This window comes from Macaca fascicularis, chromosome 8, assembly GCF_037993035.2.
Source record: "Macaca fascicularis isolate 582-1 chromosome 8, T2T-MFA8v1.1".
In the NCBI taxonomy this organism is placed as follows: Eukaryota; Metazoa; Chordata; class Mammalia; order Primates; family Cercopithecidae; genus Macaca; species Macaca fascicularis.
This window is the reverse complement of record NC_088382.1, coordinates 81,657,482-81,729,570: the sequence shown is the minus strand read 5'-3', so window position 1 is coordinate 81,729,570 and position 72,089 is coordinate 81,657,482. Positions and strand designations below refer to the sequence as shown.

General features: G+C 40.1%; 1 protein-coding gene and 1 non-coding gene across 2 annotated transcripts; both read left to right on the top strand.

Annotated features, from left to right (window-relative positions):
• The first annotated feature begins 25,367 nt into the window (after nucleotides 1-25,367).
• MSC (musculin) lies at nucleotides 25,368-28,245 on the top strand. The gene is made up of 2 exons (XM_005563523.4): nucleotides 25,368-26,177; nucleotides 27,062-28,245. Exons 1-2 carry the CDS (start codon nucleotides 25,644-25,646, stop codon nucleotides 27,146-27,148), a joined length of 621 nt encoding a protein of 206 aa, XP_005563580.1. The 5' UTR covers nucleotides 25,368-25,643; the 3' UTR covers nucleotides 27,149-28,245.
• Nucleotides 28,246-47,660: 19,415 nt separating this feature from the next.
• LOC123575378 (U8 small nucleolar RNA) lies at nucleotides 47,661-47,792 on the top strand. Its single transcript, XR_006700670.2, has one exon. It is a non-coding gene; the product is annotated as a U8 small nucleolar RNA (small nucleolar RNA).
• The last annotated feature ends 24,297 nt before the right edge of the window (nucleotides 47,793-72,089 follow it).

Sequence of the window (72,089 nt, the reverse complement as noted above, 5' to 3'; positions counted from 1 at the left end):
CAAAAAAAAAAAAAAAAAAAAAAAAAAAAAAAGAGTATTCTTATTTGTTGCATTATATAAAATTATGACACCAAAATATTGTATCTTTGCAATTTGTATGTTTATGATTTTACTCATGTTATCCCTATTGTGTTATATAATTAATAAAATATTTTAAAAGAAAAATAAATTTTAAAATATTACTTTAACATGGTAACTATAGTTGTTTTAAATTCCACATCTGATTGTTCGAACATCTATATAATGTCTGAGTCTGACTCTGTTGACTCCTTTATCAAGTTAGACTACTTTTTTGCCTTATTGTATGCTTCATAAAGCTTTTGTTGACAGTTGGACATATGCGAGGTGACAGATATTGATATACATATTGTTATGGACCATGTACCCCCCAAAATTCATATTTTGAAACTCTAACCCACAATGTGATGGTATTAGGAAGTGGAACTTTGGGAGGTAACTAGGTTTAAAGGAAGACATGAGGATAGAGTACTCATGATGAGATTAGTGCCCTTAGAAGATACCATATCTCTCTCTCTCCTCTCTACTCCCTGTGCCCCACCACGTGAGGATACAGGAAGAAGAGACCCATCCACAAGCTGGAAAGACCCTCAGTGAGAATTCAACCATACTGGCACCCTGATCCCAGACTTCCAGCCTCGAGAACTGTGAGAAATCAATGTCTATTATATAAGCCATCCAGTCTATGGTATTTTGTTTTAGTAGCCTGATTTGACTAAGGCAAAAATTTGTTTATTCTTAAAGAAGAGCCCACTTTCCTTCTGTTAGGTCTGTAGTGTAGAGGTTCACGTTAATCTAATCAGAAGTAAGACTGGGTTTAAAGATCGCTTCCTGGTTGGTTTTGGGTCTCCTCATTTGGCTTAAGTTTTTCCTTTATGCAATAGAGAATCATTCTTTTACAGTTATCCCAGCCGTCTTCCGCTCTTAATTTTATGTGATACTTGGTACGATGATGGAGGTCGGGGGAGTAATGGCGGGAGGTGCTCTCTGATGTCCTTATTAGGCCTTAGCTTTAGATAGGCATTGAGAACCTCAGTCTTGGGGCTGTGACATTAACAAACATCCCTGCTCCTTCTCCAGAGGCAATACTAGGACAAGCACATCTTCTCACCCTTTCCCCAGGGGCCTCAGTCAACAGTTTTGTTCACTTCTCCCTGCACAGTAAGGCTTTTGTTCCTTTGAGATGATACAGAAGATGAGTCTGGCAGTATTACTGCCATGGCTTCTAGGTCCCCTGCTCCAGAGAGTGTCACAGGGCAAGTTTTCTTAGGCTTCTTCCCAGTCTTCCTCGTGAATGCCTGATTGAGTTCCTACAGGAATAGCCTGCAACTTGACCCCCTACACACCCAGCCCCCAGGGACTTCACAATTACACTCAGGTTTTAGCAGTTCATTAAAAATTTCCGGCTGATCTTCTTACTAGATTATTCGAATTTGGCAACTTATTGGCAGATAACTTATCTCTTCCCAGATTTCAGAGCAGGTTTTACCGTGCAAGCACAGTTATCTCATGGGTTCGAGAAAAGTGATTAATTTCTAACCTGACAGCTTTTGTTTTTCTTGTTTTTAGTTTGGAGGAATGGTAGTTCCAGCTCTCTTAATCTCCAAGCTGAAATCAGAAATCTTTTTCTACAAAGAGGCAATTTGACCTATCCTACATAATATTTCTCTTAAAGGAGTGAATAAATGCAAATCAAAGGGGTTAAAGGGCCTACAATTTTTTTTTTTTTTTTTTTTGAGACAGAGTCTCACCCTGTCACCCAGGTCAGAGTGGAGTGGCATGATCTCAGCTCATGGCAACCTCCACCTCCCGGGTTCGACTGACTCTCCTGCCTCAGCCTCCGAAATAGCTGGGACCACAGGTGCATGCCACCACACCCAGCTAATTTCGTATTTTTAGTAAAGAAGGAGTTTCACCATATTGGTCAGGCTGGTCTCGAACTTCTGACCTCAGGTGATCAGCCCACCTTGGCCTCCCAAAGTGCTGGGATTATAGGCGGGAGCCACTGCACCCAGCTGGTATAATCTTAAAGTCTTACATTTTATCCTTTAGTCTAAAGTTGTATGATTACAAATAAAATAGGTATTTTACATCTGACAAAATAAAGATTCAAATCAATTCAGTAACATTTAATGAGCACATACTATATGCCAAACCCTGTCCTAGTCATTTCTGCATATGAGGAATGAATAGGACACATTCTGTGCCCTCAGTCACTTAAGTTTATCAGAGGAGACAAGGATGTGTTTATTTTGATTTTATCACTTAATTATAAATATCTGAAACAAACATATTGTCCACTTCATTTTAAGAAGAAAACTAATACAATATATATGCATGGCAATAAATTTTATACAATTATAATATTCCACATCAGGATCCTGTTTTAAATTAGAATATGACAACTATTTTCTATAAAAATATCACCCTGATTAAAACTTAAAGAAATAAAAATCTTTCTTATAAAAAATCTGCTCATTAAACAATTAATTTGTAACTCAGATACTGCAGTAGCATGCTTTAGAGAGTTAAAACTTGTTCTTAGCAGGAAGATTATATTATAATGCTTTACTGTTAAACATAAACAATATTTTAATGTATTATTTAGGTAGCTCTTTAAATGATTTACTCTTTCCTCCTGCAGGTCATTTATTATTGAGGGATTCCTGAAGCTGAACAGTTAGATGCAAAAACATGTGTTCAAAGTTGAGACAGATATGGCAAATGGCCACATTCTTAAGATCATGTAATTGAGTGAAATAGGGAATTCAATACCTCAGCAGATGACAAGTCCAAGGATGACGCCTGTTTTAGCAAAAGCTAAGTTGGAACACATGAAACCATCTGATTTTGAGTTTTCATGTGAATCATTTTGGAGCACAAGGATTAATGAATGTATGAGAATGTGTCCTTGGATTAGAATGCATTCCTACAGAATGAGAGTAAGAAATATGAGAAATATTAAAAAGAAAACAAATACAGCATTGTTAATTTCTTACTATGTGACTAAAAAATTTGAAGCAAAGAACACGTGTGACTTTCACTGGTGGGTTACTTTCCCACAATGCACCTGCATGCAAACTACAACTGTAAACAGTATATGATTCTATTCAGTCCAAAATATTCAAAAGCTACCATCAAACTTGGCTCAGTCCTCTTTATACACCCCTAGGATTATCTTCTGGAACTAACAAGATTAAAATTTTAAATCTATTTATGCTTTGAGCTAAACAGAATTATCTAAAAAAAGATATGTAAATAAAATTATGACCCTCATGATTTGAAAGCATTTTGGGTAATTAAAGAGCATTTGAGGTTAAACTGAATGTGTAATTTAATACCTGGTATATGAAAAAACTCTATCTTCAGCTTATGTGAATTATTTCATCAAACATAACAATAGATGAAGAACTAAATGGCTAAAATAAATAATTCAGACACTGCTCTCGTTATAACAAAGACAAGTCAAAAGTTTGTGAGGACTGAAAACTTTTCTATGGTTCACGGTCAATCCAAACAAGGATACCAGCTGTTCTATGAGATAATGTCTTGGATAAAGTCACTCTTGAATGAAAATTTTCACACTTTGTTATAATAATGCATCAGTACTGCAATAAGAAAATAAAAAATAAAATGATGATGACAAATATCTGAGATAGTCCAGAAATAAATTCTTTTCCCCGATCAAATTCATCTTTCAAGCCAGAAAACAAATTATTAACATTTTGCCAAACCCCATGCTTTTGTAACAGTTTAGAAATTAAAAATAGCACTAATACAGTGACAGCATGTATTTGAAGTGCAAAAGCAGTTTCTCTACTGTGATCTCACCTCTCACTTTAAGGAGAAATAAAAATGAACAATTATTTTTAACTTTCAGACCCACTTAGAAAAATTAGGGAGATCAATGCAATGCATAAGTTGACACTGGAATTTGTTCTTCTTTCTTCTAGAAGTGTCATGCTTTCATCTTACAAACACTTATCAATTGGTAATGAGGGAAAAAGGAGACTATACTTGTTCATGACGGAAACACAGGCAGGAATGTTGATAAACTTATTCTAACTACAGTTGCCATTGCAGTGGTAATGAGATTTAAGGAATATATATTTAATTGTATAGCCAAAACAAAACATGTTTGCCAATTGAAAAGGTCAGCTATGCAAATCAGTGTATATTTTGTTCATGCAGTTCATGCAGTTTTTCTTTTTATGTTGCATATTTTCTTTTTAGATTGCACAAAAAAATGCAATAGTTGCTAAGCTTCCTTCACCAAATCATAATCATCGTGGGAAATCAGGCAGCACTGTTGAAGATTTGCTAATAGTAAATCATGTTCTTTTTTTCCAACTGTGGCTTCACAATGACTTGAATTATGCTGGGATCCTGTTCTATACAATTTGAAATCAAACATGAGAATATTGATTTCTTGCAACTAAGACATCTCATACCACAATATGATATGCATGGCTGCTATAAAGTAATAGCCGAAAAACATTTTTTTTAAGTTGAGAGCACTTAGTGTTCTTTTTCAAGGCAGATGTTTTCCAGATTTGCTATTGTCACTCATTAAGAAAGCAAGAAGGCTGTGAGTTACGATAATGTAAGGCATGATGTTAGATATTGTATACGCCATCTCATCCATAAAACACCACAAATTTTCTTAGCTAATTCTTTCCTTCACTTGCTTTATTTGGTTCAGTGTGACTGTTTTGCCATTAGTGTATAACTACTTATTATGTCTGTGTGATAAAATGTATCCAAACAGAGAAAATAAATGGAAACTTAGAAAGTTGATAAAGTAGAAGTGAGGGAAGTATTTCAGTTAATAGGACTCATATATATTCAAAAACTGTGTTGCTTTAAAGTAATTATGAAGGGAAATTATTGTATGTATTATATGAGACTGATTTAGTATGTATACTTGAATTTGGGGAGCAGTGTGTATATTTTGAAGGGATTTAAAGCACTGTACAATTATTATTTCATGAACATTTCCATCTAAGAGAAGAAGAGGTCTTACTATATCTATAAATCACTGGAGTAAACACAGTTCAGATGGCTTGACAGGTACTGTGAAGCACTTCATGAGGCAAAACCCAATCTGGTTTTTTTTTCCTTCCTAGAAATTTAGTCTGATACACGGATTATCAGAAATATTATATGGACATATCAGTAGGCAAATGAATGCTATTTCTCATCCAATATATGCCTTCTTAAAGCTATATTCTTACCTAAATTAAGATTAAATTTTGAAGTAAGATAGATGAGATATGTAATACCTTGTTTAATCTATTATGGATCTAACTGGTGCTACCCTCAATTTTTAAAATAACAATTTATAATCCTTCTTTCTCTCCTTTCATCTAAACACTTGAGTTGAAACATCTTTAAAAGAACAGAAAGTGAGATTTCAATAGCTACAATTAGAATTTCTATCTCTTTTCTTTGAATTTGTGAACCATGGAGGTCATTAGTGTTGAGAAGGGTTTCAGTTTTCCCACAGCAGTGGAGCATGATATCTGTGCAGGGCTCCCAGCTGGCTGGCTGCTCAAGGCACAATTTGGAAACCCACATTCCAGATTGCCTCAATATTGCAACATGAGATGACTTAAAGAAGTAGAAACACAAATATCTTAAGAAACAAGAAAAGAGAATAAAAGGACGACTTTTCTACAAAACTTTAAGTGGGAACATTTAAAAGGCACTAAGTTTTTCAAACAACTGAAAAATGATGACAAAACCCACATATTAATCATGATACTTTTCAACAATTGTATGCAAAACACTGAACAAAACATTAAGCCTTGCACTACAGAAAACTCATAATTTATTAACACCCCCTGAACATAACTTTCAACAGTAACACTTAGGAATTCATATGCCAAGTGTAAACCCACAGAGTTGGCTGTGGATATAGCAATAATGGTTTCCAGAGCCTAGTAATTCCAAGTATGAGTATTATGTATGTCTCTTCTTTTTTCCCATTATGCTAGAAACATAAAATTTATTTCCATCCCAAACAGCCAGCATGTACTGCCAATTTATTATTATTAGAATGACATAAAGGGAGGGGGGTGGGTTGTGCCTCAAGAGGAAGGGACTTTACAAATGTAGAACAACCTCTTTGAACAGACGTCAATACCAAGAGAATTCTGAGGCTGACTAAGGATTCCAGATGTCAGTGATGAGATTTCAACACAGATGCATTGTTGAGCACTCAACTGGATCTTCTCACTCTTCAGTGGGAGCCCATGGATGAAATGTACTCAGCTCTGATGTGCCTAGTCTGTGGCAAAAGTAGTAGTGAACTGCAAATCCCCATGCTGAAAGAACACAGCAGTCTTGCAGAAAGATGCTGAATTTATTAACTTTTGATAAAACTATTTCTCTACAAAACAAATGACTCCATCCCCAGAGAGATTCATACTATCTACAATAGTCTGAAAATTATTAACAGCAATAACGTTATCTCTGGAACCAAGAAGAGGCAGCTAGAGTTCATTGATAGCTTTTGACCACCCAAAATGCCTCCACACAGTGAAAATTAACAGATGGATACAAAAATCTCAGCACATTTAATAACATGCTACAATTGAGGGGGACTCTACTCTTGGTAGAAAGGGAACTTACATGCTGTATTCAAAAGGTGACTCTGTCTAAAGAGATCAAACTATAATTTACTGAGTGGCTGCTATATGCCAGGCACTATCCTAGGGCACTTCACACAAATTATTTCACTTGATTCTCAAAACCCTATGAGAGGGGTTTTATTGCCCCCTATTTTACAAATTGAGTCTAAGAAATCACAGCAAGGAGTAATGAAGCCCTTCTTAGACAGGTTTGTCTAACCCCAGAGTTCAAGCTCTTCCAACTGTACTATATCACCTATGGGTAGATTAAAGACGGCTGCAAATCTTGCTCGCTACTCCTCTGATTGAAAGGTGGAGTTGAACTGTCTAATTATTTTACCCCTTGAATCTGAATTGGCATTAGTAACTTGCTTGACTGATAGTATGAGGTGTATATGACATCCTGGAACTTCTGAATCTAGATAACAAGAAGTCTTACAGCTTAAATTTAAGACTTCTTTCAATAATCACTCATGAAGTCCTGATCCACCAAGAAAGAATATGTGAAGAAGCTCTGAGACTAAATGGGAGTGGCCCCGGTAGAACCCAGCCGTCCCCACCAAAAGGTCATGCATAAGCCATGTTAGACTGTCCAGACAAGGCCAGTAATCAGGTGAATGTCTCCATATGACCCCAGTTGGGGCCATGTGGAAAAGAAAAGCTATCCAGCTGGTTCCTGGTCAAAGTCATGACAGACAACATGATTATATATGACAAAATGACTGCTGCTGTAAGCCACAAAGTTACAGAGTAGTAACACAGCAATAAATAACTACAAAATATCTTCCTACTGTGATATTTCCACACTATGGAACAGCCTACTAGGAGAAGCTTTGATTCTCTTCCTTGCTCTGGAAAGTAATGAAGTCATCACTCTAGTTTCTCTTCTTTTACTTGTTCCTCCTAACCGTTGATAAATGGATATAAATTTCTGCCTTATTATTCAGGTTAGAAGATATTTAGGTGAATAAAAAGCAGAAATAGAAAGAGAAGAAAAGGGAAATGTTACTCACAGGTAACATGCTTGAGAGTTTCTAAAGAGAAAGAGTCAAGGTTATTTTGAATTTGACTTATGGAAATATTATTTAAACTGCTTTAAACAAAAACAGGGGAGAGTATAGAATTTTAAGGCTGATGTAACTGAAAATTGTAATGGGATGCTGACTTTGGACAAGCCTGATTACGATGCTCAAAAACATCATAAGAAATAACGTTCTCTCCATATTTCAGCTTTGCTTTACTCTGGGCCTGCCTTATTCTCAACTCAGCTCCCTCCTCATTGTGGCAAGATGGCCAACTTCAGCTCTAAGTTTATATCACAGCATCTCAGCTATAAACTCTTCAGCAAAAGGAATTTTCAATTCCAAGAGGACCAGTAAAAGGGTGTCATTTTCTTGGTTTGGATCACGTGACCTTCCCTGAACCAGTTCCTGTGGTCAGAGAAATGAAGTGTTCTGAATGGCCAGGTCTTAGTCAGCAGACTTCCCATCAGCCTTGGGAGTGGGCCAGGCCCAATTTTGCCACGTGACTGAGAGTGGCTGCTCCCAGATGGAAGCCTAGTACTGTTCCCATCATAACAAGTGGAGGGTAAATGCTACAAAGAAGAAAACAAGCCTTCAAAGGGTAGGAAGAAAGAAATACATATTCCTTATTTATACAATATAAACTATGCTTATGACTTGATATTATCTTGATTATCTAAATCAGTGGTGTAATTTAGTATTTACAGGAAATTACATTAAACAAAATTATAGTCTTCATCTCCTCTACATCCATTCTGCTCTCCCCTCCCCTGTTTGAGAGCACACTCCCCTGGGTCCCCAGAGGACCCACTGTTCTTATGCTGCTTTCTGGGAGCCCAAGGCCCCCACCAAAGTCCTACCCACCTGGTGTGGGTTGTATTTTCTGAACCAATTCCTCTTTCTGAGAACTAGTCAATTTCTGACCTAGCAACTAACTTGCTGTTGGCCCCTTGCTGTTGGTCCCATAAAATGAGGGAAATATTTAAGTGACTTTTAAGGCACCTTATATAACCAATTTCTTTGGACTTTTCACTGAGACAAACCCTATAAAGCAAACCCTAATCTATTTACATACCTCATTCCAATGATTGTGTGGGAGGAGGACTCTTGCTCTTCTTCACACATTCGTACATAGAGGGGGAAGCTCCCAATCTCTTTCTCACTCCAGAAAGCCATGAAGTCATCACTCCAGTCTCTTTCTTCTACTTGTTCCTCCTCACAAGAAAGGGAGGTGCTAATCTGTTTGGTAAGAGCATGACTTCCATTAGAGCGTATTTCCCTACTTGATGGGATTACAGGGTACTGCTGACTGGTGGCACAAAATATAATTCTTTTTGATGGTCTTGTGCTCATGCAGTAAGATCTCTCTCCTACCTTGGTGCACACCTTTGCATTTCATGTCTCTGAGTACTAACCCACCTTGGGAGTGCTTGCTCAGCTCAGTGGGAAGGTATGCTGTTCTCTCTGTGTTCCAGTTCCTCCTGCCTTTCAGAAGCAGCCCTTGAACTTGCCAGAGGTGGACTGGAAGGCTGCACAGAACACTCGACTCACTTTGAAAATACAGAGGTTTTTCTCTGGGCTAGGAGGAAGGGGACCTACTTTTGGACTTAGATCTAATTCACATTCTGTAATCTACCTTTCTCAGATCCCTGAATTCTATTGACTACTTCTTTGCCTAAAAGGATGATACTTTCAGCCCCCATTTGACTAGTACTTCTCTCTGTAGGTTAGAACCTAGCAGGGAAGAGAGGTAAGTTTTCACTCTTGTCTACCTCTAATAGTCATTTCCAAATTACTTTCACATCCTTTCTTATTACTTCATTCTCAAAACCACCTTGCGATAACTTCCAGGGCAGGAAATACCAATTCAATTAAATCCAAGGAAATAGAGATTCAGAAGTCAAGAGACTTGTGCATGATCTAGTTAGTGGCAGAACAGGACTAGATCAGAGGACACTGAGAATAGAATCTCAAAATAAGAGGCATACTAACATTCTACACCTTCAAAATATAACCAGAGAAATAATTCATCCAGCATTTATTTGCACTCCTCTGGCAAGTAATTGTTGTGAAAACTTAAGACTTCTAATCTTTATGTAGTATAGAGAGTATAGACTGAAAAGAAAACTGCAGTTAACAAAGTATCATAATGTCAGATGCAAGATTTAATTTCTAAGCTGCTGTGACACTGTAAACTTAATAATCACAAAAATTTTCTGAGTGAATATTGTGGTGCTATATGCTCTGGTGAATACGTATAACTGTGTTGCTTCTGTTGTTTTTAAGGACCTTATTGTACAGGATATTGGATATCACTAGAGATAATGTAAGCCTTAAAGCCTGTCAAATTGAGATAGTCTGTGCACCTGCATCCAGCCGTCCACCCCTGCAGCAGTTCTGGGCAGCTGTCAGTGTTCCCACCCTCCCCCACAAAACCGGGAGTATCAAGCCACATATAGAATATTTCAGCTTATATACAAAGATGAAATAAGTAAACAGGCAAACCTTGGATATCAACCTTGGCAATCCAATACTAAACCAGGACATTCTGAACTCTACAAAGTAAATTGATAAAATAATTTTGAAAATTTTCTTTGCACATATTTGATATAGAGGTAAACTCTTTCAAAAGGAAAATTTCCCCACAATCTTAATATCTCAAAGTAGTGTTGGAACATGTCTCTGCGTGGTGAGTAAGGCCAATGAAGAAGAGAAAGAAATAACTGATGGCCATTCTCCAGTTGCCCTATCTAAGACTAGGAAGTGGTGTGAGCTAAAAAAAAAGCATCTTCACCTAACGTTTCTTATTTTTAGGTAGTTTTTCATTTCACTGTGTGTGAGAGAAAGAGAGAAAAAGAGAGTGAGAGTGTGAGAGAAGGAGAGAGAAAAACAATATTGATTTTTTTATGACATCTGGATCACTTTGTACTGTGTTTATGAATGAAGTAAGGGACAGTAAAAATAAAGCTAATCTATAGTTGATGGTTTGCAAGCAGGATATAGGAGGAATGGGAGAGTGCTGAAATTCTGGGAGAATGGCAGCAGAAATTTAATCATATGCCCAGTCCATACTAGGTGGTCACTATGTCCTTGCTTAAAGAGTTAAATTAACTGGGTTCATCCCAGAATTCATTGACAGAATATACGCTAATTGACTACTTCTACTTGGTCGTAGTGGGAGGCTTGTGTTTGTATGTGAAAGTACTAAAAGGATAAGAATAAAAGAAACTAAATACATTGTATTTATTTTTATTGATCTAAAAATTGTTTTACAGAAGGATTAGAGGATATCAACCTGTCATCGTCATCATCATCATCATCATAGATACAAACAGTTAAACCCACCTCTCCCTCTAATTAGCTTTTCCTCTTGCATACGGAAGGAAAGCCTTTCAGACACAGCTGTTCTTAGGCCAGATTCTCTCAAGGGAATGATTCAGCCTCTGTCAGGGAAAGACTAGCCAGAAACAAGCTATTGAGGAAGATGGAGAGACAAGAATATAAACGCACAGGAGGGTGGTTTACATAGGAGAATGTGGTAGACAAGCAATGTGAAGCTAATCTTGCTGAATCCCAGTGGTTCCTCTGCTCTGCCTGATTCCTGTGCCAATGAAAATTGGAAACTTCAGAAAAGACTAAATATGGAGCTTCTTAACATATGTGAAACTTCTTAACATTCTCCTTCCTACACATAGAGAATTGGTACTTAATTTATTGCTCTTTTAATTGGACCTCATGATATATAAAATATGCATTAAGATTTAGTGGAAGACAAGGTGGTGTCCACAAAAATGACAGACTTGCAAAAATAATCTTCCTCATGAAAGCAATGAGAAAACTCACAAAACTATCAGAATTGACATTTTCAGAATGCTTGAAATTAGCCAAAGTCCTGCAGCAATCTGAGTATTTTTTTTTTTTTTTTTTTTGGAGAAAAACAGCTGAATATCAGTAAGAACAGTAAGCTTTGCTGTGTTTTAACTTGTCCTATTCCCATTCCCTTTCTTCTCTTCCAGCTCCATAGTAGCCTTGAAAACAGACAGCTTACAATCACAGTGGAAGCCGTAAATTAAGCAGACCTTTCAGACATTGGAGGAGCACTCTACCCCACAGCAGTAGGATATACATTTTTCTCAAGTGTACACAGAACATTCCTGAGGATAGGCCCTATGCTAGGCCACAAAACAAGCCTCAATAAATTTAAAAGGACTGAAATAATACAAAATATTTCTCCAGTAAGAGAAATACATTTGGGGAATTCACAAATATATGGAAACTAAACAACACAATCATTTAAAAACCCATGGGTCAGTGAAGAAATTACAAAGAAAATACCTTAATGGAAGAAAATTAAAACATGGCAAAAAAAAAAAAAAAAACCCTAAGTAATACAAGTAATACATTTCTTATGGGGAAATCACAATTTCAACAATGAGATAGGAAACCTAAAAAGAAAATGAAGAGAAATTCTGGAGCTGAAAGGTATAGTGACTAAAGTAAAAAAAAAAAAATCACTAGAGGGATTCAAAGACAGATTTGAGCAGGGAGGAAAAAAAATCAGTGAAGACAGGACAATGGAAATCAACTTCGTCTGAGGAACAAAAGAAAAAAGTTTAAACAGGGCACAGTGGTTCATGTCTGTAATCCCAGCACTTCAAAACAGGAAGATCCCTTGAGACCAGGAGTTTGAGATGAGTCTGAGCAGCTTAGTGATACCCTACCTCTATAGATAATTTTAAAAATTAGCTGAACATGGTGGCACATGCCTGTAGTCCTAGCTGCTAGGGAGGCTGAAGTGGGAGAACTGCTTGATCCCAGGAGTTTGAGGCTGTTGTAAGGTATAATCATGCCACAGCACTCCAGCCTAGGAGGCAGAGTGAAACTGTCTCTTAAAAAGAAAAAGAAAAAAGAATGATTAAAGAAAAGTGAGCAGAGCCTAAGGGATCTGTGGGACAACATCAAACAGAATATATGTATTCTGGGATTTCTATAAGGAGAATGGAGAATGGGGAAGAGAGAATATTCATAGAAATAATGGCTGAAAAGTTCCCATATGGGATAAAATACATGAATACAAACATCCAAAAAACTCAGCAAACTCCAAGTAAGATGAACTAAAAGAGACCCACACCAAGACACATAATAACACAACTTTTGAGAGGAAGACAAAGAGAGAATCCTGAAAGCAGCAAGGCAAAAGGATCTCATCATTTACAAAGGATCCTCAATAAAACCACCTGCATATTTCCCATGGGAAACTTTAAAGGCCAGAAGGCAGTGGGGCAATATATTCAAAGTGCTGAGAGATAAAAAATTGCCAACCAAGAATCCTATTTCAGCAAACTATCCTTCAAAATTAAATAAGAAATTAAGACATCCTCATATTAACAAAAGCTGAGGGAGTATTTTAGGTCATTTTCTGCTGCTTATTACAGAATATCTGAAACTGGGTAATTTATAAAGAAAAGGAATTTATTTCTTGTAGTTATGAAGGCTGAGATGTCTGGAGTCAAGGGGCCACATCTGCTGAGAGCCTTCTTGCTAATGGGAACTCTGAAGAATCCTGAAACCTGGAACCACATAGTGATGGGGCTGAACCTTGCTCAGCTCTCCCTTCCTCTTCTTACAAAGCCACCAGTTCCATGCCCATGAGTACCCATTAATCCATTATCCCATTCATCTATTAATCCATGAATAGATTAATCTATTCATGAAAGCTGTGCTTTCAAGATCCAATTACCTCTTGAAGGCCCTTTCAATACTGCCACATTGTGGATTAAGTTTGTGACATATACAATTTGGAGGAAGCATTCAACAAATAACAAATGGCATTTACAACTCAACAACAACAGGACAAAAAATTCAATTTAAAAGTGAAAAAAGACTTAGATAGATGTTTCTCCAAAGAAGATAGATAAATATACAACAAGTACATTGAAAGATGCTGAACATCATTAGTTGTTAGGGAAATGCAAAATCAAAACCACTGTAAGATATAACTTGCACACCCAGTGGGATGATTATAATCAAAACAAAGAAAAATAACAAGTATTGGTAAGGATGCGGAGAAACTACATTGCTGCTGAGAATGTAAAATGGTATAGCCACTTTGGAAAACAGCCTGATAGATTATCAAATAGTTAACCATAGAGTTACTATATGACCCAGCATTTCCACTATTAGGTATATACCCAAGACACTTGAAAACATATGTTCGCACAAAAACTTGTACATGAATATTCATAGCAGCATTATTCATAATAGCCAAAGATTGGACATATTCCAGATGCCCATAAATTGATAAATAAATAATTATAATTATTAAAAATAAAATAATTATATATAATGAAATATTATCAGGCACATGAAATTGAAATACAAAAACAAGCTAAAATATGAATGAATCTTAAAAAACATTATGCTTGGTAAAAGAAAACAGGCATTAAAAGTCTGTAGCTTATTATATAGAAAGTTTTTCAATGGAATATTATTTTATATATGTAGTAGGTCCAAAACAGATGAATCTACAAAGACAGAAAAACTGGTGGTTGCCAGGGGCTCCGGAAGAGGGAGAAACGGGAAGTGACTGCTAATGATTATGGGGTTTTGTTTGGGGGTGATACAAATGTTTAGGAATTACAGAGTGGTGATGGTTGCACAACCTTTTTGAATATACTTAGAAATCACTTAACTGCACATCGTTAAAGTATGAACTTTGTGGGATGAGAATTCTATTTCAATTACAAGGAAGGTTCAGTGATTATCCAAGCAAAAATATTGTAATTAAAATTAGTATTTTTCAACCAAGTAGTATAAACATTAGAATTAAACCTAAAAAGTCAATGTGTTTTTGTACCACAAGTAACTTTTACAGTAACTATAAAAGTTACTTGTGACATTTTCCTCCCTGGTCAGACTCATTTTCTATGGCTTCTAAAATGAATGCTAAATATCAAGAACTAGAAGATTTACTATTCCTTTAAATACTCTGGAGTTAAGCAGAGTGCCCAGCATTGTAGCTTAGCCTGCTTATTAAATTCCCTAGTATTTCACATGCATTGTCCAAGAATATTGTATTAGTACGGGTTCTCTAGAGAAACACAGTGAATAAGGGGTGTGTGTGTGTGTGTGTGTGTGTGTGTGTGTCAGAGAGGAGAGGACAGAGAGAGAGACTTATTTTAAGGAATTGGCTCACACGATTGTGGAAGATGCAAGTCTAAACTCTGGAGGGTAGCCTGGCAGGATGGAGACCAGAGAAGAGCTGCGTTCTAGTCTGAAAGCAGTCTGCTGGCAAAATTCCCTCTTCTTCCTGGAAGGTAAGTCTTTTCTTTTATGGCTTTCATCTGATCAGATGAGACCCACCCATATTATGGCAGGCAATCTTCTTTACTCTAAGTCTAGTGATTTAAATGTATATCTCATACAAAAAAAAAAATCTCCACAGAAAAATCTAGAACAATGTTTGTGCAACTATCTGGGTACAATGGCCTAGCCAAGATGAGACATAAAATTAACCGTAATGGACATGATACAGTAACAAGAGCACTACACTCTCATTCTAGACATCTGAGTTCCCCTTCAACTATCTTTGTATTCTTCAGCAAGGAACTTCATCTCTCTTAACTCCAATATCTTTATCTGTAAAATATGGGGGATAGTAATGTTTAAAATGAGAATATAAGGACATGGGGGTACAATCTGACATACTCTACTTTTTTGCCCCTGTTAAACCACATGTTAATGAGTGCCCTATAGCAAAAATGAAGAAATCATAAGTTTATTATTGATTTAAAATACCCTAAATTTGCTGTGTTCCAAATGACTGTGGGATATGTTGAAAGAAATCTGCTAATATCTCCAGATAGCCTAAGTTTTGAAAAATAGTTTGCATGTACGTCTGTGTGTGTGCATGCATTCATGTATTTTGACCTTAAGTCCATTTTACATAGATAAGGCACAACTGAAAGATCTGAGAAATATATAGATCACTCCATATTATATTGTCAGTGGTATCCCCAACATTTCTGCAATATGGTGATACTGCATCTTTGCAAATCCTTCCCTCTCCACCTACCCCAAAGAGTTAAAAGTATGGCTTCATTTTGCCTCTCTCCTGCATATCATGGGTCCCCAACTGTAGAAACTTCATCTAAATCTCCAAGAGTATTTCCCCTGATCTCCAAGTTCCTAAATTGCATCTCTACCTCATTAAAACTTAATGATGCCATAAACAGTTCATTCTTGCAAGTTCTTGCTATTAAAAATGTAAACAGGTTAATTTATTAAGATTCAGCTATTTCTAGCTGAAAACCACTCCATGTGAATCACTATGCTAGATAACTTCACATTTGTTAATGGGTATAAGTGCTCATCAGTGTCGTCAAAGCCTTAACACTGTTTTGCAATACATTTCCTTACCCCTACTCAGACTCCTTTTATATTCTCCAGAATGGTTATTCCCCACATTCCCTGTTTCTGTTTATTCTAATAACTCATGTCTACCCACCTATTCTATGCAGATAACTTTAATTCATATTCCACTGAGAAAACAGACCATCAGGGACTAACTTATTTAACTTCCCATTACAAATCTCTACTGATCTACAGAGACATCCTACAGTATGTATTTTCCTCTTATTTCAGGCAAAAACATACATACATCCTCTTCTTTAAGGCTAACTCATCACCCTCCATTTCCTGTGGGATTTGCTCCATCACTATTCCCGTATTTTTAATATATCTTTCCCATATGCTAATATCTTTAATCGCCTCCCCGTATTTTTAATATATTTAATCTCTTTCTTTTCTCCAGTATCTTCCTCTCAAAGTACAAGCATGCTCAAGCAGGTATCCGTCTTAAAAACAAAACCAAAATAAAATAAAATATGTTTCCTATAAAGGTGCCATTCCAAAGACTTCCACCTGAGGCTAAGACTGCGTAACAGGGATAAGACTTACCTTTCTACCTAAAACTACCCTAAAACAGACAAAATGTATAAAACCATGGTTCTTAAAACATTCTACACGAGTTAATAAAGGACAATAAATCCTGAAAGATGGGAAACAAACAAGGGAAGCCCTACAATTGTCCCAGCCAGTGCTGTGACAGAGTTTCCAGGCTGTGGAGCAAGACAAGGGGACCCAGGAGAGCCAAACAGACTCCCTGAGTTGAGAAGACAGACCTGAGAAGCTAGGCAGACCAAAATAGTTAGAATTTACTGGGCAGGGTGGCAGACGGAAGAGAGGTGCACAGAGAAAGAACCTGGGGATCTGCAGAGGGTGTCCCTTTAGTATTCAGTCAATCATCACGAGCATGTGAGGAAACCACCAGAGGCTGAAGGAAGCACCACCAAAAAGGATGAAAGGGAACACAGCCAGTTACTCACACAGAGCCAGGAATAATATCTGTTCTAGCCAGACTGGAAAATTTCATGTTCCCAGGGCATTAGGTTGAGTGCTTATAAGAGTCTTGCCTCAGTAATGGGGGACAATTAGCTTTAGAAGGAGCACTGCTCTGGTTCCTTCTACACATCTTAAAGATCCAAAGAAATCACTATTTCCAAGTAACTTAACTGCATCTGAGAACAAAGATCAATAATATCTGGTGGAATACAAAATTTCTCAGTACCCAAAAGGCAAAATTCATGGTGTGTGGCATCCAGCCAAAAGTTACCAGGCATGCAAAGAGGCAGGAACATGTGCCCGATTATGAAGACAAAAAACTAATCAGAACTGACCCAGTCATGGAGCCAATATCCTGGCCAGGCTGGGCTTACTTCCTTTGCTTCCTTACCTTCTCCCACATCCTAATTTCAGCAGTTACCCAAGTCAGCCTCCTTCCATTCATGAGACCACTTTGTTCCCCAACTGCAAAGAAACTCAACTCCTGGACCTGGCAGGAGTTTCATCCCTACTCAACATTCACTTTATGGTCCACTCGTCTGAAGAGATATTTTCCTTGCTTTTGGACATGGTTGCATCTTTTTAGCTTTTCTGTTTTCACATTTTAGCTCTCATTGCTATGTGTTTGGAGCACAGGCGACACTTCAAAATGTTGTCTTACCAGACCGTCTCAACTGAAAGTCCCCACCCATGACTTTCTGAAATGACTCCCTTGCTTTCAATAACACTACTGTCTTGTTTTCCTCTCGCCTCTCTGATTACTGCCTCTTTTCTCTGAATTCCCCTTCTCTGCTTAACCATTAAAAGTATGCACTTTTAAGGGCTCCACACTTGGCCTTTTGCTCTCCTTAATCTAAGCTTTGTAAGTCTGTGATCTCCTGAAATTTTACAAAGATTCTGAATTTTTTCAGTCAGGAAAAAAAATGGTAGCAAATGGTATTAAAAGCACTATTTCATTTTCATGTAGAGAAAAGAATGTTCCTGGGACGTTTATAATAAATATAATTGTTGAGTTATTTAGACTTCCTCTGGGCACTGTGGCAAGCACAGTGTATAATAAGTAGGAAAATATACTCCATTTGATAAGAGGAAATATTCCCTAGAAGTCCATTCAGTTAATAAGAAGTGTAAAAGAGTCCTTATAACTGCTGACACTGGGTAGAACACATAGTAATAAACTGAGCCAATAAACTGAATTGGCTAAATAAAGGGCAAATGATGGGTTTAGTACCTGTCTCCCATTAATTATGAGCACAGATGGGCTTATGTTCATGTGTGTGTGAGAGTTTTCAATCATCAAATATTTATTTGTGTTAAATGGAAAAAAATAATTTTTTTAAAATGAAAAAAAATAATTTGAGACAGTATCTCGCCCTGTCACCCAGGGTATAGTACAGTGTTGCAATCACGGCTCACTACAGTCTCGACCTCCCAGACTCACACCTCAGTCTCCCGAGCAGCTCGCGCTACATGTAGTGCTCCCACGCCTGGCTACTTTAAAAAAGTTTTTTGTAGCGATGGGGCCTATATTGCCTATATTGTCCAGTCTGGTCTTGAACTCCTGGGTTCAAGCAATTCTCCTGCTTTGGCATCCCAAAATGCTGGGATTATAGGCATGAGCTACTGTGCCTGGCCCATCCAATATTTAGATAGTACCTTTCATGAGCTGCTAGACATTAGGGGTACCCCTATGAACAAGACACAGCCTCAGCCTTCATTAAGTTTACCATTTAATCTTTTTGTTTTCCTCTTATTTATTTTAATTTTTTTGGGTCTCTTTCCTAGAGGAAGTTGCTTAAGGGTGGCAGTCTAAGAAGAAATAGGAGCAGAGTGGTGAAACAACGCATGAGAATACCTTAAGTAGCTCTGTTTCCAATATCCTCAAGGAGTTCTCCTTTAAAACTGAAACCTGAAGAGGAATGTAGCTAGGTTATTTTTATTTGTTTGTTTCTGCTAATTGGACAGAGTAACATAAATGAGCCAAAGGGGGGAAAAATTAAGAGAAGTGGGCATATTTCCTAAAATACCTTCCTGTTTTGATCATCCGTTAGAGCTCACTTTAGAATTGGAGGCCAGAGGGCCTTGGGATTAGGGAAACAAAGGTCATATGTAAATAAGTTAGGCCCTTCTTTTATAGATGAGTTGGGTAAGGGACTGGTTGACAAAGAGGACAGAATCTTTGTTCTGTGACACCAGGAAGTATCTATTACATGAGAACTTCCTTCTGGCGCCAGGAGGCATTTAGCTGATGTTCTATAGGGGATGAGCCATGGCTGTGGGTTGCACTTTAAGCAAGGCCTGCTACTGGGAAAGGGAAAAGGGAAAACATGAGCTCCTACGGGAGAGAGAATGTGGAAAATAATATAATAACTGACCTTCTACAATGCTTCAGTTTCCACAGGAGCCTGCATGCAGGCAATCTCATTTAACTCTGGCAACTTCCATGGGTTACATACAGAGAAACAAGCTACAAGAGTGTGAGCATGTGGCCCGAGGCCTCTCAGCTGATAAATGCAGAGATCTCCTGATGTCCACAGCAAAAGGGGCTCTTTTCAGTACATGCCACATGACAGGATGATATTTCTCTCCTTGGTTAACTCCACAATTAAACCAAGGTAGGCTTGGGACCAAACACTGGAGACCAGAGCTGTGTGCTACAATTTCAAGGGCTGTTTTGATAACAGAATATTTTCACATTTCCCGGTATTGCCAATAAAATCAAAAGTACTTAAAAGGAGAAAATCTCCTGAGACAGAACTTTCTTAGCTTCTGCCTAAGAGTGAAAGGCTGTTCCAGGGGTTTACAAAAATAAGATTATTTTCAGATCTACGAGCCACACTCTTAACTCAGAGTAGGACTGGGTTAGTATTCAACATTCTTCAGGATTCTCCAACATCATGGAGGGCCACGGATTATGTAAACAGGCCTCCTACAGAAAACTTCACTAGAGCGCCTTTACTTTCTGAAAGCTGGGCTTCTATACTAGGCTAATTGAGTATTCAAAGTCATTTACAGGAAACACACAGCATTCCAGTTGGAACTTGGGGTTCCCAGGACAGTTAAGCCTCAGCATCTGCTCCCTAAAATCTAGAGATATTGTTAAAAAACAATTCCTGCAGAAGTTGCCTACAGCTTTAGTTGTCAAGACAATCAATGAGGACTTTTTTCTTCTCTCCTGAAAGGCAAAGAAAAATCAGGTCCCTGCTGAGTCTTATCGCTTTCCCTCTCCGCAGCCTACCCCGAGCTCCATTTTTCATTGTTAATTTGTTAGGCTTGGCTTTTCCACCTTCAGCCTCCACAAACCATCCAGGCACTGGCTTCTCCATGCTAAGGCCTCACGACGTTCAGAGGGAAGAGTAAAAAATCTTGCCACAATCCTTAAATAAATAAACCAGCAGCAGAGGCCTGGTTATGTTGTGGACGACAAAGGGCTCCACATGTAGGCTTTGACTATTTCCATGAACGCCCAACCTGATGGCTGGTGGGGCCCGGGTAAAGGGAGTTTTCTTCCTTTTCTGGTCTGAAGAGTGGTGGCATCCTGCACAACACCAGGACAGAGGCTGCCCTGAGCCTGGAGCAGAGCCCAAGGCTTTGCGCAGACAAGGGAAGAAGATCTCAGGCCTTGGGTTATCCAGACCTAACCCTGGGCCTTACATGTGACCTGTCCCCACCTGACTGGCTCTCCATGTGACTATCATCCCATGTGGCCAACACACACCGAGACTAGCATTCCATGTGACTAACACACCACTGAGCAGAAGCATTCATTTTTCCAGCATGTGTGTGTGTCTGGCAGAGTGTGTTATAGATAGGAGGTTGAGTACACGTGGTGATATGCAGGCTAGATAATACAGAGAAGCTTATTTTCACAAGAATGTGCCCTCCCAGTGGGTGGGAGTGGGTCTTACCAACACCTTGCCACAACCAACAGTAGATGCTCAAGGTACAGGGGTATAGTTAATCCATGAGATTAATCCCTGAATTGTCCAATAGAAATATAATGGGACCTGCATATCTAATTCTACATTTTTGGTAACCACATTATAATAATTTTAAATGGTGACATTAATTTTTTTTTTTTTTTGAGACGGAGTCTTGCTCTGTCACCCAGGCTGGAGTGCAGTGGCCGCATCTCAGCTCACTGCAAGCTCTGCCTCCCAGGTTTATGCCATTCTCCTGCCTCAGCCTCCTGAGTAGCTGGGACTACAGGCGCCCGCCACCTCGCCCGGCTAGTTTTTTGTATTTTTAGTAGAGACGGGGTTTCACCGTGTTAGCCAGGATGGTCTTGATCTCCTGACCTCGTGATCCGCCCGTCTCGGACTTCCAAAGTGCTGGGATTACAGGCTTGAGCCACCGCACCCGGCCTAATTTTTGTAATATATTTCATTTAACCTAATAGATTCAAAATGTTCTCACTGTTTGGCATATAATTCATATTTTAAAATATTAATGAGAGCTTTTATATTCTTTTATTCATATTAAGTTTTCAATACTGGGTATGCATTTTACAGTACAGTACATGAATAGCCACATTTCAAGTGTTCAATAGCTTAATGTGGCTAATGGCTTCCATATTGGCCAGTGCTGGTCTAGATTATTTATTTTCCTAGATCAAAAGTATAGGCAATTGCCCAAAGGTGTGGCAATTCCTCCAGGCAACAGGATGCTGTGTGTTGGTCCCACAACTATTTCTTAAGTACCTACTCACCGCATAGTTTTGACCCGGCCTTCACAGAGGACAGAGGAAGCCTTTGCTCTTCGTGAGTCCTAAGTCCACATGAACTGCCCAACTCTAGAGTTTCTCACCCATTACTTAATACAGTGTTGGAGGAAAGAAGTGGCAACAAATGGCCTTTTTTTCTATGGTCTGTAATTATCATCCCACCTCATGGCTTCCTTATTAAAAAATAAACCAAGCCTGCATTGTTCAGTGTTTCAATCTGTTAGGCACTGATCTGTGTTCCGCCTGGGCATGCTCCTTTCACCTATACCACACCACTAGCAGGGTTTCTGGCTTAATCCTTTATGCCAGTAGGGAAAGTAAGACTTGGAGAAGCACTGCAATTTTAGGGTGAGAGAATTTGGGGGAAGAAAAGAAAATTTCTAATGAGGTCCCATCCTTTTTCCCCTCAGTGAGGTCCCATATGGAACCTGTGAAAAATGTCATGTGATGAGACTGTGTACTTCAGACCCTAGCAGCCTGTAGTCAAAGCAAATGGAACATCCTGGTACTATCTGAAACCCAGAATAGGACCTGGAGCACAAAACTTGGGTCAGGTTCTTGCCCTGACTTTTACTAGCCATGTAATATTGGGCAAGGCAATTCATAATACTAACTAGCATTTACTGATCTTCTCCCATGTACCAGGCTCTGACTTAGCCAACTGCTCATATACTTTCTCTTCTGCTCAAAGAGATAATCCATTTTATAGATTAGAAACCTAGGGCTCAAAAAAATGCAAATTCCAAAAGTCATATATCCAGCAAGCAGGGAAGCCAGAATGAAGAAACATTAAAGGTAATATTAAAGGAATTATTAAATATTTTGTTTTATAATGCAACTTAAGCCCTACTCAACCCCATTGAATATTTTTTAAATGTCACTAAAGAATTTCAGGACCACTGATGTACACATAAACAGTCTATACCTGTTTCAAATCTAAGAGTTTGTAACGCATAAGCTAATAGGAATTGATTTCAGTGTGCTTTATAATATAAAAATAAAGGCTGTATTATTCATTTGCAGTACGTAACTTGTCAAAACCATGAAAAATACTAGGCTTTCAAAAGAGATAGTTACACTTACACTGTTCAGCTCGAGAGGCTGTTGTAATCATCTAAGGAGAAGAAAAAGTAATAGCACTTTGAAAGTGTAAGGAGATGACCAAATGCCAGATATTACAAACATGTTAAAGCAAACTGAAGTTATATGCTTATAAGAAATGTACATCAGATACTTTTCCTAACCTTCATTACAAGTCTGCAACTTGAAAACAGTTATAAGTGAAAATATAACTTGATTTCACAAAAATGAAAGAAATGGAGGTTAAATGAAAATGAAAGATGAAACAAACAAAATAAAATATCTGACTTTCTTGAAAGGGAACAGAGGGAGGGTGAGGAGATGGAGTAGAAGAGAAAGGGAGGGAAGTAGGGAAGGAGGGGATGAGAGAGAAAGAAGACAGGGAGGGGGAGGCAAGTGCTGTGAAAAATAAGCCCGAACTGGTGGGGTCAGACCGTTTCTTCAAGAAATCAAGAAACTGGCCATGACCTCCTCAGCGTTGAGGCTGGGTATAGTTTTTGTGACTGTTTAGAGAAATCTAGCGCTCTCCTCACCATTAATCTTTTCTAAAGAAAGACTTTGTTCTGCACCTGTATAAACAATTCAGATTTTAAAAACCTATTCGCCTGCCCCTAATGTGTGAGACTATATATTTATACTGATAGCTTCAAGTCATCAATAGTCATTGCAGAAAGCTAGCCTGGCTCTCCTCGATCCATCTCTTTGCCCCTTCTTGTCCCTCTCCTCTCCTTCACCTGGCAAGGTGATCCTAGGGTCAAGTTCAAGTTCAAACGCTCCAGAAAAGATTTCCACACTCTGTCAAGTATTCCCTGCATTTCCCCACCCCAAAGATAACTTAGGGCAAACGATCTTTTTACTCAACTTGTCCCAGAACCAGCCCATCCTCTGCCTTCAACCAAAAGACAACTTGTACAGGGAGAAAACCTTTGCAAATGCGGGTGAGTGGGAGGGGTTATGTGAAATACTCCCCCCGCCCCAAAACGCCCCCGCTAAGGATAGCATGGCCTGGGAGACTAAGGTGGAATGATGCCTGAGTGATGAAGTCAGCCTCTGACAGCCACCTGTTGCAGCACTTCAGGCATCGAGCTGGACGCATTTGTTCTGCTGTACGAACTGGCGGGAGCCAGGCTGGCCCAGCTATCTCTGCCAGCTCTGTCCTGGACTGACTCCACATCGGTCCCCTTGCACCTTGCTCAGCTTGGGAGCCTGTGGGCTTTCAGGAAAAGAACAAGTGAACACCTAAGCCAGTGTGAAGACTCAATTTCATCATTGTAAAATGGGGTAACCATATGCCAAACTTATACGGGTTTTATTACTCAGTGGGCTGCTCACAAGCCGCGAGTACAGTGACGGGCACCCAGTGGGAACCCAGTCTCTGGCCACTGGGGCTCGTATCCACAGAAGTACTTATCCCCTGACCAGGAACTGCGACGACCTTCGAGTTAGGAAATAATGAGAATGCAAAATTGTGTTTTCTTGTGTGGAAGAGCAGGATGTTTTAGTCTTGTTTGGAACGGAACATGATCATTCAGGGTGCTCCTTTCTCATTTTTACTTTGAATGGATGATTGTGCTAACTTAGCATTCTGCTTCCAGGAGCTCGCCCTTCAATACACAATCGATTAAATACAATAGCAGGGATTCCCTACACTATAATACAAAGCGTTAGGGCCGGATCCTCCATCACATGTATTATAGTATTAAAACAAAATCACATCACGCATGGAACTCTCGAAATAGTGGGAAATACCAGCTACAACATCCAGTGATGTGTGACCCGGAGGCACGGGGTAGAATAGAATACCGAAGGGCCAAGATTCCCAAACGCGGATTTTGAATCCTTTTTTCTACTTAGGTTAGTAAGTTTGGGTCTTTTACTTAACGTCTATCTAGGCGGCTCAGCTTCAAGTTCTGCAAATTGGAGATAATATCATTAAGTTACAGATGTTATTTGAAAATGCAACGAACCATTGTAACCATTTTTGTAAATCATGAAGGTATATTATAAGAAAAGGAGGAGGAAAATGAGAGGTGGTAACTTGTGCACTGTTGGATGTTGTTTGCTTGTTCCGCTCTTCCTCTTGTCCAGCAAGGCTTGGGCAGACAATCATACATCATGAATGATTAACTTGAAAACTGATTTCTACTGGAAAGACTGGCAGGCAAGCAGAGGTCGGGATCCTGTCGTCCCTAAGTGTTTGGTAATCTTTGCCACTGCTAAGATTACCTGGGGGTGGAAGCACGGTCGGTAGGAACAAGATCTGCCCCTTTACTCCCCGAAAGCTCACTTATCCCGCACAGACATGCTGAAGGTCCGTCGGGCTTCGGTGCCTAAATCTCGGCTCTGCAGAGACGTCCCCTTCCCCCGCCTCCACCAACCGCTCCTCTGCACGCAGAAAACCGGTCCCCACCCCTTCCACGCCCCTGCCCCACCTCTTGCCCCCCTTTCCAACCCCCTCTGCTTTGCCCGGGGTGGTTTGTTCCAAGGAGTACAGATAGTCTTGTCAAAAGGCGCAGCTCACCGCGGTGCGCGCGGATTTCTGGACTTGGCCGCCAACTTGTGGTCCACGCTCCCCGGGGTCAGCGGAGGGGCGCGCTCGCTCTCACCGCCCACCTCGCTTTCGCACCCCGCGATTCCTGGCCTGGGTTTTTAGTCTTCCTCGGAGCGCTCCCTGGCCTCCGCCTCCGCCAGGGAGCGGAAGGCGGAGACAGCGAGACTGGCCAGGGGGGAGGAAAGCGGACGCGTGTGGGCGAGGGGGACAACAGGATGTCCACGGGCTCGGTGAGTGATCCGGAGGAGATGGAGCTTCGGGGGCTGCAGCGGGAGTACCCGGTCCCCGCCTCCAAGAGGCCGCCCCTCCGCGGCGTAGAGCGCAGCTACGCCTCGCCCAGTGACAACTCGTCCGCGGAGGAGGAGGACCCCGACGGCGAGGAGGAGCGCTGCGCTCTGGGCGCAGCCGGCAGCGCGGGAGGCTGCAAGAGGAAGCGGCCCCGTGTGGCTGGGGGCGGCGGCGCAGGTGGCAGCGCGGGCGGTGGTGGCAAAAAGCCCCTCCCGGCCAAGGGCTCAGCCGCAGAGTGCAAGCAGTCGCAGCGGAACGCGGCCAACGCCCGCGAGCGCGCCCGGATGCGCGTGCTGAGCAAAGCCTTCTCCAGGCTCAAGACCAGCCTGCCCTGGGTGCCCCCCGACACTAAGCTCTCCAAGCTGGACACGCTCCGGCTGGCTTCCAGTTACATCGCTCACCTGCGGCAGCTGTTGCAGGAGGACCGCTATGAGAACGGCTACGTGCACCCAGTGAACCTGGTAGGGGCGCGGCGCGCAAGGAATCGGGCGAGCAGCCAGGAGATACCCAGGGCAGGGTCAGCCCGTTGGGAAGAATTCGAAAGGGGTGGAGGTTCTGGGACTGGGAACGAGAAGGCCAGTTTAATTTCTCCCAAATCAAGGGAGTGGCCAGCCATTTCTCTGAAGAAGAATCAACCATCCGTGTGTGTTTGCATCGTTCTGAACATTGTACCCCAGTGACAGCCATTGACTAATATCCAACTTCCAGGGTAAATCTTGGTTCCAACTCAGTCTGCCACCTGGTTGCAGACTGACAGCAAATCTCCCTTGCCCAACTTTATCCAGCTAAGAGTCTGGCAGATTTGAATCGGCAAGCCATTTCTTAAAGGAGGGAAAGCCGAGCTCTATAAAAGAGCATTTGCATTTTTAGAAAAATTGCTTCTGGAAGATAGTAACGTTTCCCCAGATGGGATTTGTCTGGAAAGTCCCTCTCTGATCTGCCAGCTCTCCCGGCTTGGGAAAAATCCTGTCCAAGCCCAGTTCCTACTTGGAGCTTGGAGTGGATGACGGATTTTGTGTGTGTGTGTGTGTGTGTGTGTACGCGCGCGCGCGCGCGCGTTAGGGGAAGGGAACTAAACTACAGAATCTCAAAGTCATACGAGTTTCACCAAATTTTCCTGCGGGCAAAGTCCAGGAGGAAGCGTGAACGGATATGGCACGTCTCGGATTATCAACCTCCAGTAAAATGAAAATCTTAGTTCAGAGAAAGGACATGCAAATTCCCAGAATGCTGATAAAATTTTAGCTACTCCAAGTCGGGAATATCTGGGGTTCGCGTGGGAGAGCGGTTTCGGTTTGAGACAATCGTTTCTCTCTAGTAACTGACGTTCTTTTTGATTTTACAGACATGGCCATTCGTGGTCTCGGGAAGACCGGACTCTGACACCAAAGAAGTTTCCGCAGCCAACAGACTATGTGGAACCACCGCTTAAATCGTACTGGAATTCACTTGATGGGATTATTCGTTAAATGCGAGTGTTTGGGGGCCACGGAGAGAAGGGAGGGCTCGTGAGATGGGAAGCAGTTTCCGTTGGATTCTCCTTGACCCTTCCCCTTTCCCTGGAACTGTGATCAAGACAGGTGGCGGGCATGGCTGTCTCTGCTCAGCGCCCACGGCTACAGCTGCGGCGGATCTAGGCGACCACGTTTTGCCTCTCCAGAAAGAGCCTCCTTTCGTGTCCAGAACGCGGACGCAGGTCCACCCTCGGGCCCTAGCTCTGTAGACTAACTCTCGGCTGCTGCCCCAGCCCGCGCCAGACAGCCCAGGGGTCCGTTCTCAGCCGAGCCAGATTCATCGCACACGTGCGGGACGATTCCACACAGCCCGGGCCTTTCGCGGTGACACAATGGTTAGGGAACGGTTAGAACGCGCTCTACACCCGCTTTAAAGACAGAAGTCTAGACGTGAGATCCGCGTCGGGACAGAGTTTTAAGTGACAAAGAAGGGCGAGTAGCCTCTCTGGGCTAGATTCGTATCCCAGCACAGCGCCCTTCTAATGGGCGGGAGGAGGCCCGCTGCTCGCAGGGCTAGGTGGAGACACAATTCCCAGACCACTGCAGGCGGATTTTGCCGGGCGAGCTCCTGGCCGTTCGGCCTCCCTTCCGGGTGACTTCTTCATTCCGATCTCCTTCCCAAGCTCCCGGCTTTTTCTAATCAGGCGTCTGTCTACCCTCCCTACTTCTGGGCTGGAGCCTCCCCAAGCACCACTGCGCCAACCTGGCTGGGATCGCCTTCGGACTTCCCTTTCCGCCCCGCTCCTGCTCCTACCTGCAGCACTCCCAGCTCCGACTCCAGACTCTCTCCATCAGGCCTCCCCACTCCAAGCTCCGGGCGCCCCAACTCCAACACCGCCTCCCGCCGTGCAGGTTCTTCCCCGCGCGGAGGAGCGCGCGGGGTGGGCGGCTAACCATAGCAAGTGATCCTGCGATAGGGAACGCGCCCCTGCCCCGAGGCTGCACTACCACAGGAAATAACATATGTAAATAAATTTATTTTTTTATGAATAATAAAACGCGCTGTGAAACTGTGTGCCCCTTGGCGGTGTCAGGATGTGGTCTTTGTTGCCCTTTACTGAGATGGTTTGGCTGTAGAAGTTAATTTTTAAGGTGGTGGTCTCCTCTGGTCAGGGTGGTGAGTCATTGCGGGCGGAATGGTGGCGATCACTTTTAGATCACTCCATTTCCAAACGTCATTCTTTATTAATCTCTGTGATTCTGCTGCTTCTCGCGCCGGGCGTCCTAGATGCTATAAGTGGAGACCTAATAAAAGTCCTAAGAGTCTTGAGGCCCCTGCTGTCCTGACAGGCATACACTCCTCAAGCTAACATAGGGTACGTCTCTCTTTCTCTCTCTCTCTCTCTCTCACACACACACACACATAACACAGCAGCTACTCCAGCTTAAAGCACACGCCAATCCTTACAATTGCAAGTAGTTCAAAAAAACCCCTAAGGCCCACCCACAGGTCTCCAGTGTAACTGGCAGAATAAAACCCTAATGTGAGAAACCAATTTGTATTTCAACGGTGCTTTTCTTTTTTCAAATGTTTATATAGCTTTTTAAACATACACTCATTCTCCGTGTTATTTTCTTCCATTTGCACTGCAGTTTTTGTAGAAGGTAACAACTTGGAAACCCCATGATACAATTTTTAAAATGGCTGGTTCTTTTAAAAGCAACGTTCTCTTTGTAGAACATTTAGAAAAGTGTGAAGGATAAAAGTGCACAAACAACTGCTCAACTTGGGGGTCTGTCCATTTTGTGCAATTGAAAGGCAGTTTTCTTGACCCTGAGAGAGAAAAATACAGCTGGATTTTAGTTAGGAGGTAAGGGGTGGGGGTGGGGAGAGTGACTTCCTGTTTTGAGCTAAACCAACCAAAATGCTAAAGAACTGCTTTCTGACAAGATAGTCTTGGGCTTTTATTCATAACCTGGGAGGGAACCCACCCTGGGGATCCAGTCCTACATCAGCCGGTGTCTGGCATCAGGGGCTTTCTGACAAAAGGGAACCTCAAGTAATCTGTGTCAGGAAACCCTACCATGGTTAAAAGCACTTCAGCCGTGAGTCCTGGGTAGACAGCTTCTTGAGGAAGAGTGTCTGCTGGAGGCCAGATGTCAAGGTCATTTCCAAAATATCCAGCAAATTGGGCTCTTTTCAAGGAAAAGAGGCAGCCCAGTGTATGTTGGTTAAAGAGAATCTGAGCGTCTAAAGAACCCAGCTTGAAATCAAGCTCTGCCACGGGGTTAGTGAGCATGTGCAAGTTACATTATGAACACCTCTGAGCCTCAGTTTCCTCTTCTGTAGAATGGGGGTCATCACAGTGCCTATCTGGAATATTACCTTAGGAATAAATATGATAATGTATTCAAACAAATCATTTAATATGCAATGAGCAGTGCCCTAAATTCTGGTCACTAAAGGAAATCCAGAGGCAGAGGGAACCACTTCCACAAAGGGGGATACTTAAACAGGTGTGACATTCCCAGAGTCCAGTCATTAAGGTTGGGTCTTGTTTTGAGATGTCTGAATTACAACCGTGAAACAAAAATGTCCCACAAGAGTGGACAAACAGAAATACAGAAAACCAGACAGAATAGCTATATTTGTAGTGAATACAAATAAGAACAAGCATTTGAATAAACAAGGAAACATTTGGGCAAAGTTCCACAAGTGAAAGAATAATATTTAAAATATGTGTTTCTATAATTATATTCCTTCTGGCCAATTCAGGAGTAAACTCACAGATTTTCTGTCTCTAACGCCCAATTAAGGTGGTGCTTTGCACTGACTCACATGTACAGGGAGTGCTGCACTGCACTCTGGAAATTCATTTTAATGGCCACTTTATAGTCCCATAATAGATAAAGAAAAAAAAAAAACTTTCTTAAGAATGTTCTGCTCCACAGTATATGTAAAAAGTCCAATGCCAGGAATTATGTTATTTAAGAAAAGAAGAAGAAAAAGAAAGAGGCCACTTTCTAGTAAGTCCCAGTGAGTCCATGTAAATTATGCAAGCTTCTGTGCATGTGTTGCTGTTGGGAGGGGCCTTAAACATCTTAAACCAGTGTTTTCTTTATGTACCATGACTAGAGTGTGTTCTAAGTGGTAGACAGGCATCACCAAATCTCTCTCTCATCATTTTCCTTTAGAGCTCTGAGTTTGCGAAATGGGAGTTGGGGCTGGAGAAGTGGGCAGGAAGTGGGGTGGGAGGGGGGCTTAAGAGAAAAAAATGAAGTATGTGCTTAGGGTTACACATACTTGAGAGAAAAGATGAGAGGAAAGAAGTCTAAGAAATGCAGTGTACAATGTGCTAAACAACAAACAAAATGAGTAAATTGAATAATACTCTTCAGGGGGCTTTTTGAGGGACCAAAGCATTATTATTAGTGATGCTGACTCAACCGAAGAGAACAAAAATCCCCTTCCACAGACTCTTCCTAAGATGAATATCTGAAAAGAAACGCTTTCAGCACTGTAATTTTGAAACATTCAGGCGTTTCTCTTGGTTGTGGAGTTGAATTGATGCTGTGCATATTCTTTTGCACTGGGCTTCAACTTATAATTTCACTTTAGTCTGGCAGCTCCTTCAACAGATAGCAACAATGACTCTTAAAATTTACAAAAGACTTTTACAGTCACAGATTTTTCCCTGATAATAAATGCCTAGAAGTTAAAAAAATAAATAAATAAGGAAACATCTCTTGTCTATAAACACACACACACACACACAAATAACTAAATGAACACATTCTATGTTAATAGGAATTTGGTAGATAATTTGGTTGATACTTCTGAAAAATATTAAAAATTAAAATGGTAACTCAGAGTCACATTTGGAAATGAGAAACAAGGTAAATCGATAATTCACTTCTCACCACCAAGCTTCTGACTTGTGGGAAAGTCCACTAGGAGGTACCAGATTGGCTCCCTTCGTAACTGATCACCTGGCCATATCTCCTTTCAGTGTGAACTCTGGATACTCACTTGTGGGCACCCAGGGTGTTTGCATCAGTGCACTCGCCACTCTCCATTCATCCCTTTCACTGTTGTGTTCACTGTTCACGTTTTGTGTTATTTTTCTTCCTTCTCCCACAAGAGTGAAAGTTGATCCAGAGAAATCCTTCAAACCCAGGGATCTAAGAAGGTCCAGAAAGTAGCCACAGTCAGAAATCCACAAGTAGTCATGTAAACTCAGGTAGCATTTAGCAGCCTTCTCTCTTGTTGGTTCTGCTATCACCAAGATAGTTCTGGATCAGCCTTGAGATTCTTTATTGCTTATAGTAAAGGGGATCATGGAGCAAATAAAAGCTGGGGCTTTCATTTGGTGAAAATATGATGTCTCTATGGACTATTAGTAACTTTGAGCAGTGGAACAGGAGGGGAGGAAGAGCAAGAAGCTTTTATCTTTTACTTTTATTTGTTTGTTGAAAGAGTTTGTATATTACTTTCGGAATTTGTAAAAACTCATTGAGAAAAATATTCACAAATGGCTGGGTCAGATGTAGCAGGTTCCAGTCCCACATTTCCTGGTGCTGCATCATGCACCTTACCTCTTCTGTAAGGCAGGAATCATTCACTCAACCTCACACAATACTTTAAGAATGGATGACATGAAATCATCTCATTAAGCACTTGAGAAATGCTCCATAGATGAGAATTTTTTTTTTTAAAAAGCAAGATTTCCTTTCTCTTTTGCTTATAACAGTTTATGTCCTCGATCCTCTGAAAATTTATCCCATCAGTCCCTTTTGCCATTTTATCACCTTGCTCTTTTATGCTACTTTTGTATATTGACCTCTTTCTTGTTACTAAGGAGAAATTTTCATTAAGCTTCTTCCTATAACATTCAGCATCAAAAATTATGCATGAGATTTTTAAACTCATTTCAGGGTACAAGATAAACCAATGAATTTGTTTTGATTTTTTATCTTCAATTATTATGGATACATAATAGCTGTATGACTTATGGGCTACATGTGATATTTTGATACAAGCATACAATGTGTAATGATCAAGTCAGGGTGATTAGGGTATTCATCACCTCAAAGTTTTATTGTTTCTTTGTGTTAGGAACATTGCAGTTCCATCGTTTTAGTTATTTTGAAATACACAAAAAATTATTTTTAACTATAGTCACCCTGTTGTGCAACTGAACACTAGATCTTACTCCTTATCTAACTGTATTGTTATTTGCATTAACCATGCCCTCTTTACCCTCCCTCCTCACTACCCTTCCCAGCCTCTGGTAACCAATATTCTACTCTCCATATCTGTGAGCTCACATTTTTTAACTCCCACATATTGGTGAGAATATTGGATTCAAAAAAGTGGTATATATACACAATGGAATATTATTCAGCCATAAAAAAGAATGAAATTCTGTCATTTGCAACAACATGGATAGAAATGAAGGAAATTATGTTTAGTGAAATAAGCCACACTGATGGATTTTGATGTTACAGAGTACCACAAGTTTGTTTATCTAATTTTCAATTTCATGAAATGTTACAGCCAACATTTCAGAAACTACACTTGTGGAATTTTGGTGTCATATCAAAGAATGTTCACATTTACTTGCAATATCCATTAAAATATGTTTACATACATACTTACATACATACAACATTTTACATACATATTTAAAATACAATTACATGCCTTACTTATTTCTCCTTATAATTACATGTCTTTGTGAGGCTGGAGTTTCAACCAAAATAACATCACAACCGATTGAAGCAGAAAGCAGATATGAGAATACAGCTGTCTTCTAATAAGTGAGACATTAAAGAGATTTATTTGCAAAAATACCAAATTATGCCACCCTTTCCATCAAAATGTTTTAGAAACATAGTTATTTTTCATTTAAAATGTTATTTACACTCACATGTAATTAGCTTATTTTAAAATTAATAAATAAATAAATATTTTTATTTGTTTTGATTTCTTTTTATTTTAATTAATTATTTAAGAGACTGAGTCTCACTGGTTTTGATTTCTGATCCAGTAAATATCAACAGATACAAGCCAGCTACATAAGCAAAAGCTTTTAAGGGTTTTTAATAACTTTCAAAAGTATAAAGAGACCAGAGATGAAAAAAGTTTGAGAACCACTGGCCTAAATAATTCTTAAGTCTCATTTCATTGATAAGAATTAGTAGTGTTTTCTTGATTTTGCAGCAATCTCAGTAGGACAGAAGCCCGTAGATCAAGTGTAGGTTGGATATGGGAGTAAATATTTCATCAGAAAGATTGGCTAGAGAGGTTAGGATAATGACTTAGCTGGGCTAGGCTTTCTCCATAAACACCTCTGTAGTCTAGCCAGGCAAATCAGTAGGGCCAATGCCTGAGCTGGTTTCCTGAAATCTGCACTCAGAAGGCTTTCTTTACCACCTGCTACTCTTTATTCCTAGTACCCATCTCTCCTCTCTCCTATTTAGGCCCTTGAATTTTGAGTCTTTGTAACCTTAGGGCTGGACCTGGAATTCAGATGAAAGGAAAAGTGATGCCCAAAACCCAGAACTCTAAAATCCCATTTATTTTGCACATATATTATTATTCTCTGAGATCTATGTTAGAATCATAACATTATATCATCCTAATAAAGAAATTTATTTCAAGAAACTTGGGAATCATTTTCATTGATACTCAATAAAGACAATTTTATCTGTAGGTTTGCCAAATGGCTGACAAATATATTTGCTCATGATAATGTAGATTAATTTCTCTAAGGTAAGCCACTAAAATGACTAAATGCAATTTAAGTACAAAAGAAACAAAAACAAACAACAATAAAAAACCCGAGGGAATCCTCAAATATTTTTGAAGCAAGCTTCTTCTAATGTAAAGAAAGGATACCATAAAATTAAAAAAGTCCAGGTCATGAAGGCCAAGGGATTCAAATAATCTTTAAAGAAACTGTTCCAAGAGCTAGGGAGGGAGAAAGAAGAGTCCCTTGTGCAAAAGTGACAATGACACTGATATAGTTTGGATCTTTGTCCCCTCCAAATCTCACATTGAAATGTGATCCCCAATGTTGAAGGTGGGGCCTGGCAGGAGGTATTGGATCATGGGGGCATATCCCTCATGAGTGGCTTATCACCATCCCCTTGGTGATAAGTGAGTTCTCACTTAGTACACACAGGAGCTGGTTGTTTAAAGGAGCCTACCACTGCCTCCCTCTTGCTCCCTCTCTAGCCATGTAATATGCCTGCTCCTCCTTTGACTTTTACCATGATTGTACACCCTTGTCAGAAGCAGATGCTGGTACCACTTTTCCCACAAAGCTTGCAGAACTGTGAGCCAAAATAAACCTCTTTTCTTTAAAAGTTACCCAGTCTTGGGTATTTCTTTATAGCAATGCAAACAAATTAACGCAGACTCCTCATACAAAATCCAACTAAGGAGCACCTATACCATAAATAGCAATGCTCTAAAATGTGGAAACAAAGGGCTTAGGAGCCTGAGAGGACAAGGTGGGTAAACAAAATATAAAAAGAGAACAGGGCTGTGAGTGATGGAAATTACCAGAGGTGTGCTGCTAGCATAGGCTAAATGCTATGCTCCTGAGTCGAGCATCGTAGATGTTTCTGACAAGGCACTGTATTACCAGCTGTTTACATGCACAGACTCTCTGGGTATCTCTAACATTTACGTATTTTCATTATAGGTTTTCCCTCAAATTGATGAAATAGGCTAAGCTATCCACCTTCTCGGGATCAGTCTTCCTTTGACTAACATTTCTTTGGAGACCTGGAGAGGGATGAAGTTGGCTCTATTAAACTATGGGGTGCCTTGTCACAAGCATGATCCCTGGTGAACCAGAACTCCCAGTCTCCATGCCCTGTGTAGGGGTGGCCCAGTTACTTGCTTTAACCAATAGAAAGGAGGCAGAAGTGACTCTGCCAGCACTGGCTTAAGCAGTAAGGGCTAGCAGCTTCCTCATTTACTTATTGGGATCCTTAAGCTTCCATATGAGAAGTCCAACCAAGGCCCTGAAGGCACCAAATGGAGAAACCACCTGAGAGAGAGATGTCCTAAGACCACAGCTGAGAGAACCAAAGAGCACAGCTGACAGTGGAGACTCAGATCCCAGACATGCAATCTTAGGACCCCAGGACCCCAGGGGTGCCTTTCCGGCAAGCTGTGAAATCTTCCTAGTGGAGTGAGAAGAAGCCTTACAAGGACAGAAAGCAGAGATGCACCATTCCCGCTAGGTCCTGTCCTAATTCCTGACCTAAAGAGTCATGAAAAATGAAAATATAGTTGCTATTTTAAGCAACTACAATTTGGAGTTCTTTGATACTCAGCAATAGATTAAAAAAAAAAAAAAAGACATACTGTCAAGTAAATTTTTCACGTCAGCCATTTATACAGGAAACATTTTTTGATTATCTGCTATTACCCAGGATAGTGCTGGATAGACCAGAATGAATCAGAGAGTTGCCTCTTCTCGAAGAGCTGTAAAGGAGGAAAAGGACAAACGGCCCAACAATTGAAGTGCAATGTGCCCAGGGCTATGACAGAAGGTAGCGCTGTGAGAGGATAGGCACAAACCCCAGTCCCAGGCTGTCATGGTGGTCTTCCCAGAGAGTTGACGAGGGAGGTGACTATTGGAGGAAGCAAGACAAGGCAGTAGAAGGGCATACCAGAAGAATATAAATGATAGCAGGTTGCCATCATTAACCAGTGACAGGGATTATCATCTAGGATGGTGGTTAAGAGCATGGACTCTTACAAGTGACTTCAAATCCCCGAACTTCAGTATTCTCATTTGTAGAATGATGATATAATAGAAGCTACCTGACAGTATTGTTGGGAAGATTAAATGCAATATTGGAAGTAAAATACTTAGTATGGTGCCTGGCACATAGTAAGTGCTTAGCAAATGCTAGTCTATTAGTATTGTTGTCACCATTATCATCACACTGAGATGATCTCCACATTCTCTTGACAAACTTTAAGCAGGTGCTGAGAGGCCTATCCCTGACCATTCAGAGTCTTTCATTTTCCCTTAAAGCTGAAAGACATGAGCCTTTAACTCATTCTGTTTCAGTTCTCCTCTGAAAAGGTTGGCCTCTTCAGAATTTAGAAAATTTCAAGGTATTGATTTGCATGACAAGCAACACATCCGGCTCATGCTGGGAGTGAGGGAATAGAGAGTAAAGTACATTTGCATCGGCAGGAGAGCTGGATAGAAAAGTGTGTAGATTGATGGGTATGGCCACGATAACATATCAGGGTTAAAGCAGCGCCAACAATAGGCACTGGCTCAGATGTACTCTCAGGATGCTGCTCTGCTTTTCAGCTCTCCTGGGGTGGATCCCAGAAGCTCTGCTCAGTCACTTCAGGGAATTATCCGCCGGTTGCTAGACTAACAACAGCCTGTGACAAAGGGAGGGAAATTTAAGACCCTATGACCAGAACTGTTTACTAGCAGGTCCAGGATTAGAATTCACAGACTCTGAGTTTCTCCTTGGCATCCAGCCCACCCAATCTGAAGGACACCAGCAGATAAGAATTTGGCACCATGACAGCTATTTCTCTGCAGCTGTTTTCCATGCACACTGGCCAAGTGCCCCGGAGCCCGTGTGGGGTTGCAAGTGGGGCGTTCTCAGAGTCTGACTTGTTGGGTGGCCTTGGGCAGTCTCTCCCTCTTCCAACTACAATTTCTCACCTAAAATGAGGTGTCTGGGCTGGATGGGGCCTTAACTGCACTACAGTTGTAAGTGAATGCCCTACTTACTATGGGTCTTCTGAACAGCACTGATTGTGTCTCCCTGTATTGCTAGTACATCACAATATGGGGAGGCTGAAAGCCTGAGAAAATGAACAAAGTCAACCTACATTTAAATGTTTTATGAGTTTGGTACAAAAGTAACTGAGGTTTTTGCCACTACTTTCAATGGCAAAGATGAAACTCAAGCCATTCAGGTACCTTTTGACTTGTTCTGCAGAAGATCTGTAATATCTCCACGTGATTTCACTGTTGATGATAAACTTTGCCATGGACTCTTCATTTCTCCGATAAGTATTTAATTTTACAAAGGTAGAAAACAATTTCTTCACGTTATATAGAAACCAAATAAGCACAAAAATGATGGTACTTAAAACTATTCTATTCTCAAGACAAACTTTCATTTGTGTTTAAAAAATCCTAATACAAGATTTGTTAAGACCTTTTAAAAAGATTCTAAGATTGAATGTTGTTTGTTCCAGAGTAAAAATTATAGTGGAAAAACATCAGCAATTATAGTGGAAAAACATCAGATCCAAACAAAAGAACCTTCAGCAAAAACTATAATGTATAAACAACTACTGGTTTTCTTCAAACTCCTGACAACCTAGGAGATGCTGAAATTTGAGCTATCATTTCAAGAATCTAGTGATTTTTCCCTCTTTAGGTTAGGACATCTCCCTGTGACAATTTTCACCTTTCTCCAGGACTTCTCAAAATATACTGTTGTTGCTTCTAGACTCACACGTTTAGACCTGTACCATATCCCGACATGTGATTCACCTGAGCACAAACTTATAGAAAGCTACTTTGGCTGGCAAAGTGCAGAATAGATTAAACAGATCACAAATTGGACAGTCCAGGCAAAAGAAACTGAGGCCTAGGCTGAGATGATGGTGGTGGGAATACCAGGGATGGAACCAAGAGACTTTCGACTGCTAGAATCAAATTAACTGGGTTATAGACTGGATGTGTGTGATGAAAGCCAGGGTAAAAGCCACAATGACTACAAGGTTTCTAATTCAGGCCAGACAGTGAATAGCAAAGTCATCGTGAGTCATGATTTATCACTAAAATTTAAAAAGGGCAAGTTTGGAACAGTACAGAATTGAGAAACTTTACCATTCATTTGGGAACTCTACCATCCATTGGCCCAAAAACATCCTCATCAAATTTGGTCTTATTCTGGGGATTTACATTCTTTCGGGGGGGTAAAATCGTAACTAAAGGCTTAAAGAGAGAAGAGGTTTATGCAGCTCAGAGACACAAAGCTTAGAAACAGGGTCCCTGCCTTGATCCCATGTGAGCAAGCCTTTTTTTCTTCATTGGATTCTAAACATTTTCAGAGCAAGAATCATCATTTTTCATTTTGTGTCTTATGAAATTACAACCTTCATCTGTCTGGTACAAAGCAGATGATCAATAAATATTTAACAAAATTCTCTTGATAGAAAACAGTTATTGCTACTCTTTAGTTTAAATTCCTTCTCACTTGTTAAAACGAGGGTGATTAGATTTGGGAAATTTGGTACCCTGGAGCCACCCGAGTTATGTAGTCATCACAGACAACCAGGAAAGTATGTCTACTTAGTCACTACCATTTGACACTACTATTTCTGCTGTACATAATCTGATGGTGCTAGGGATCCCTCGGACAGAAAAAGAAGAGTATTGACCGAGTCCAGTAAAGTACTTTAAAATGTAAAGCTTTAAAATTGGAAGAGACAAATTCATACCGTAAACATGCTAAGTGCCATCAATCAGACCCATGAATAGGCCTGTGATAGTCTTGATTTATGAGTGGAAAAACAGGCTCGCAAAGCTTCAATAACCTTCCAAGGGCCACACAGGGAATAACTGGTGGAATCAGAGTTTAAACCTATTTCTCTCTAGCTGAGAATCTGAACCCAAAACCAGTCCCTGTGCCTCCCCAAGAGATGTCTGTCAGGGTGAAAGGAAGCTGGTGGGAAGATGGTACCCACCAACCAGGCTAACTGAACTTTAGGAGTTAACTCAGAACAACAGATGAGCCATAGAGCTACAGATCCTTCTGAGAGCTTGACATGGGATGAAAGTGCAGAAAGGAGTCAAGGCTATCTGCTGCCTTGGTGGTGCCCGCCAACGCAACCCAGGGAGTGGCACTTGTCTATAAACATATCTGTTTCTTTTTGGGTTTGCTTTCCTTTTTATTTTATAATGAAGATGATTTGAAAAACACCCAATTTATATGTGCTGAACTAAAAAGAAAATAGATCTATTATCACTTAGGATTTTTAGCTCACAAAATTACGTACTCCTGGAGAGCCCAGCAGTGGAGGCAGGGAGTGGCCAATTTGAAGATAAGCAAAGAACTGCTCCTGGGAGAAACTGAGGTAGGGGAGCCAAGAAATACCATGACCGAGGAGAAGCCCCAGTCTGCCTAGAATAGCTGATCATTTTTGTTTGAGCTTAATAGATACTTGCTTAAGTGAGTTACAGGAACAAACAATTTTCTACCAACAACAGCTGATCCACTTTTTTCCATCTTCACCAAAGACAGAAAAAGAGAAAACATGGATGAATCGAAACATATAAGAAGTACAGTAGATTTAATGAAATTGCCAGAGACAGGTTTTCTAACCATCTGGGATTTGTGATTTAGAATTTGTGCAGTTAGGGAAGAATCTGTGATACAGATTTCGTAGAATCATAAAGCCACAAAACTTTAGAGCTGGAAGGTATCTAGTAAGTAATCTACTTTAGTTTATCATGGCATTCTAAAGATAATAAAAAAGGAAGACTATCTGGTTACTGTAATTACCTAACTTGGGACTGTTGTGCAACAATGTAAAAGTATGGCCCCAAACTATGTAAGAGGTAGGAAAGTTTTACGATATAAACAGGATAAGAAACTATAATTATAGCAATGACAATCAAAATCAAAATAATCTAATCATTTTAAAGATAAGGAAAATGAAACTGGATTTTTGGAAACTGGCTTCTCATCTGTCTTGGATTAGAGAAAGACCCTGCTTGAAAGTTTGGCTTTTTAAAAAAATCCCTTTGTCATTTAAGGTTATTTCTGGTCTGTGTCTTTTACTGGCTGACTTCTCTTTGTCTTTGTCCCCTAAACCCTTCCCGCTCCCTCTGCCTTAACCTGCAGAATTAATTCTACCTCATCTATATTCATGCAATAATTTAGGCACATCTCCATTTTTAAAGAAAAGTTATCAAAAGTACTATATGCCCCAAAATGCAAGGATGGTGTGGCATGAGAAAATCAGTCAATGTAATACACATTATAGAATGAAGGGGAAAACTCACACAATCATCTCCACTGACATGGAAAAGTATTTAACAAAATCCAACACCCTTTAGTGATTAAAAAATAAAACAAAAAACAAAACACTCAGAAAACCAGGAGAAGAAGGGAACTTTCCCAGCACCATAAGAGGCCTTTATGCTGACATCAAACTCAATACGAAAGACCGAAAGCTTTCCCCATACGATCAGGAACAAGACAAGGATGCCTGTTTTCACCATGACTATTCAACATCGCACTGGAAGCTCTCACCATAAAAAGGAATGAAACACTGACTTGTGCTACAACATGGATGAACCTTGAAAATATTATGCTAAGTGAAAGAAGGTAGACACACAACGTTACACATTGTATGATTCCATTTATATAAAATATTCAGAATAGATCAATCCTTTGGGACAAAAAGCAGATTAGTTGTTGCCAGTTCAAGGAGGGAACATAGAGAGAAACTGTTTAATGGCTAAGGGGTTATAGTTTGGAAGGATGACAATATTTTGAAACTTACAGAAATGGTGATTTCGTGACATTGGGAATATGCTAAATGCCAGTAAATTGTCTACTTTAAAATGACATTTTTTTTTTTTTTTTTTAGCATTCCACAGTGTCATCCTTTACTACAGCAAGGTAGCTGACTACCGAAAACTGGGAAAAGCAAGAGTGAATACTTTAAAAAGGTTTGTTGCAGATACAAGAAGGCAAGTGGAGGCAAAGAAAACTCAGTGCCAAAGGCCTGGATATGGCTCCTTAAGGAGCTCCCTGCAGCCAGGCTACTCCAGGATGGCTCCTCTGCGCCCAACCGGGCAGCATCGGCTTCGCTGGGAAAAGCCACCCACTGAAATCAGCTGTATTTAAGAACTAAATTTTATGTTAGGTGAATTTCATGACGTCACCAAGTTCAAGAAAAGGAGTCCTTTGAAACCCAAATTCAAGGGCGGTAAATATATGTCAGTGGGCATTTCCCCACTATATTAAGTACTTACGCGCTCATTGTTTCTGCTGTTTGGGGACCTCTCGGCAGCTCCAGCACTTTCCACAGGATTCAATAGGAAAAAGAGCGCCACGCAGCCTGGCCCAGTAATAAAAAGACGTCATTAGCGCGCCATCTCGTGGTGAATGTGTAAGTTGCAGCAAACCCTCAGGCCGCGGATTTTTTTTTTTTTTTTTTTTTTCTTTTTTTCTTTTTTTTAAGCCTGTGTTACCCAGGCTGGAGTACAGTGGCACTGTCATGGCTCACTGCATCCTTGACTTCCTGAGCTCCAGCGATCCTCCCACCTCAGTCTCCTGAGTAGCTGGGACAACAGGCATGAGCCACCACACTGGCTAGTTGTTTATTTTTATTTTTTGTAGAGACAGGGGTCTCACTATATTGCTCAGGCTGGTCTCAAACTCCTAGACTCAAGTGATTTGCCTGCCTCGGCCTCCCAAAGTGCTGGGACTGCAGGCATGAGGCACTGCACCCGACTAGGGAGCAGAGATGAACCCGAGGTTACTTTTTGTCTTTTCCTCAAGCCGGAGTGGTTTAGGTCACTGGTCAAGAATACAATGATCGGGGTTGTACACCTTCTCAAAGACCTCACGTTCCTTAACATCAAAATGCTCTGACTTATTTCGGATTCCTTAGGAAACAGTCTGAAGGAGAGCCATGAGTACTGACTCCCTGTCGGAACCTGGTCACAGCTTCAGGACATCCTCGGCGAGGCGTCAGCAATCCCCTTGAACCAACGGTGATGGTGTGTAGGGGGTTCAGGGAACCTTTTCCCCTACAACCTTCAAGAAAGCAGCTGGTGGCGGGGGTCCTTCTGGAGCACATACTCTGCAGGAGGGGATCCAACAAGGCCGATAAGCTGGATTTCCGCACACCTGTCACTGTGTCAGGGGCACCCCCTGCACGGCCGCCACTTCTGCCTGTGGGCCATCTGTGGCTTCTCAGGTCCCTTATAGTAACCGCAACAGCGCTACTGTCATCACAGCTCTTCCAGAAGACAGCTCTGGGAGGTTCCCCACTACTCTATTTCTGAAATCCTAATGTGTAGCTCTCTGTTGCCTTGTGGTTTGGTTATGTTTGCGGGCAGGGTTACAGTTCTGAGGGGATTTTGGAGGTGGTTACTTCAAGGAAGAGTTTGAGATGAGCATCTCATTTGCGCTTCACAAGTCCTCTGTGAGACAAATAGGGAAGATTATTATAATTCTCTCCATTTCATGCACGTGTTAAACCCAGGCCTTGTCTTTATTTAAGGATAGATATAGGCCAGGTGCAGTGGCTCACGTCTGTAATCCCAGCACTTTGGGAGGCTGAGGCAGGCGGATCGCGAGGTTCGAGACTAGCCTTGCCAACATGGTGAAACCCCGTTTCTACTAAAAATTCAGAAATTAGTGGGGCATGGTGGCGGGTGCCGGAATCCCAGCTACTCGAGAGGCTGAGGCAGGAGAATCGTTTGAACCCGGGTGGCAGAGGTTGCAGTGAGCCAAGGTTGCCCCATTGTTTTCCAGCTTGGGTTACAGGGCGAGACTCCGTCTCAAAAAAACAAAACAAAAAAGACAAACAAACAAACAAAAAAACCCTATAAAGTGGTAGATCCACTTGCTGTGTCTTTCCAGAAATACAAGAACCATTCTACTTCTTCCCATGGAAAGCCTGCATTTCACACGTGTAATGATTCAAATCTGTGTTTTAAGATGAGAACAGGCAAAACAATATCGTGCTCTGTTCACCTTCTCCACCTTGACTCTTCACTCGAGCCGAATTATATTATTATTGGTGGAAACACAAACAAAGACAGTATTTTTAACATGTTTTCTTGCCCTTGGAGCAAAGAACAGCAAAGACTAGTTGACTCAATCTGATTTGAGGCAAAAGGCTTGACAGGCATTAGTAACCTGAATGTATATTGCCCTCTTGTGGCCAATAGTATTATCACATGAATGTAGGTGCGTCCATGAGAAAGAACTGTAGTAATTTGGGGAAACTGCTTGTATAACACTATGGTTGTTATTACGGTGTACAGATTTTAATTGCTTCATTGTCCCACTGTCAGCTATATACATACATACATAGGTACACAGACACACAATTTTGAATCCTATATTAACAAAGATGTGCACATGAATTTTTGCAAATTTTCAAACTATAAGTAACATCTAAACAGCCCAGACCCTATGTTTTCTTCCTTGCTTATTTCTTAGGAAAAGAGCTCTTTGACGAGAATGTTCAGGTTTTTGTTTATGAATACAAAGTTTTAATCTTATGTTTCCTTTTAGCGTAACATGGAGCCATAGTTTCCAGACTTTTTGATTTCCCAGAAGAAAATTCCAAAAATACCACAAATTATATTGGTGATTTCAATTATTTTTATTTTGCCAAATTAGACATTTAAAATAATTAGTTTCAAACTACTATTATCATAATTTCAAAAGAGAAAGTGCATTTTAACATTCAGGAAAAAATGCAGGGGCAATATGATGACTATTGTGGCTTGAGACTTTCTCCCTAATGGCCACGACAGGTGGGTGGCAGGAGGTGAACATTTAGAAATCACTGAGTGATGGCAGAGGCCAGGTGCATTGGGTTATTTTCCAGTTGACTGGTCATTAGCTAAAATTAAGACTGTATTGGTATGAGACAAAACACAGAGTGTAAATGTGGGTCTTCAAGGATTTCTCCCTTTCTACAAAAACCCTGTTTCTCGCTCCTTGCATCTTAGTTTGTACTGCCTGTTCACAGGTTGCTGTGGATTTTTTCTGCACTTACACTGCCAGGCCCAGGCTGGAACTGTCCTTTGGCTTGCCTGATGGCACCTTCTTGGTTTCTTCCTCCTGCCCTGGCCACTTCTAGTTAGTCTCTTTTGCAGGCTCAGTGTTCCTTGCCAGAGCCCAATGTAATCCCTATGACGATCATTTGAAGGCATGAAGACCTCACCACATTCATCCTATAGATTTTTTCCAAGCTGAGAACCATCAAGTCTTTCATCTGACCTTTATTCATCATTACACTTGCACTCTAGAGTCCTAGTTGCCCTCCCTTGGATGTGCTCAAATTTGCAGATGCCATTCTCAAGGAGCAATGCTAGGAACAGTATCAGGCACAACAGACCCCACCTACTGCCTCCTTTGCTCTTTGTTTATTACATTCTTACTAATGCAGCCCAGGGTTTTTGGGTTAACAAGCACATTATTTTCCATTCTTACTGACTTAGCTTAGTTGTTCTTCACACATTTCACTGTCAATCTCTTTAGCCTCTCCTCGTACAGTTGTTGCATCTTATCTCAATTTTGTAACTTTGCACATATGCTCACATTAAACTAGCAAAACTAAAATGGCCTTTAAATTTCTTTTGTCGTGGGCCCCAATTAAATTGACTTTGGGATATCTATCCATTGAGTGTGAAGTTCTATTAATTTCTCAAATTTGTTCCCTGTTTGGGAGGCTGAAGGAAAATGTGCCTTGAAGAAGACTTCCATAGTTCAGCAGTTTGGGTATATGAGGGAGAACAGAGCTCAGCTTACTTTAAACACTGGAAATTGCCTCATCAAAAGAAATCCTAGACAACAAAAATACTTTGCCTCTCTGATGGAATAAGGGTGTATTTGTTTCCTAGGACTGTTACAAATTATTATAAACTCGGTGGCTTAAAACAACAGAAATTTATTTCTCTCTCACAGTCCTAGAGGCTAGAATCTGAAATCAAAGGTCAGCAGGGTCGAGCTTCTCCTGACAGCTCTCGAAGAGAATCCTTCTATGTTTCTTTCAGCTTTTGGTGGCCCTGGGCATTCTTTGGCTTCTGGCTGCAGAATTCCACTCTCTGCCTCCATCTCCACGTGGCTTCTGTCTTTTGTAAGACACTTGTCATCAGATTTAAGGCCTACCTGAAAAATCCAGGATGATCTCATCTTGATATCTATGATTTAATTATATCAGCAAAGAAGACCCTTTTTCCAAACAAGTTCACATTCACAAGCTCCAGGGAGTAGGATGTGACATTGCTTGGAGGCCCCCATTCCACCTACCACAAAGGGCCATCCTATTGCCTCAAGTTACATGGTTACCAAGGATTCTGGGCTTCGCTATGTAGTTTTAGCTTTAAAGCCCATCAGTCACCACCAATTACTCACCTCACCCCACAGTTTCTTTTTCTTTTCTTCCATTGCATCTACCTTGCTGAATCTCCCTGGGGTTGGTGAAGTTGGATTTTTTGACACAGACAATATATTTTCTAGGTGGTCTCCAAACAAGCTATCAGAACTCAGTTTCAATTTCTGATCTGTCCTTGTTACTGAGCAGCTGTATCGTGACAGTAATAGTTTTGTGGGTGTAGCATGAATGACATTATCACTAGGAACATCCTAGGCTGCATGTGTACAGAGGCCTGAGAAGTGAATACCAAAGAGTCAAGTTTTCACCTGATGGAAATTGTGAGTTTGGTTTCTGGATGGGGAACCGTTATTAGGTATGAGTTTTACAAATACCTTCCCCTCTTCTGGTGCCTATTCTTCCCCCTTCTATCACTTCATCACCTTTTTGAATGGCATTCTGTGAGGAACATAAATTTGTAATTTTACTGTAAGCAAATATATTTTTATTGTTATGCAGCAAAGAATACATTTCAGAAACATGCAACATAATAATGCTATGTATAGAGAATTGAAACACAGGCAAAGAAATGCCATATGTTGCTTGGAGATACACTCATATGTAGCAAAAGTCAAAAAAATGCATAGGAATAATAAGCACCAAATTCAGGTTGGTGGCAAGAAATGGGTGCGATTCAGGACAGAAACACAAAGAACACTAAAGTTACTAGTAATATATTTGCTTTTTAAGCTGAATGGCAAATATAAAACTAAAGAAGTTTGGAACTCACCACCTCTCCTCCTGCTGGCTTTTTCTACTTGGGGGAATGTGCTAACTTACAGAATCATTAATGTCACTTTCAAGCTTAACATCAATTTTGCCACGGAACACCCAACAAGGCTCTCTATCTGTGAATTCTGATTGGGCAGGAGAACTGTACCAACTTAATCACTGCTTACATCTTCTGTGTTACTAGGGAAAATTGTGGGGTATATGGAAAAGGGAAAGAAAGTTTTCCTTTATTGACATACATTTCATAAAGATTTTCCATTCATAAATATTACATACTGTGCTTCTAGAACAAAAGTTGAAAGTGATCATTTGGTAGTGAATTTTGTAGATAGACACCATTAATTTGTCCTTTTTTTTTTTTTCTTGTTTCATTTATCCCAAGTAAACACACCATGTGTGGTTGAGACATTCTCCTTGGGATGGATTCTCATCTCAACGAAATGCTCACATGCCTTTTTCCAGACTTCAGTTAGGGGAAGCAGACTTTCACCAAGAAAATCCCCTCTGAAGGCTGAACAGAATCAGGAGCTTCTGTCCTCTCTAAAAGTTGCATTTTGGTGCCATAGTAAATCAAGTCAACAATTAAATGAACACATATTGAGCACCTACTTCTGAGGTGCTTAGCACCAGATATGCTCTCTGTCCTCAAGAGTATTCACTCTGGTTGGGGAAGAGTGAGGAAGGAAGGGTAATATTACTATGGACTAAATGCTTTTGCCCACCTAAAATTTGTATATTGAAGCCCTAATCCCCAATGTGATGATATTTTGAGCTAAGGCCTTTGGGAGGTGATTAGGTCATGAGGGTGGAGCCATCATTATGAAATTAACACTCTTAGAAGGAGAAACATGAGAGCTCTCTCTCTCTCTCTCTTGCTCTCTCTCCTCTCTTCTATGCCCTTCTCTCTCCCTTTCTGTCATGTGAGAAAACTAGAAAGAGGGCCCTTACAAGAACCTGACTGTGCTTGATCTCAGACTTTCAAGTCTCCAGGTTTCTGTTGTTTAAGACACCCGATCTGTGGTATTTCATTATAACAACCTAAGCTAAGACAAACACGTACAGCAATTCTTGTAAAGGCAGATATGCTAAATTCGAGCTTCCTTCATTTTATTCTCATTTTCTCAATACCTTTCCTCCTTACCTAAGATTCATACCCAGAAGCCAATGCCAACTCTTCTAGTCAGGGGCACTGAATAACTCTCAGGGGCCATTGGGTATTTGCCCAGTGGCTTGTGAGTGACCTGCAGTGCTTTTACTTTCAAAAGGGCAGACACACAAAGTATTGCACCATCTCTGTCAATTCCACAGAATAACCTTCTCTCTTCAGAAGGAATTGCTGACGAATGAATTGCTCATTGGGCAAGTCAGACCCAGCTCTAACTTGGTCAACTGGTTTGCTCCCTGAGAATAACTAAGTGGATTTTCCCATTGGTTATTACCAAATTGGAAGGACACTGGTGCAGTTTTAATGATCCCTAGAGTGGCTAAATGGTTTTAGGAACAGATGGACTGTGGATGGACTTGCTCATTCTGTTAAAAGAGATGTATTATCCACAGGTGAGATCATTCTTACCTGTTCCTCCTTTTGGAGGGCAGAGTTCATGATGACTAGAGTTCACACGATATGTGATTAATTCTCTGCATAATCAGGATCTGCAACATCCTGATTGCTCCTACCTGATCCTTCCTGAAGAAAAAAAAGAAAGAATAAATTTTAAAATAAGTGTATCATCATAAGGCATTGAGAATCATCCACAAATATAATTTTGGTTAATTAAAAATCTTTTGTTAAAAATATACATACATATATAATTATGAAAATCATAGTAGTTAAAATAATGATGAAAATAATAATTAGGATAAAGTACTTGGTTTTAATATATATACAAGCAGGTAAATAACAATTAAGATAATAATAGTAATCCTTGAATGCTAGAACCATGCTAAAGTTGTTTCATAGGTACTTTCATTGAATTCTTACAATAACTTTCTGGGGCGAAAAATATCCACATTTCACAGTGAAATAAAACAAGATTCTGGGAAGTTAAATTAAATGCCCAGGGCTGGGCGTGGTGGTTCACATCTGTAATCCCAGCACTCTGGGAGGCCGAGGCGGGTTGATCACTTGAGGTCAGAAGCTCAAGATCAACGTGCCCAACATGGTGAAACCCCGTCTCCTCTAAAAACACAAAAAATTAGCCGGGAGTGGTGGCGGGCGCCTGTAGTCCCAGCTCCTTGGGAGGCTGAGGCAGGAGAATGGCGTGAACCCGGGAGGCGAAGCTTGCAGTGAGCTGACATCGCGCCACTGCACTCCAGCCTGGGCGACAGAGCGAGACTCCGTCTCAAAAAAAAAAAAAAAAAACTAGCCAGGTGTGGTGGCATGTGCCTGTCATCTCAGTTACTTACTCAGGAGGCTGAGGCAGGAGGATTACTTGAACCGGAGAGGCGGAGGTTGCAGTCAGCTGAGATTGCACCACTGCACTCCAGCCTGGGTGACAGAGCGAGACTCCATCAAAAAACAAAACAAAACAAAACAAACAAAAAACAAAACAAAAACAAACAAACAAACAAAAAATGCCAACAGCCTGGAACTGCTGAGTGCTAGAGTTGGGATTTAAACCCAGACCACCTTACTTCATGTGCATGCTTTGACTACTCCACTTCACTGCCTTCTCCAGAGGTTTTCTCCCCAAAGAATCTTTGCTTTTGTGCATAGCTCTTAGTTCAGAGGGGCACTAAGGAAGAGAAAATATCACATTTGCTTACCAAAGAAGTTATTGGGAAATCTAGCCAAATGGGTAAAGAAAGTATATCAGTCATGAGGAAAAGAAGAATTGGCAATGAAGGAAACTGGCCAATGTTATCTTCACACTTATCTCTCCGTGGGTCCCTGGCTTGCTGTGCCCTCTCCTCTTCCCACTCACTCTTTGCACCTCTGAAGAAATCATCAGTAATATTCTTCAGACTCAATACTTGTTAAGTGCCTCTGTCTTGCAATTAATAATTTCTATGAACATTAATCACTGGATATCTGACATGCTTCAGTTCAAAGACTATGGCCCAAGTGTTTACCAGCCATTTCCATAAAACAGGTTTTACCTGAATAGTTATCCTTAAATCCCTTAAAAATCACAGGGTGTACGTTTTTACCTGGTTTAATAGGCAAAGGACTACAGTTTTTGCTTCCTGATCGCAAATATCAATGAGCTTTCAAAGAAAGGCTCATAGCCATGGCTGTATCCATGCACAAAACTCCGAAGTTATGTTTCTTCATAAGATCACTATAAGTTGGGAGCTTCAAACCTGAGACAGATTTTAAAGATCACTCTTCTCCTCCCTTTCTGTTTGACTACTTGTCTTCCTATTTTCGTCTTAATAATAATAATATTAGCTAATATTCCCTGAGTGTTATATTGTACCAGACCCTAAGCCTAGAGGCATGAGCTCTCAGAACAACCCTGTGGGATGGGTACGCTTGAAAAGATTGCCACTTAGAGACCTTCAGTCACTTACCCCAAAAGACACAGCAGCAAGTCAGTGGCAGCACCTTCGAATGGGCTTAGCATTTCACTCCAGAGCCTGCACTCCCAGTCACTCATGCTGCTGCTCCCCCTCAAAGGCTTTATACTTTCTAGCTTTCAGCATTTCTCCTTAGTCCTGGGAAGTATTGTTGGGGAGTATGGCTTTCACACCTGACATGAAAGAAAAAGGGCTTGGTGAGTAAAGTGAGAGAAGTGTGAGAACATTCCATGCAATCAGGGCAGCTACTTTGGTGGTTCTAAGGAAGTGAACTTTCAGCAGCTCTGTGGTCCGAAGTTCAGGGAAGAGGTGAACCCAGGAAAGGAAAGGGGAGGCGAGGCTATGGGGTGGGGTTGGACCTAGAGTCATTCATGTTGGCTCCTCCTGTGGACTACGTTTCTCAACCCTTTAAAGCGAGAATCAACCATTCAATCTGCACTTGAAAAAGGTTTTGCAATGAGCCATTCATTTTATGTATTCATTCAGCATGCATCTTGACCCAGCAATTAGATATAGGGTACCATGCTTAACATGAGAAATACCAAAAGGAATAGAATGTGTGCCCGACATAAACGAGCTGTCACCCAAGCGAGGATGGTGAATGGAAGGGCAATGTAAAGTGACAACAAACAGCATGGCTTAGAGAAGGAAAGGAAATGGGTTGACATCCACAACCCACACACACAAGCTGCATAATCACAGGCAAACCAGGTAACTCCCCTAACCCTCAGTTTCCACATCTATACAATTTCACACTTAATGAATGGGGGGAGCGGAAATAATGCTTATGAGATATATCACAGAGTTCCTATCATGGTATCCAAAGTCAATAGTGTTATAGTCATTATGTCAAGAAACAGTTGTCTTTTATTATAAGCCGTATAATGGAGGTACATTCTATCATGGAAAACAAATTCTGTGATGATAAGGAAGATGTCCCAAAGCATCAAAAGATTTGATACAAGATGTAAATAATTACATGTTTGACAGGCAAACAAGATGGGAAGCGAGAGTCACTCTAGACAAAAGCAATAGCTTCTGCAAAGGCAGAAGGATTGAAGAAAGCGATTGTGTTGTGCTCAAGGGTCGGCAATTTTGGGGAAGCAGTGTGAAAAAACGGAGAGGGAGCCTGCAGCAGGACCTCGTGAGACCTGTGGTCCTCGCTGAGAAGTCTCTTTCCTAGCAAGTCCCTGGAAGTCACAGAATGGATAAAGTTGCAATAGTATTTGCTACACTTCAAAAATTTGATGGAAATAACTTTAGGTTAACAAAGAAGATTTATAAAACCACAAAGATTGTTATTTTCCAAAAGGAAAGCACCCTATGGCAACAAGCTTTGACTGTTTGCCAAAGGATAAAATATTTTCCATGGTGAGAGAAAGGAGAAGGCTGAAGGCTAAATGATCATTCTTCTAAATATATCAATTCATTGCATTCTTCCTGTATTAATTGTATGCTCTTTCTCCTGTTGATTTCTTACACCCAAAACAAGAGAAAAATTTAAACCTCAGCAAGCAAAACAAGAATGACATTTCATGCACTGTGCCACTTTCCTGAGTTGCCTTTGGAAAGGGATGTGGCGGTGAGCCCAGTGAAAGTTGTTCTGGCTGAACCACTCATAGATTTTTTTTTTTTTTTTAATGAAATCCACAAAGATCTTAACACTCGCAGTGTTTCTACTGTTGTTACTCCCTAATGCCAATAGCTTTGGATTTTAAATGACTTGTAAATGAAATACCAATTTGGGATGCCAAAAAATAATCCTGTGAGTGCAATGTAACATTTATTCCTGGTACAAAGTGACCTCCCACTAAGGAATACGAGTCGCTTCGATGTTCTTGCAGTGTTGGCATGAAAAAGGGGCAGATTGATGGCTACTGTTGTTTATCAGTACTAGAATCCATTTTGGTTGGAAGATGTAAGAGGAAATCACTGAAAAATATAAAAGAGTGAATAAATCAAAATGGGGTTTTCTTGTTGAATTTTCAGCTTAAATCTGGATATATCCAACACCTTTTTTTGCACTAAGTGTATGTTGTTTAGCCCTTATTAAAACTTTCTGAAATGTGGAAGGCTAGCCTTGTGAATTCCATGCAAGGAGCACGAGTGAGTTGTACAGTACTTTAGGGTCTTTTTAATAGACCCAAATGATGAAATGCTCATTCTACCCAGCTGCAGACCTAAATGGTGGAAGTGTGGCAATCAGCCTGCCTGTGCTTTCCAAGACAGGCCCAGATGTTCTTATTACTTGCTTTTGATGCAACTACGATGAAGATTAAGATGAGAACTTCCATGTGCTGAGCAGTTACCACGTGCCTGGTCTTGTGCTTGGGTGCTTTACATATATGTCATTTAAGCCAGACAACAGTCCTGCCATGGGAACTTGTCTCATATTTTGGTTCTTTCTTCTGAGAGGGGAGTACAAGAAACACTCTGGCTGGTGGTTCTGACCTCTCATTAAATGAGATTTAGGCTGTCAAGGAGTCACTATTTAAAAGGGTTATTCTTGAGACACATGAAAGTCATCTTATTACCCTAACCCACCAAAATGAATCTCCAGATTCTGCCTTTAGATCTAAGGCAATAACCTTAGCACTTAATGAGTAAATGTTGTACTTAAATCCTTACAATCTTATTTTTTTGCGGCACATGTGATACACGAGTTGTTTTTGAAATCGACAAAGAGTTGTAAGAGCTTATTTCTGACAGCAGAGGGCAGCCTATGCCTGTGAAAGCAATAGGACCACCCCCCCCAACCCCCCCACCAACCCCCTGGCAACCCCACAGATCTAGAAAATATGCGAATCTTCACCCCCTTCTTTTTGTTACATTTTTCTGAAAACTCATTATCTAAATTTAAAATCGTGTTGTTAGATGAGTCTTGGTAGAAAATAATCTTGAAAAAGATTATCTTTGATAAAATAAAGCCTGCTGTGAAACTTTAGACATGGTCATTCCCCTGGAGAATTATTCTATTAGAGAATAATAAATTCTATTTATTTTATTTTTTGCCATATACTTTTTTAAATTATAAAAAACATCAAAAATATTTTAAAAAACACAAAAGACATTAAAACAGATAAAGAAGAGTACCCATCACTTACAAGTATGAAAGCAAATTGTATTAGATTTTAATTTGCATTAAACTGGAAAACTTGCCTTATTTACTAGCAAAATCTGATTGAAAGGGGTAAATGAAAGAGGCACGAACTACATATCAAAAGCTTGCAGTTGTCATCTTTTGCTGCTAACTCGTTGAAAGGTCTTGAAAACATTGCTTTAACTGCATAATAAAGAACATTGTTGAATCAGACAAGATACATTTTTAAACTGGATTCTGTCTGCTCCTTGCTTTATGTACCTTGGAGAAGTTACTAAACGGCAGCTCTCAGATTTCTCATGTATGGAATGTGGATTAACAACCTTGCCCACTTCATAGGGTGATAAGGATTCCAGGTGAATCACCATAAAGCATTGATCACAGTATCCGTCATTTTATGAGTGTACCGGGGTAATAGGAATGCCTTGGGCTTCCTTCAGCTTCTTCATGGTTGAAATGAGGGAGGCAGAGGAAATCTCTAAGTTCATTCTCAATTAAAATGCTGAATTTTATATGCGTCTAAACTTTTATTGTTAATACCCATATTGATCTAGAGATACTGAATCAGAGAATCCTATACTTTAGATGTCAGACACTGAAACAGACATTGATGGCAGATGATATAAACCTGCCTTCCTTTTCTGGTTGGTAGTAAAATATCTCTATAGCCAAAAGCTGACGGCTTTAACTATATCATGTTCTTCCATGTATTTCCCCGCAGTTCTTTTATAAGTAAGGGCTATATTATATTTCTCTGTACAATTAAATTCCATCAGAATCATTTATTGGGTGCCTAAAATGTATAAGGCATTTGTTAGCCATTGGAGGGGAAAGATGAATGAGAAACAAATTTTCCCCGTAATGAGATTATCACCTGGTAGAGGAGAATATGATATGATAATAAATAACCAAAATGTAAGAAAGCATGTGGTGATGAGTGCTGTAAGTAAAATTTACTCTGAGAGGACAGAGAAAAATACTAATTAAGAGTCTGTATAAACAAGCCTTCAAAGGCGTGTGGGATTTGGATAGGATGAGATGAGGTGGGAATAGGGGGTTGAGGAGAAACATTCTAGACAGACAGAAGGTTTCAAACACTGGCAAGGCCATGTTTGTCATCTGGACTGGATAAAACAGTTTTAGAACACGATGTGGCAGGAGAAAGGACTGAAGAGATAAAGGGCTAAATTGTGAAGGGTTTTGAATGCCAAGTTTAGGACTTTAGGCTTTATGAGGAGTAACAAGAACAGTGGGACAAGGCAAGATGAGAACAGTGCTTTAAAGGGCAGTGTATGGAATGAACTGGTGGTGGAAAGAAACTAGGGATGGGGGATTGTGTCAGTGGGTGACCTCAGTAGTCTATACAAAGGTGTGACAGACCTGAATGAAGAAAGAGGGTATAGATGTGAGAGAAGTTAGAGGATGAATCATTCATTCATTCATTCCAACTTTATGAAACACCTGCTCTGACCAGGTGCCAGCCTTATATGGAGAAATCAAAGGGAAGTCCAAGATCCCTGCTTAAGGGTAGGTGGGCGTATAATTTAATCACGACTTAGATCTGCAAGGATACATGTCATGGTGGTGGGAAGGGGTGGCTAATGAGGAAACAGGAAAAGTGGAAGGCACTAATGCCATTAATAGAGAATGCCAATGTCAGAAAAGAGGACAATTTAAGGGTGAAGGGTGAGATAATTTTGGAATGGAATTCGGTATCTAAACCTCAGTTAGTAGGTGAATGAACACATGTGTAAGAATAAAAGAACACACGAACACATGAATGAAAGAACAGAGGAATGGGAACTTTGCCACCCTCCCTGATTTTGGGTACCCAAATATTCTTCTTTTGTAATGAAATCTCTCTAACTGAGCAAATCAGTCGCTGAACATTCTAAAACATTTTTATAATGAGGAGTAAAGAAAGGAGGAAAACAAGATTGTGGCTGAGGTGTTAAGTCTATAGACCTGTATAGCAAAGAGATGCTAAATTATGTTTTACTTCTGATGCTGTGCTAAAACTGTGTGTCTGTATGTGTGTGAGAGAGGGCAAAAGAGACAGAGAGACTTCATGTTGGACTACTTTACTGAACCATTTGATTTGTAATTAGAGCATTTCTCCCTGTAAAATATTTTTAAAATCACATTTGTTTTGTTATAGCACTCTTGAATTTTGATATTCATCAATGTGGGTTTTCCCTCAAGAGAGCCCTAGAGGTCAAGAACGAAGAATTTTACCACATACAACAAATTCACCTCGTCTGAGCAAACTGAAGGCCTTGAGGATTGAATCGAATGTGTCAACAGACATGGACTATGATGTTCGCATTTGGGAACTCAGGATCTCGGGACTCCATGGTTGCCCACTGTGCCCTCAGAAGACCTTTCAAAGAGCAAGCCTGACCCCTCTACCATGGATCTTTGAGCATCAGCATGGACTTCAAGGCTGTTTCTCTCAGAATCACTCAAGCTGTGATGTGGTGGCATTGGCGGAGCCCAGTCAAGGCACTGACAGCCTAAGGGGAAGCCACTCGTGGCTGTGAAGCTTCCAGTAGTGGCGAAATATTTGGCATCATTCAAGTCATGTCCTGATGGTCTTGTTTGGAGACTACAGTGTTTTACACCATAATTTGTTTTTAAATGAAAGACCTGCAGAGTCAACTCACCTAAATGTCCATCCCAGAGAGAAGCTAAAGGTGAGGCTGCTGCACCAGATGGCAGCCGTTGGGAGTGATCCTGTCACAGCATTTTGCACTGGGAACAGGATTCTCTGGCCACCTCTGGGGTACAGATGTTTATCCCAGGAGAAGAGGACATGGGACAAGAGGCCTCTATAGAACCTTGCTCTTTCAGTTGTGAAAATGGGCGGTTATTACTCCTCTCTTACCTTCTTCCGGAATGAGATTAAGATCCAGACCATTCTGGAGCCGGGCCTTCTGTTTATGTAGCATTGAGTGTGCAGGGTTGAAGCCAAAGGGATCTCCAACTGCAGTCTGTAGCCACAGTTCCAGTCTTCATCCATGAATCTCACTTCTGCCATATTTTGTTGGACATAGATCTCTGGCTCGTCATTAAACATATGAGGCATTCCCATTACTCTCACAGTGGCAGACAGAGACCACACATTCTAATGATGGACACCATTACTTTTATAAAGGCATGAAATTTTGCCTCCATGGTACACAGCAAGCTATACCTAGTTCCAGCAATGATCTCTATTTTGAGTAAGAAATACCTAGGTTCCAGATCATTCTGACACCAAATTATCAATGTTGTCCAGAGTAAGCCATGTGATCTCTGTGGGCTTCTGTCTCTTCATTCATAATGAGATGGTTAGGATAGATGAGTTTTTCAAAGTGTGCTTCACAGACAACCTGTGTTACAAGTTTACAAAGTTTTTTACAAGGTAGACTTTCGGGCCCCATTCTGATAGCTCGTCAGGATATCTAGAAGTGTGCTGGGAAACATGTCAGGCCTTTCTTGATACAAACAACCTATGGAGAGCCTTGGACAGGCTGGTCTCTGAGGTTCCCTGCACTAACCTATTAATAAAGCAGATTTGACCAGAGACAAAAATGCAAAAGTAATCTTGGACAGGCTTTGGTTCTCCCTACTCTCTTGGGGAGATCACCCCACAGTGATATTTGCCATACTTTATCCTCTACGTCACTATCATTTCCCTCATCCTATATATTCCCAATGTCTAAAGCCCAGTTTCTTGGAGCTTACTCTCTTTTCTTGCCCCCACTAAGTCTAACTAGCCTTGGTTTCAATGATTTCCTCGCTCTCTGCATCTGCCAATATGTGCAGAGGTCAACTCACTAGAATCGTTTTGGAAACTTACGGAGGTTTATGGAGATAGAAGATTTTCATGTGGAAATTTATCCACTTCAGAATTCCAGTGGAGAGACAGCCAGGTGAGAGTGCCCTTAAGCTAGAACCCTAACTCTCTCCAGAAGAAATGTGACTTTTCTAGAGACAATGACTAGTCCAGGAAAATGATTCCTTTTGGGGAATCTACGACCTAGCTGGAGGTGGGGAGGGCAACATCTTGGCAGATGAGTAGGGTAACCATTTTTTAGAAGATGTGACTTTTTGAGGTTTCGGAAATCTTATCAATCAGTAGATGTTTCCACACAAGGTTTTATAGAGAAGAGATTCGAGTAAAATACCTTGAACCTTGTGAAGAAACTCAAAATGCCTAGAGAACAATCCAAATCTTTAACAATGTTTCCTAAATGCCTCAGCTTTGATGCATGTGGAAGCATGGGGATTTCCAGTATTCTAACTAAACATCTTTTCCAAGTGTGCAATTCTCACCTGTTGCTTTTTTTTTTTTTTCAGAGTTTTGCAGACTGCAAGACTCTTGTGCTAGTGATTATTTCTTCTTGTTTCACAAAGATGTGGGACTTGATTATAAGAGTGAAACATTCACTCTGGAATTCTCTGCTGAGGTTCCCTTTTAAGTTGCCCAAGGCATTCAATACAATCCTACTAATTTAAGAGAACTCAAAGGATCCTGGTGAGCATCCCAGTCACCAGGATCTTAAGATTATTTTCTGTTTACTTAAAGCAAAAACAAAATGATATGACTGTCTTAAAGTATGGACCCAGCCTGTTTGGTGAATGATGTTGGTAGGATTGGAACGAATTCATCCCACCCCTCTTGGGAAATGCTACTGGGATAACCATAGCTCGCAGGGTGTAAGAAGGACACACGTGAGCAGGTAATCGCAGGTCCAAGGAAATGCCTCTATTCATTTCATCCACTAAATGTATTGCATCAATAGCAACAGCAGCATCAATATAATAGCACAATATAAGCAACAGCTAACATTTATTGGGTGCTTGCTCTGAACTAAGTTTTTTTTTTTTTTTTTTTTTTTTTTTTTTTTTTTTTTTTGAGACGGAGTCTCGCTCTATTGCCCAGGCTGGAGTGCAGTGGCCGGATCTCAGCTCACTGCAAGCTCCGCCTCCCGGGTTCACGCCATTCTCCTGCCTCAGCCTCCCGAGTAGCTGGGACTACAGGCGCCCGCCACCTTGCCCGGCTAGTTTTTTGTATTTTTTTAGTAGAGACGGGGTTTCACCGTGTTAGCCAGGATGGTCTCGATCTCCTGACCTCGTGATCCGCCCGTCTCGGCCTCCCAAAGTGCTGGGATTACAGGCTTGAGCCACCGCGCCCGGCCTGAACTAAGTTTTAATACATCTAACCTCATCTAATATCATTTAATAGTGGATACTTTTTATTTATTCATGTGTACAAAGGGAGAAGCTGAAATTTAGAGAAATTCAATAACATCTAAAATCAACAAGCTATTTAATAAGTGATGGAGGTAGAACTCAAACCCAGAGTCCACGCTCTTAAAATAGTAGGAAGTACAGTTAACCCAAATCCCACTACTCAGAAGTCACTATTTGTAACCTTGCTGCTATGTGGATTTCCAGAGTTTCCCCTATGAATTTTATAGAAAAAAATTATTATTATATGTACAGATACATATATGTATCTGTACATATCTTTTGTAATCTTTTTAATTGAAAAAAGAGCCTAGAAATATTTCTATGTAAGCAGTTTTGATGGCAGATGGTATTACAGTCTGGCCACTCCAAGTCTGCCCAAGTCTAGGCAGCACAGGCTTATCCAGCGCGATGCCTGCAGAACCCGAGGCCATGGTTTTGGAAGGGCACAGACAGGTGCCCAAGCGGATACCGAGACCAGGAAGTCCGACGGCCTTGAAACCTATTCCAGCACATTCTCACATGCCTATGTTTTACAGACAAGGGTAATGAGCCCAAGAATTACCACCCTCGATTTTCAGAGGAGTGAAACATGAAGGGTTGTTTTCCAAGTAATGCGACGCCAGGGAGTTGGCTCAGCCATCAGCAACGCCAGGCCTTCACCAAGGCCCGCGCCACCCCCGCTCCTTCTCACCAGCAAATGTCGCGGTGTGCCCCAACCCCAGGAAATCCGTCCTCCTATAGGATGTGTAACTGCAAGAGCAAAGGAGACTTTGTTGGCTTGTGGTTTCCTCGGCTCTCAGAATGTTGAGCACGGCCTGTGCGCTGGCAGCCGCAGAGCTCAGGAGAAACTGCGGCGGGTGGAATTGATTAGTTCCTGTTGGTCCCCTTCTTCCGCCAATATCAGTACCTGTCTCCTGATGAATAGGCACAGGAACACACTCCAAACACAGTGTTCTCAACAGCAGGCAATAAAAATGTGCCTTGACCCACTGAAATAAATTGCACCAAATGGAGCTATTGTTTCCATTTATTATTTATTAGTCATGTCCTGTGGAATGGTTAGTGGAATAAATAAATACGTTTTTTTCCAGTGGAAAATAAATGTACCTGCAGAGAAGAGTAACTCCAAAGTCTGATGGAATAACAATCACAGAACAACTCTTCTTCCCAGATGGGACCAAATTTAATCATCTCTACCCTGAGCAAAATCCCCTTTGAAAGTTAACATATTTCCTTTGTCATTCAATCTTTCTTCTCTCAGTCCATACCTCAAATTGTTTCTCTCTTCTGTCCCTTCCCCTTCTGGCCACCACAACATGGCTCTCCAACAGCCCCTGCCAGATGCCACAGCTAAAGAAGCATCAGAAGGCCAGATAGGTTCTAAGGATGCTGAGTGGTCCAGGAATGGGTTTTGAATTGATTTTAAAGGATGGCCCCTCAATACAATATTTTGTTTGAAGTAGGAGGAAATGTGTCAGTTAACGACGAGTTATTTATTCAGAGTCACTATGTTATTAAGATGTCTGAAAAGCATATTGAGAATTTGATTAATCTGTTTCACCCCTAAAGATGACCTGGAAGAATACGGAATAATTTATATTTATTATCACCTAGCATACATTGTTCTTGAAATTGAGTAGATATAAATAGTAGTATTAAAGATTAATCAAGTGGTAAAAAACAAAACAAAACAAAACAAAAACCTCTTTAAGCATAGAAGACTCTGCATTGAGGAAAGACTCATTAGTTTCCCAAGTCATTTTGCAATTAAAATAGCTCATGCAATGCCATTTGCCCTGTTCTATTTTATTTTATGATTATAAGAATCAGAAGTACCTTAAAAATGTAGGTGTTTGTTAAGTGGTGGCCTCCCCCATGAGGCTAGTGGAATAATGCTTAGCTGCCTCCTAAGGTCCATAGAGCTTCTATTGACTTTAGTAACAAACTGTTTTTAGGCCAAGTGAGATTTCTAAAGGATTGCCAGCCCCCTGCTTAAACATGTCAGTGTCTCAGTTTGGCCATGAGGATAAAGTACAAACAGAGCATGGCTTAAAGCAGGGATGCTCAAACTTTTGGCTTCCCTGGGCCACATTGGGAGAATAATTGCCTCTGGCCACACATAAAATACACTAACACTAATGATAGCTGAAGGGCTAAAAAAGTCAGGGCCACATTCAAAGCCATGCTTGGCTTAAAGCGTTCATCTCCATCTGGCCCCAGGTTATCTGTCCTGCTACTTCCCCTCACTCTCTGCTCTCCAGCCAGACCATAAACTATCATGGATCTCCTGACCACTGGGTTTGCAACCATGCCTGGGCTCAAGCACAGGCTGGCCCTCCCACCTGCACCCTGCAGTCTCTCACTCCACCCCCCAGCCTACTTATTCTTGGGTCTTCACTGAGAAGTCACTTCCTAACACATGCCTTTCCTGATCACAGTAGGTTCTCCTGTATGGCACTCCCTTGGCACCCTGAGGCTCCATCAGTTGTAGTTACTGTAATACCTGTCAAAGTGCCACCTCCCCTCATTCTCTGGCCACCTCTCTCTACAGCGACTGCTCTGCTTCACTTTTAGCTCCACTTCTGGTCATTATTTCCTGCAACCCTGGACCACTCTTCCCTATGGCAGATGCCTCTCACTTGCATGGGCACTAGGGGAGTGGGAAACCATGGGATGCGGTGTAATTCTTTATTCCCCACATAGAAGGGTACATGAGAGTATTTGAATTTATGAAGAATTTACAGAGGTGTTAGAGGGTTATCTCACAGTAACAGAAACAATTTGTAAATCCAATGATTGAACATATCTGGACTAAAAGTCCTTTGGCCTCCAACCCTTGCTGGAAATGTCTCACTTTTCTCTCTGAAGGCTCCAGTCTCCTTTCATGGAGTCGGCCTGCTTTCTCTCATTGTCTCTTCCTCATTGTCTTCCTTTCCCTTTTGAAATCCCAGTTTCTTTTTTTCTTTTATTTTAAAAGGATGTCTTGCTAGTCAGAGTGATCCTTTTCAAACACAAGTTGTGATTCCATCTACTCAAAACTCCCTATCTCACTCAGCATAAAAGTCAAATCCTTACAGGCTGGTGAGTTCCAAGCACAGGGAGTTATTACCTCTCAGACCTCACCTTCCACACCTCCCTACATTACTCCTTCTACTCTAGATACCAGTCTACCTGCTATTCTAAGAGCTGAAGGCTTGGATCCATTTTAGATGTTTGGACTGGTTGGTACCTTTTCCTGAAACACCGTTTGTAAAATGGCTGTAGAACTCATTTCCCCACATCCTGCATGGCTTTCCTCAAATGTCTCCTTTTTGGTGAGTCCTACCCTAACCATCCTTAATGAACACACACACATACGTACACTTCCAGGATTCTCGCCCTCGAAATTATTGTCTATGGTCATCTGTCTCCCTTCACTAGACTGTAAGCTCCATGGGAGCAAGATGTTGGGATCTGTTTATTGATAGGTCCCAAGGGCTAGGAGAGTCTAGAACATAGTAGGCTCTCGTTGAAATACGTGTCAATGAATAGGCTCCTGCTAGCTCATTCCTCTTTTCTCTCTTCACCCTTAAGGTGTTTTTTCTAAATAAAGACAGTTCTGGCCCTAAGTGTATTAGCTAATAACTTTGTGTATCTTTCACAGCCTATTCTACTGAAATTGCCCGTTTGCTCACTTATAATCTTCACTACACTGCCTTTAAGTTCTTTGAGGTTTGGGAACTACAGATTTTATTCATTGCTGAGAGAGCATCTCAATAATGCTTTGCTTGGTTTATAACAGATCTCACAAAAAAGTTAAGCAAATAAATATCAGTGCTTGATAACTGTATGATGCTTTATTAGTATACAGAGAACTTTAATCCTCCCACAGGGGAATAATATCATTCCCATTTTAAAACTAAGGAAATCAAAGCCCAGTGAATTACAATAATTAATCCAAGGTCATGCAGTAAGGAGCAACCTGGAGCTTTTTGCCTCTAAATCTATTTTTTTTCCCATGACGTTGCATTGCTTCCCCATTCTTGCACTCATTATGTTCCAGGTACTCTGACTCTATTTGTTGCTATATTGAAAAATGCTAGGAGGAATGGTTTGTTAAGTCCACTAGAGTAAACATCAGAAACTTTAGGCAAGTGTATTAGACAAATCATGTAACCATATGTCCTGGGGCAGGTGTGTATGACGTTGTCTCTGATGTTGGGCTAATGCCTGTTATCCTGGTGCACTCACTTCCCTGAGCATGAGGCCGCGATCCCTGAACTTCCTATATCATAAACTTTGACTCTTGGTCAATATCTAGCAATTGCTCATCAAAAATTTACTGCATGTGGGGGAGGTGTACAACAGCAGGCACTTTCACATTAACAAAAAATATGTTAGTTTATCTGACTTTGGGGGGATTGGGTGTCATTTCTAAGACTTTTCCTACTTTTAAACAATATTATCTGATACCATAAATACTTCTTTCTATAAATACATTCATTTCATTTCAATATTCCTTTTGCTTTTTTCTTCAGATATGTTAAAGAAAATTTCAATCACGTTTTCTTATTTATTTACACTTTGCAGATCAACATACTACTTTTTCATGGTTCCTTGGTATCCAAGTGACATCCTCAAGACTGTACCAGGCAGTGACAGAATCAGGATTCCAAGACATAAACACTGAACATTTAACCATGGCCCTTAAGAAACAGCTATTTGGAGTGTTAACTTCATGGGAGTTAGTTGGCTTCTGCTTGGAGATTTTCTCTGCACTATCCAATACTACCAAAATGTTCATTTTATTTCCCTGGCTTGAAGTAGGAATCAAAGCAGTAATTTTCATTTCTAAGACAAGAGCAGGATTTTAAAACATGGATTTAATTATAGAATTAGCAATTACCAGCACTGCTCATTTTAGTGTTTGTTTATTTGATGTGTCATTCACATTTAAGCCCTACAGTTATTAAAGGTAGACAAACCTTTTGTGTGTGTCTTCTTGAAGCACCCAACCCATAGAAGTGAATTATACAGTGCAGATTCGAGCTGAGAAGTTTATTCTCCAAAGCATACTTAAGTATTGACATTATAATTATAGGATTTATTGATTGCTGAATGTTTCCTATGTTCTCCAAATTGGATCATTTATGGAAAATAACAGCAAATTTCTTCTCAATTGCTGTGAAATCTTTCAAATATTGGCCCACTTTTCTTTATGAGTGCAAAGATATAACCCAAGCCAATGTCTTTGTATATGTTGGTGGGAACTATGAAAGGGAATTGGTTGTCTTAATGCAACAGAGAGGGTGAGAGATAACACTAGAACGAGTGGTAGGAAAGTGAGCAGAACAGAATCTAGCATGAGGAGACTAGGAAGGAAAGTCCCGAGATGCCATCAGTCAACCGCATGGGCTGATGAAATGGCTCCTGGGGTGGGACAAACAAACCATTTAGTTGCAAAGACAGGGCCACATACACCAACCATTTCTTTGATCATGCCATTCATTTTGTCTACCACAAATTGCTGCAAACTCACACATAAAACTGCAATGAGTCTACTATGTAGACATAGTCTCAGTTATTTTATCCTGTAATAACCTTTGAATGCCTCTTAAACAAAATAAACGCTCATGGATATATTTGAATAATTATAGATGCTTTATGAATAGAAAAATTATTTTTAAAATATTGAGTTAAATAGTTTAATGGAGCATAGGTATTTTTCCCACATGTTAATTATACCCCATGCTAAAGATGCATCGGAAGATAGTTTGCCAGATGCATGAAATATCTCATGGGGCCAACAATATTTATTTTTCTGAAGATTCTTGGGCTCCATTTTATCTCTCAAGATAGTTCTATAAATCTGATGGCAATTTTACTATATCAAGTATATGAAGCTGTTAAATAAATGTAAGGAAAAGATAGGATATTTAAATTTTCATGTCAATGTAAACAACTGAGTGCGTCATAGCAAAGACAACTTTACATCAGTGTGAATGCCAACACATGGAAGCAATTAATATAAATATTTTCAGAGAGAAATAAAAGCATATCTATGGCCATTGCTGAAATGTATTAAACAAGATGAACTTTTTGGAGAAAGTGAAAAAATAATATTTGCTAAAAAAATACAAGCTTTTGGCTGTCGTACAGCAATGTGTAATACTAGTGTTTCCTAGTTTCCAGTCTTTCAAACGTCTTTATACATGAGCACCTTGGAAACAGCGGATTCCTATTCAAGCACCTTAAATTCAAGGACGGCATTAATGTTGGTTGGCCTCCTTGAAGAATTTTCCTAGAATGATTGTGCTGTCTGGAATGTTATTTATTTGTTTTCAAAATGAAGATAAAAGAATTCAGAGCTGGATATGGATCACACAGTACATATGACTTTTAAGAAATTATTTGCTGAAAAGTTATTCACATTCCAAAAAAAGCAGAATTGCCCCCACCCCATTTCTTTTACTCCTTAAGCCCCAAATGACCTAAGCTTAAAGATACTTGAAAAATAAAGGTCTCCAGAGGATACGCAATGTGTGGAATGAATTAACAGGAACCACAATGGCACTAAAGTTAATAATTATATAGTAAAAGAATGAAAAGTTGGCATGCTTCTGAAGTTAACATAACAAATAGAGAATATGTAGGGAACACTCTTTGCCAAATTTAGGATGAACTCAAAAACAGGAAAACTGAACTAGAATTGTACCTATTTTGTATATTTGAGGAAAGGTCTGAATATATATATATAAAATATATAAGTCACAAAAGCTGTTGAACATTAAATGGCCCTTAGAAAGTAATATACTTATGATTCAAATGTAAATGAATCAGAAACATATGGATTAGATTTCCCTTAAATGTATTCAAATATTGAGGGGGGTGACACTTGGCAAATGTATTGGAAGCTTTTCAAAACTGTGATGTCTAAATGTATACTTGAAAACTTTTAGGAAGCCTAGATTCTCCCAAAACTCAGGGATTGGCTTAGGCAGGTAGATTCTATAGTCAAAGAAGATTTAAACCATTTCTTTGGCAATGGAAGCCTGTGCCTTCATGTAAGAATCATTTACCAACACTCAACTTGAAATCTGGAGATTCATCTGTAAAGCAAAAAATTAAAAATCTCATCTCTAAGCGGATACAGCAAAACCAATTTTTGACATTAAACTCTGAATACCTGATTATGCATGGACTTTTCCAAAATGTAACATACTTTCAGGCTTTTGATAGACCTAGTGAGCTATTGGATTACTCTGCACTATGCAGTCACTTCGGGTAGGATTGAAAGTATTCATCTGATCTGTAATGCACGGACCCCATATTCAGAAGAAACACTGGTGTCTCGTCTCGTAGTTGTTGAATGTTGTCCTAACAGGAGCAATCATTTTAGAAGAATAAGTTCAATAAAGATAAATGAAATACCCTTTGAAACTCTGGAAATAAAGTTGTGTAGAAGCTGTCAGTTTCCTGCAGTGACTCATTTTGTTAGACTCATGGCACTGTGGCTAGGACACGATTTGAACCAGCAAGTTGTGCCCCTGATTCATGTTCTGGATTTCATTCAAACTCCACCCACTGTCCATGAATTCCTGACCCTCATCACAAGGTGGTCCAGGCAAGACTGTGAGGGATCAGAGCACATTCAGCCCCGTTGCCAGAAAAATGAATCAAGATTTATGGGCCACAACCACAATATAAAGGACAGATTATTATTTATGTAAGTCTGTGATTATCTGTTTTGGCCCTCATTTCACTACAAGATCTTTTAACTTATTTCTTGATGATGCTGGCATTCATAGGAATTCTTTCCCAATCAACTCACTTTTATTTTATCTGGCATGAAACAATAAGGCTTATTAGAGTGTTCACTGTATCATGACTTTATATGCATTTATTTTGTTTTTTCATATCTGCAGAAACTGTCAAAATTGAGGCTCTTGTCTGACTTTCAGGAAAATATGTGTATCTTCGTGTATGAGTAAATACAGGATTCTAATATTTTATTTTAAAATATTCATGGATGTTTGAATTGTTCAGATTTATTTTTAGGCTTTCTTCTTCACTGGAAGAAATTCTCCCCAAAGAAATTTTGCTCTGTATTTTCTCCATGACAGATGAGAGACTAAGTCTTTATAAATCAATGGTGAAACGCCTTCCCCAAAACAGCAAAAAAAAAACCATAAGAAGCTTGGAGGTGAGACAACCAATTTTAGGGCTGCATAAATCAGCTTTGTAAATATAAAACTCTTCCTTGACATCTAATGATAACTCTATGTAGAGAAAAATTAGCACAGGATAACTTTATTTTGAGGACCTATTGCTTGTTTCTTGTTGAGGAGAATATCAATTTCTGGGACTTAACATTGAGATGTCAAAATGAGGAAAAAAGTTTTTAAAACTCCATCTCAAAATAAAAGACAGCTGTATTTATGTATTATTAAAATATATACCTAATAGATGAACACATTTGTGGGGTACATGTGCTGTTTTAATACATTCATATAATTTATAAAAATCAAATATGTATAATTGAGATATTCTTTACTTAAATATTTTTCTTTATACTAAAAACATTTGAATTATTCTCTTCTAGCTATTTTGAAATATACTATAGAGTATTGTAAACTATAGTCACCCTACTGATCTATCAAACATTAGGTCTCATTTCTTCTATCAAACTGTATGTTTGTATCCATTAAGCAACCTATCTTCATCCTTTCTCCCCGCTACCCTTCCTGGCCTCTTTTAATGACGCACATTATTCAAAACATCCAATCTCATGATAGGTATTATGTATTAAGTGCTAATATATATCTGATGCTTAGGAACTGCTTGATCTACAGGTCAACTATGAGGTTCTTGCACAACTTACTTAAACAATCTCTACCACAGTTACCTAAATTGTAATTGGATAATAATAGTACTACTTTATAAAGTAGTTTTGAGGATAAAATGAGGTAATGAATGTAAACTGTTTTATATAGTGCCTGTCTCACAGTAAATGTTCAACAACTGGGAACTCATGTTATCACTACAATGGCCCTCTTAAAAGAAGGTAGTCCAGGCTTTGCGATACTAAAGTAACAAACTTCTCCAAGTGGCACCACTGCCAAATCTACTTGTCTCCAGAGTTTATGCTCTTCGCTCCTAAGCTATGCTGTCTCCCTAGTGTGCATGCAAAAGTATCTGTTTAGAAATTTTCCTTCTTGTTTCCTACTATGTTGTTAATGTCTTCTGGGTTTTATTTACACAGAATCGAAAACATAATTTTTTGTTCTATTGGTAAGAACATGTGCTTATTCTTTCTCCTTGTTCCAAAGGTAAATATTCTAAAACTGGTGAGTCCTCATAATTATTTCACCCAAATATGATTCTATGTAAGTTTAAAATATTTCCAGGTAAATGTTCAGCTTAATATTTTAAGGTTGTGCCGTGGAGATCATGTTCTCCACCAGTGCAGATTTCAATGAAATGGACCATGCAATTTTATAATCATGCATGTATCTGATTTACCTGAAACCTCATTTAGTCTCTGTGGAAGCAGCAGCTAACATCTGGCTTTACTTTGAAAGTCCACAAAAGGGTCTTGTATGTGAGTCCACTATATAACGTCATCCTAGCCATAATCGAGCATACAAGAGGAAACTTAAGAGAGTCCTTTCATGGAAAATCTGTGTGGCTCTAATATTCACTTAGTGAAGATGCCTTCAGAGAAGGAGGTACAACTCTTTCAGTTTGGAAAAGAAATGTCAACTTAGAAAGGCACAGTGTTTTGAGCATACCCTCGATTCACTCTAGGGACCGTGGTTCTCCACTGGGTTTGAGAACAGTGTTGGTATTTTATTGTTTGCTTCCATGTGGTTCTGGCTGCTATGGGAACCACCACTTTGGTATTCTGATGGTCAGCACATCTGACTCACTTTGGGGAAAGGTATAGTAACACTGTGGCACACTTTCAGGAAAAAGCATGGAAAGCATAACAGAATCTATGGCCCCCTGAAAATAAAAGGAGACTGTCTGGCATCCAAATCAGGATAAACATGAGGACCTAGCTTGGCAGGGTGTAAAAGGAGCCCAGGGATGTGCATCTGGGTATTGCACTCTCCTCTGAGTGATGGTTTCTCTGTTCACACCCCCAGCCTCTTAACTACATTTTTAAACACAGGACATGACCCTAGACTGGGGTTCTCAACACTTTGCCTTATGTCATCTCGCCCCGCATCTTGAAAACAGTTGAGAAAAGTGTCCGGACTGTCCCATAACTGAGTCAACTACATTCCTTCCAGGGAGCTCAGCAGTGGCTATTTTGTGACCCACATCCCAGCTTGAGTTTATTTTCAATCTTGGCTCCTGCCCTGGCTCAACTTTGCACCTCTCAGAACGACACACAATCATGACATCGGCTTTTCCAGAAGACCTGGGAGCAGAGTTGCCCCTTTTCAATCTTTCTCCTAACATCCATGACTATTCAAATCCCTGGAAGCACAATTTTTAAATATGTACGCTCCCCTTTTTAGATGACAGGAAAAAGAAATGACATTTGAGGTACTGTTAATATTTTCTGATCTCATGGGTAATATTATTCAATAATAGAAGAAAATGTAAAGGCAATACTTTCAAAGACTTTATTACATAGAGGTAAAATGGATGAACAGAACAGCCCAGCATAACTAAATATGATCTATTGATTATTAGTTATATTTCAAGAGGAAAAAAAGAAATAGCTCTTAAATATGCTAGTCAAGAAATGAGGTTTCCAGTTTAGCCTGGGGTCATAAATTAACTATTTGCAGTGTCAATTGAGACCTTTTTGGCCACCACAAGCAAACCAGGCCCTTTTTGAAGCCATCAGATAAGAGCTAGCCCACTAATAGTTCAAGGATCAAGAAAGTCATTCCAACAGAAAGTTTCTCCCTGATAAATGAGCAGAGATGGAAAAGGCACTATGATATGAAGTCAGAGAGACTGAACTCTCTTAAGTCCACATTTAACATGAAACTCCAGCCCATTTGAACACTCCGGGATTTAGAGAAATATTTATATCAATAGCCATCTGCAAAGGAAAGGAATGCTTGAAAGACTGTAGTTTGGAGTTGGCTCTCTAACAAGCAACTCACAGAAATGGCTAAGTTACTTCTCTTATTTATTAATTTTGGAGAGCTTAGAAGCCTCCAGGAAAGACAGTGAAAACAAGCAAGGTATTGAAATTTCAACAATGGTTTGGATGATTTTCCAAAGTATCAAAACCTCATATTTCTATGTATCCATGTATGGATTGGGCAATTAGGGTTCAGACATGTCTGTTGGTTTTTTTGATAGCGTAAAAGAGTTTTCTTTCTAGTTTTGGATAAAAACAATTCAAAAATAAAACTGATAAACTTTAAGAGAGGCAATCTCTGTCTCATATGGGGTTCGAAGAGACTCCTTACTGACTTTCAACAGTCTTTGATTTGTTCCATTTCCCACTGAGTGTTGCAAACACTTTATTCATACTCTGCAGAGGAGCCCATCCCCTCAATAACCCTTGATGGTATCTGTGCTTTTCCATGGCCATTTCCTCTGCCCCCAATTATCTTCTTTTGCAGGCCCACCAGCACACTTCTCTCCATCTCTCAAGAGTCAGGAGCCCAGTTCCTGGATATATGGAGTTGAGTAGGAAGACTCAATGTAACCCAGGAAACATCACAAGAAAACAAAAGTCTGAGGCACTTCAACAGTCGAAGGAACTTAGTGCTTGTAACGTAAAAGTCTCCCTGATGCTCTACGCAAATTTGAAGGAAGGAAAGATTTCCAACTTCTGATCTAGGTCTTAAAAGGCCACACCGTAGTACATTTTTACTGGATTTAACATTTCCCAAATATGGCATCTGTCCTCCCCTATGGAGACAGACTTGGAGTTTGGATTGATTCACAAAGCAGACTAAGCAAATTCCCATACCCGCAGACCCCCAGAAAGGTTTTCCAAATGGAAGAGATAATTGCCATTGAATCTACTCCACTCTGAAAAGATTCAAGACGACCAGGCCACCTAAAGTTTCACCTGCAGTGGCCTATTTTGCTGGAGTATCGTTAGAAGAGATGGAATACATGCATACAAGCAAAAGAGCACATGCTGTGGAAAACAGTGTGGCAGTTCCTCAAAAAGTTAAACACAGGTTTATCAGATGACCCAGTACTTCCACTCCTAGGGATAAACAGGTATTCAAATTTGAATGTGGACGCCAATATTCAAACAACTATATACACATGCTCGTAACAGCATTATTCACCATAGCAGAAAGGTGGTAACAACTCAAATGTCCATCAGTGGATAAATGATGAATTGATAAACAAAATGAGGTATATCCCTACAATGGAGTGTCATTCAGTTATAAGAAAGAATGAAGTACTGATACATGCTGTAACACAGATGAACCTTGAAGATATGCTAAGTGGAAGAAACTGACACAAAAGAGCATATACTGTGTGACTCCTTTTGTTTAAAATATCCAGAATACACAAACCCATAGACACAAGTGGATTAGTGGTTGCCAAGGGCTGGAGGAAGTGGGCAATGTGGAATGACTGCTAATGGACATGAGATTTCCACTGGGGATGCTGATGCTTTAGAGCTAGATGGAGGTGATGGTTGCACACCTTTGAATATATTTACAAAACACTGATTTGTGCACTTTAAAATGGCTAATTAGATGAATTTTGCCTCATTTAAAACACACATACACATATACCCCTGAATGCCTCAGTTATATGCCCAGATACCTTCTTTGATTTCAATTCAGTGCCAAGACACGCAACTGTGAAAAAAAAAAAAAAAAAAAAAAAAAGACAAGAAAAAAGGAAAAGAAAAAAAGCATCTCCAAATGTATCTCCCAGCAACTCTGTTCCTGACTGATATCTTTGATGGACCTCTGGTGTATTTTTGTTCTTATTGCTGGGAGGGAAAATGTCTTAGATGGTCCACATGACAAGTTTTTTCAATAATCTCTAGTCAATTTCTCACACAATCTGAGTGAGAAAGAGTAATTTTAAAACGAAAAACAAGGTAAGGAAAAGTACTCTCTCGCAGCCTCCAACAGCTTTATTTAAATAAAAGTTGGTTCTCGTTGCATTTGGACTGCTTCTCTCATCCCAATTTTCATTTCAGGAAACTATTTGAGGCCAATCCTCAAATTCAGTTTTTGGCTCTGTTTCTCTTGGTTTAGTTAACAAAATAGAATAGTTTAACCTCTATTTTTTCTTTTAACAATTTTGCAGTTATTACACAGAGGCAAATATATTCGTCTCTACTGATGTTCTGCACAAGTTTTCTAATAGAGTTTTAAATAGCTTCATGTGTTCTGTAATTCTCATCAAAATATTAATCATAAACAAATTCATCTGCAAATAAATTTAAAGTGACTTAGCCCATCAGGGAGACGTACATGAATCCATCGTTCCTTGACAGTTTTCTCTGGACTAAACAATAGAAATTAATCTGTAGTTGGCAAGTACCAAGGGGTGACTATTCCCTCAAGGTCACTGTGTAGAACATTGTGGGCTTTGAGCTTTGGAGAATTACAAAGGCTTCCTTCCTGACAAGAGTGGATGTGGTGAAGGTGTCATTCATGAAGATGATACTGTTACCAGCCTGGAGGTAAAATAATAATTTGGAGTACTGTGTCTTTTGCCTGTGAGCAGATGTTTAAAGGTCAGGCTAAGGGCTACAGAATGACATGTCAACTTCCAGCCCACAGGGCTTCCTCTCATGCCATTTGAAATCCAACAACTTGTAAACTTGCAAATGGTGCATACCTTGGATGTCAAGTTTCTCATCACAGCAGCCTTTCCTGTTCTTTCAGGTTGATGCACTGTCACACACTGGTAAAAAGCAACGGTCTTTTATTGTACCCAAGCACATTGAAAAGGCAGTGATTAAACCTTGGCTGTTAACAGAATTATGATCTGTGAAATTAAAAAATATACCAGTTAGGCTCACAAATCACTTTAAGAATTCAAATCTCAGTGCGATGGAAGCCAAAGATCAATGTTACTCCCACTTTTGTTTAGTATGCAAAGAGATTTAGAAGTATTTGAGAAGAAACATTAGCCCATTTAGTGCATCATCTGCATAATATCTAATGCCAATATAGAATCA

Excerpts from the sequence above, each read along its gene's own strand:
- MSC (XM_005563523.4), top strand. The coding sequence starts at position 25,644 with ATGTCCACGGGCTCGGTGAGTGATCCGGAGGAGATGGAGCTTCGGGGG. Across the intron at positions 26,178-27,061 it reads ACGTGCACCCAGTGAACCTG|ACATGGCCATTCGTGGTCTC; the intron begins GTAGGGGCGCGG and ends TTGATTTTACAG.